General features: G+C 48.3%; 1 protein-coding gene across 1 annotated transcript; it reads left to right on the top strand.

The window, feature by feature from the left end:
• Nucleotides 1-23,009: 23,009 nt before the first annotated feature.
• On the top strand, nt 23,010-23,405 carry LOC132245870 (claw keratin-like). Its single transcript, XM_059719069.1, has one exon. The coding sequence runs from the start codon at nt 23,010-23,012 to the stop codon at nt 23,403-23,405; it is 396 nt and encodes a 131-aa protein (XP_059575052.1).
• The last annotated feature ends 48,684 nt before the right edge of the window (nt 23,406-72,089 follow it).

Below are 72,089 nucleotides of genomic sequence, written 5' to 3'. Positions count from 1 at the left end.
TTGACCAACCTGAATAAATTGTCAAGTTTTATTTTCGGTTGGCCTCCAGCCAGCCAGCCAGCCAGCCAGCCAGTCTCCCATCCATCATACAAGTTAGCCCCTGTGCAGCGGGTTGGGTAAAATCCTGGAATGATTCCTCTCTAACATGAATATCAAAACAATGACCAAAAGGAATAGAAAGGACATTTCAGGAGGGTTTCACATATTTTTAGGCTCTCATTGTATGAAGAAGAAAGGACACGGGCAAGAGAAGTGGAGTAACATGCTCTGAGATGCAACAGCTTTTACACAGTTGGAGATGGCGTGAAGGGGCAGAAAAGCCCTAAAGCATTATGAAACTCACTGGTCGTGGGCATGAAACATCCAAGGGCATTATTATGTCTATGGTGTTATCAGCCTAAAGTCAGGCCTGTGCAGTTTGATGTCCATGTGCCTCTTATCTGAAGTCCTTGTGAATCATCCCCATTGCTGCATCCACCTGCTGCTGTGATTTCCCTGGTGCCCAGGAATCCAGCTCCGACCCAACGCTCTGTGGACGTGATGCTTCCCATCACACATCATGAAGAACATCAAATGTCCAACACAACACAACACAATACAGCACCTTTACTTCTTCCTGCCAATTCCTCTATAAAACAACGGTGGAGCACACTGCCGTATTGTGCAGAGGCCCCAGTGCCAGGAAGGGCACACCTGAACACAAACAGTGTCACACCCCCACATCACAAGTTTTACCTGTCAGAAGCTTGGGGTGCAAAGCCTGGACGACACGCTCCCCCAGCTAGACACACACAGCTGGCAGGCAGGCGTTGCCGCCTGGCAGGGCCCAGCACTCACTCAGGCCCGCTCTAGGACACACACTCACAGCTGGCAGGCTTTGTGGCCTCAGCAAGAGCTACCAGCCCTGCACTTTTGCCCCCCCCCTTGTGTTGTAACACACAGATGTGACAGGTGTTTTGCTTTCAAGGATTTGAGGTGCAGTTCCCCCCAAACCCCTGCACTGATCTTCTTGAAACTTGGCAGGCCTTGTAGCCTCACTGGGGCCACCATCCCTGCTGTTTTCAGCCCCCCACGGTGTAACACACAGAGAGGACAGGAGCTTTGCTTTCAAGCATTTGGGGTGTAGTTCCCCCCAAACCCCTGAACTGATCTTCTTGAAGCTTGGCATGCTTTGTGACCAAAATACGTGCTACCACCCCTGCAGATTTCAGCTCCCTGAGGAGTAACACACAGCTGTGACATGAGTTTGGCTTTCAAAAATGTGCGGCTCAGGTCTCTCCAAGCCCCTGCACCGATCTTCTTGAAACTTCATGCTTCGTGCTCTTAGCAGAGGCTACCATCCCTGCAATTTTCATCCAAATCATTCAGAAACCAACAAAGTTATAGATCTTCCATTGATTCTCTCTTATTCCCTATGGCTGGAGCTCTGAGGTGGCACCGATCCTTCAGAGCCACTTTAGTCAGATTGAGGTGGAAACCCGGTCCGGAGCTCAAGATCAAACAGCGGCCATCCCGAGCGGCCGGATCCAAAGACGGATCAGATCGCTGCTGACTCGCACAGGCCTACTGAGCCTGGGAAACGGGACTTTGTGAGCATATCTCACAGCATGAACTACGGTTCCTGACACTGGGGGGGGATGTGAGGCCAGGTTGTTATTCACGCTCTGCGTGACATGGGTTTTTTTCCACACAATGCCATGTGTCAGCATGGGTACACCAGTAATAAGCTATTACTGCCACAAAAACAAAACGTATAAAAAATAATGAGTGTTTATGACATGCTTTCAAAGGTCTAGATGTTAAGAAGCCACAAAACAGGCAGCAGCAGGTGTTAGTATGCCCAGGATCTGTATAGGGAAACCGAGGCACGGCATGGTTCAGGACGCTCAGGACGACTGCAGCAGTCAAATTACAGCCCCAAACCCGGGGCAACTAGACGCGTGAAAGCAACTACTCATGGCCGGTGCTGTACAGCCAGGTGGTCTCACAACTGTGGACTACTTGTGCTTGCTCCTGGGCTCAAGCTCAACTACCTGTCAGAATAAAAAAAAGGGGCGATTCCTACAACTGAACCATTCTTGGGGACAAATGTTTTCCTCAGGTGTAAAAGCAACAGCGTTAAAAATGGATGCCGTAGGATGGCATTGGTGTTTACTTAAGCAGTAGTGCACCAAAGGCACAGTGAAGACTCGGATGATTCAGAACTACCTGCAGACACAGCACCTCACTTGTAGCGGGACTTCTGAGATAACGTTGTTATTTCTGTTGTTTTCCATAGAAGCGAACGCTTTTCAGAATATTTCACAAGCAGTTGGGCTTTTGGCCTTCTTCCTCTCTAAAAAGGAACGACCCACATTTAATCCTTATTTCACATCTCTCCCTGTGACCTTCCCCTCCCCTGGCAGTTCTGCTAATTGGCCATCAAGGGGTTGTCGTGATGAACTTGTTGATGCTCTCCACGAACTAAAGATTTCAAGGCACTTCACAAAAAGGCATCACCGTGGGTTACACGCAGAGTGTATCGCTAGGATGATATTAGCTCATATCTAAAACCTTAGAGGCATCAGGGTAGGTGAACTGTGTCGCTTCAGAGAATCACTTCAAGGTCACACATGTCAGCCTCCAATCGGCTTGTGATGTCATTTCTCACAATTTGGCCCTTGCCTTTCCTTCCAATGTACTTTACTTACCTAGGAAGCCTAGTTTGTTTCACCTCCAATAAATTAAAACTCCCAATGTCCAATCTGCCATTTACACCCTAGGTAAGACCTTCTTTCAAAGCGCCATTGGCTCTTGATGGAGTTGCACCGTCCCTCTTGCAGGGTAGTCACTTCATCATATCGGGCTGTCGCAAAGCAGGGGACGGCAGCAAGATGACTGTCTTGGCTGAGGAGGGACCAAAGCCCTTGGGCAGTGGCAGTAGGAGGAAGTGAGCAGGAGTGTGAAGAAGTGAAACTCCCGCGTCCTTGCAGTTCGTGGAGGAACCACACGGAGCCCCTCAAGAGCAGCACCGTAGGTAAAGTGGGCCGACTGTCCAGTTCCCTGCCCACAACAGTCCTGTGCTATCGACATGGCCCTGGATGTCTGCCCTGTTCATTCCTCAGGTCATTGTTATCAAGCCAGTAGAATGATGCAGGCTTTTTGGGAGCCCGTAAAACTTTAGGAGGTTCAAAGCGTGGTAGGTGTGATGGAGGCATGGTAATTACAAGGCCGAGGCCATATTAATAGGCACAAACACTGAGGCAAACAATGATCACAACTGAAGGATTGAACCATGCGGTTTGCATTGTTTTGTATCTATTTGGGGCACAGTGCAGAAAAACCCAGGTGCCGCTAATGCTCCAGGCAGTCTTAAAACAGTATAAAAGCAGTGCCAACACTGGGCTTTTCTAACCACTTCTCTTCACTTGCTCTCCTCAGGGAACAGGGTAAGTCTGCTTCGACGACATGTCCTTCGAAGTAGCCAGATCTTGTGTTCACATTCATTTCCAAGCCTACTTCTCTATGTGTTCTTTGACTTGTAGCAATACAAATGTTTGGCGTTGTGTCTTTTCCTACATTTAGGTTGCAGGATCCTGTATTGATTTTGTCAGGAATTTTCCAAGGAAAAGCAGGTTGCTATATGTTTCCTCAGAGACTGAGGTATAGAAATGTCCTGGACAGGCCTAAGAGAGAATATTAGACTATTTCCAGAGGCAGGTGTAAGGAAGAAGCAATTGTATCGGTGTCATAAGCGAGCGCTTTGAGGCTCTCGGATTGTACCGGGACTGAGGCAGGGCACAAGGCAGGGAGATCACTGCTCTGATCCACTTCAGCAAATCCTGTGTTCAAGGCATGAAGGCATCAGGGGGATGGGGGTGCTGAGCTGGCAGCTGGGGAACATGGGAAGAGCTGTGTGACTGAAGCTGTGTGACTGAGCTGTGTGACATTCAGAGCTGTGTGACTGAAGTGACTTATGTCCGCCTCACCCCGACTCTTTTCAGACTCGCTCCACAAGGAAAAGATGGCTTGCTATCCAGCTCTGAGCTCTGGCATCTGCGCCAGCCCCTGCGGGGTGGCTGTCCCACAGCCCATCGCGGACAGCTGGAACGAGCCGTGCGTCCGGCAGTGCCCCGACTCCACAGTGGTGATCCAGCCGCCCCCGTCTGTTGTGACCATCCCTGGAGCCATCCTCAGCTCCTTCCCTCAGGACAGCGTTGTGGGATCCACCGGAGCTCCTCACGTTGGAGCTGGTTTTGGGGGCAGCTTTGGGTCCCGGGGCTTCGCTGGCTCCCGGGCCTACCTTGGTGCTGGGGGTCCCTATGGCTCTGGTGGAATCTGGGGTTACGGGGGCCTCTGTGGTTCTGGGGGCTGGCGATCGGGCCACAGGTACCTCAATGGCAACTGTGCGCCATGCTAAACCTTAGAGGAATGGCCACGGGACAGGGAACAACCAGGCAGCGATGTGGATTGACGGCTGAGATTATGGGCATGGCTTGCAGAGGTGGTGAGCTCTGATGTCTCCAGCTGACGCGAATGGGACATATGTGCGCTCACCCCTTCTGCACAGAGGCCCAGAGACACCTTCCTCGTGCTTTACCTTGCTTCTATGATACTGTCCTCTGATGCCTTCCCAGCTAAGCTCTCTCTGGCGTGAAGCCTGAAGTGCTGATTCTTTGTTCCATCAAAGCCCCATTACAGAGCTCTGAGGGTGGGAAGGCGGGTGTGACTCTCCTTGACATGGTGCCATAACCCGGCTTTTCCCATCCTTTCACTTCTGTTTTGTCCACAGACGCACACCACTGCTTGCTGGTTCGTAAATGGAGGCCTAAGGGAGAGAAGCTGCCCAGGCCTCTGCTTTTACTGGGTTTCTCTCATTTAATCCCAACCGGGACCAAATCAGTTACTTGAACTGGTTCCTACCAGGACTTCTTTGTCCAACCCTAGGTTGACCTGGAATGAAAAGAAGCACAACTTGAATGCAAGGAATAACCATGTAGGGAATGGGTACTTGTAGTCTGTTTTGAAACCCTGGGAACCTATTCCTTGTACGCTGAATTATTTTCTTTTTTCTCTGTATGTATGCTGCACTTCTCACCTGCATTAAAAGCACTGTTGCATCAAAGAGTTGGATTTCTTGTGTCATGCTTTTTACTTCTCCTGTTTTCTGTTTTTTTGCACTGTCATTTAAGTTTTTCTGAACTCTAAAACGAGGGTGCTGGTTAAGAGATTTACTAGAGGTCATTAGGACATTCCCATCTCTCCTTCCTCTCTGGGGTCCCACCTTTCCCCTTTGCTGCAAAGAGCAACTAACTGTCACCCCACCTGTAAGGATGCACCCTTGAATGCTTCACATCTCCCAGAGCCCTGCTTCTTTTCACACAGCTCCCAATCTTGGTTCTCCAACTTGCTGCCAGGCTTTTGCCCCCCACTCCACAAACTGTGACCTGAGTAGGCAATGAACAGGAGAGGCCTTCACATGCATTTTTTTTAATGGGACCATGTTTTGCAAACCAGGGGTGCTGAACACCTAGAGCTAAACTTTAGCTTTACAACATTGGCTGCCATTAATGAAGCATTAAGAGGTGACTGAAGTGTTTTGATGTCTTGATCCGAGAAACCCTCACATAAAGATAGAAGATGTGTTGTTTCTTTTCTTTTCTTTTCTTTTCTTTTCTTTTCTATGCATACCATGAAGGTGAATGCAATGTAAAGAAGTGGTATCCCAAACCCAAAAGGTCTAACTCAGAGAACAGACAAGCTAGAGTTGATCTAGTAGGCCCTGTGGAGGCAACAAAGCCTGCTGTGTTTCAAGGAGTTAGGTGAAGGGGGTTCACAGAAACTGCAACCCAAATTCATAGCTTCCTAGATTCATAGAAGTTAGGGTCGGAAGGGACCTCAATAGATCATCGAGTGCGACCACCTGCATAGGCAGGAAAGAGTGCTGGGTTTAGATGACTCCAGCTAGATGCCTATCTAGCCTTCTCTTGAAGACCCCCAGGGTCGGGGAGAGCACCACCTCCCTTGGGAGCCCGTTCCAGACCTTGGCCACTCGAACTGTGAAGAAGTTCTTCCTAATGTCCAGTCTAAAGCTGCTCTCTGCTAGCTTGTGGCCATTGTTTCTTGTAACCCCCGGGGGCGCCTTGGCGAATAAAACCTCACCAATTCCCTTCTGTGCCCCCGTGATGAACTTACAGACAGAAACAAGGTTGCCCCTCAAACGTCTCTTGCGGAGTCTGAAAAGGTCCAGGTTCTTTAGTCTCTCCTCGTAGGGCTTGGCCTGCAAGCCCTTAACCATAGGATTGGCCCTTCTCTGGACCCTCTCCACGTTATCCGCATCCCTCTTGAGGTGCGGTGCCCAGAATTGCACGCAGTACTCCAACTGCGGTCTCACCAGCGCCCGATAGAGGGGAAGTATCACCTCCTTGGAGCTATTTGTCCTGCATTCCGGAAAGCTTAACTGGTGTCATGTGTGCGTTAAGGCCCAGCGGCGTCAAAACTGCAGGAGTTGTAACCCCTGCTGAAGCCACCAAGTTGGCCAAGTTTCACAAGTGTTGATGTCGGGGTTTAGGGGGAACTTGACCCCAAATTATTGAAAGCCAAGCTCATGTCACGTGTATGTGTTAAGCCACAGTGTGGCAAAACCACAGGGTTGATAGACCCTGGGAAAGCCACAAGCCTGCCAAATTTCAAAGTAATAGGTACAGGGGTTTGGGGGGAACTGCACCTAAAGTTGCTGACCGGCAAACTCATGAGGTAGATGATCCTATGTGTGTTAAGGTGTAGCGGGCTTAAAACTGCAGGGGTGGTGGCCCCCGCTCTGGCCCCAAAGCCTGCCAAGGTTCAAGGCGATAAGTACAGGGGTTTGGTGGAAAACTGTACCTCAGGCTGTGGACAATCAAAACACGTGACATGGGTGCTTGTGCAACGGTGTCTGTCTTGGGGCAGGGGGCCGGGAGAGGGAGGGGGCAGGGCCTGGGGCACTGCTACAGGCCTGGCTCCTCAGCTACTGTGTTACCAGTTACCAATTAATCATGATTCACTCAGGGACCAGCTCAGTACACAGCACCTATCTGCTACATAACAACTAAATGAGCATGGATGAACACCTGCAAAACCACAGGCTAAGGAGAGGAAATAATCAATACACACAATCAACTGCCCCAAGACAGAGACGGTCAGTTGCACAAGCACCCATGTCCCGACTTTTGTCTGTCAGCAGCAAGGGGTGCAGGGCCCCAGAACCCCCCTGCACTGACCTCCACAGCTGGCAGGCATCGTGGTCGCAGCAGGGGCCACCATGCCTGCTGCTTGCACCCTGCTGCTCCTTAACACGCACCGTGTCACCCAAGTCACGAGTTCTGCTTGTCCGCAGCTGGAGGTGAAGATTCCCCCAACCCCCTGTACTTATCTCCCTGACACTTGGTAGGCTTCGTGAGCTCAGCAGGGGCTAGCATCCCTGCAGTTTTAACCCTGCTGTGGCTCAACACTTACACATGGCACAAGTTTGGCTCTCCAGATTTTGGGGTGCAGCTTCCCTGAACCCGCTGCACCTATCTTCTTGAAACGTGGCACACTTTATGCCCTCAGAAGGGGCTCCCATTTTTATCCAAATCTGTCCATAAATACCACAGTTGTAGGCTGTTTTGACCTTCCCCAACATAGCCTTTGGGTGAAACGTCGAAACACCGTCAAAACGAAACTTTTCGGCTTGTCTCATTGGGATTCGAGGCTGTTTCGATCATAACTGTTTTGTTTCAAATGTGTTGTTTTGACCGCCAAACAGGTCAAAACAGCATCGAAACAAAACTGGTGGCAACATTTCGCACAGCCAAGTGGGGAGCAAAATGTCAAAGTTAGTGGGTTCCCCTTCTGTCTTTTCTGTTGGCAGTCTGGATGACTGTTGTTGGTGGCGTGGGAAATCCCACCACCCCAAACCCAAAATGGACAGAAATACATTCTGTATTAAACACAGGGATATAGTGACCCACCACAGAAAGGGATTTCATGATAAGAGAAAACTGCACATACACTGCATTGGGCATGTTCGTCCCAAGGGTTCTATACAATAGACCCTTAAGAACAATCTTCAGCAAAAGAGACATGTAGGGAGCAAGCCATGCTGGGGTAGATGTGGCCAGAAGAATTTGTTAACATTGAGCATTAATAGGTGAGGCGCTTGCGTTTATTCCTGGCTCATTCACTCACACCCTGTGCAACCTTCACCGTCATGTATCTGCTTAATCAGCCCATAAAAATGCATGCAGGAGGCATGCTGGATGCTTTGAGGCTTCCTCAGAGGCCAGCACTGCAAAGGACTATGCATAATAGGCCAGGTTTTCATTAGTGTCATGCGCCCAGGGTTTCATTAGTGTCATGCTTTTGGTGGAGAAGTCCCATAAATGAGTAATCGAGTCACCTAAACGTGTACATGTCAGGATTGCATGTGTCTATCCCCAAATTAGACTTGGACCTGGAGGCTCCAGTTCTGGTCAGTGTGGTTTTCATTGAACACAAAGGTGGAAGAAAGCATGTACATCCAGTCATGGTGTGAGATGGACAACACTTTTTGTTTTGTAACTAATGAGTACTTCATGCAGAATGGGCATCTCATAACCTCCAGGTGGGGCAAGAGGCTGCAGAAAAGCTCTCACAACTCAGAGCTCTTCCAACCATTTCTCTGGACTTGTTCTGCTCGGTGAACTGGGAAGGCCAATCCGGTTCCAATTCGGCAAGGACTCACGCAAGTGATTCCTTGTTTGTTCAAAAGCTAATTTTGCGTTCCTTGGGTAGCTTAAGGAGAATTTTCAGGATAGATAGACCGACACATTGAAAGATTAATACAGAGCTAGCTTGATAGATACGGCTCTGTGTGCGCGTACATTTTTTTCAAGTATGTTGCAGACATCTGCGGCTTTAAGCTTTAGAAACGATTCCTATCATTTCCAGAGGCAGATGTGCATTTGGGAGCTCAGTTTCCATTACTTTCTGTAGGGAACGGTGCCTTTTCAAACCCCTCAGCACTTCTAAGAAGGCTTGTAGTCAACACTGAACTTGTGGGTGTTATGGTAATGCCTTCATGTCTCCATACTGGACCCCACTAGGCTTCTTGTGTTTGCAAACATCTGCTGCTCACCAGTGTTGGAGACAGGACAGGAGCAGCCCTGCACCACTGATCACATGTGTGAGCATATGTGGGGCATATATATATACATATGTATATTCACTTTCCATCTCCACAGAATAAAGCTATTTCCTAACTCCTGTCTTTGAGTAGCCATTACTCAAAGTTCATGCAACATGCGGAACGCATGATAGCATTTGAGTCCTATGTTCGCGCAGCCACGTATCAAGGCACCTTTTCTTGTTTATCCTGGTGGAAAGACCCATATTCTATTCAAATGCAATTTTCTTCTGCACTCACTGATGCTAAAGACACTCATCTCTTTGTTGACTCAGGAGAAAAAGGAAGCTATTAAAATGCCTGTTGTGGGTTACATGTTCTCTTTGGAGTTCTCCAACTGTTGACCAACCTGAATAAATTGTCAAGTTTTATTTTCGGTTGGCCTCCAGCCAGCCAGCCAGCCAGCCAGCCAGTCTCCCATCCATCATACAAGTTAGCCCCTGTGCAGCGGGTTGGGTAAAATCCTGGAATGATTCCTCTCTAACATGAATATCAAAACAATGACCAAAAGGAATAGAAAGGACATTTCAGGAGGGTTTCACATATTTTTAGGCTCTCATTGTATGAAGAAGAAAGGACACGGGCAAGAGAAGTGGAGTAACATGCTCTGAGATGCAACAGCTTTTACACAGTTGGAGATGGCGTGAAGGGGCAGAAAAGCCCTAAAGCATTATGAAACTCACTGGTCGTGGGCATGAAACATCCAAGGGCATTATTATGTCTATGGTGTTATCAGCCTAAAGTCAGGCCTGTGCAGTTTGATGTCCATGTGCCTCTTATCTGAAGTCCTTGTGAATCATCCCCATTGCTGCATCCACCTGCTGCTGTGATTTCCCTGGTGCCCAGGAATCCAGCTCCGACCCAACGCTCTGTGGACGTGATGCTTCCCATCACACATCATGAAGAACATCAAATGTCCAACACAACACAACACAATACAGCACCTTTACTTCTTCCTGCCAATTCCTCTATAAAACAACGGTGGAGCACACTGCCGTATTGTGCAGAGGCCCCAGTGCCAGGAAGGGCACACCTGAACACAAACAGTGTCACACCCCCACATCACAAGTTTTACCTGTCAGAAGCTTGGGGTGCAAAGCCTGGACGACACGCTCCCCCAGCTAGACACACACAGCTGGCAGGCAGGCGTTGCCGCCTGGCAGGGCCCAGCACTCACTCAGGCCCGCTCTAGGACACACACTCACAGCTGGCAGGCTTTGTGGCCTCAGCAAGAGCTACCAGCCCTGCACTTTTGCCCCCCCCCTTGTGTTGTAACACACAGATGTGACAGGTGTTTTGCTTTCAAGGATTTGAGGTGCAGTTCCCCCCAAACCCCTGCACTGATCTTCTTGAAACTTGGCAGGCCTTGTAGCCTCACTGGGGCCACCATCCCTGCTGTTTTCAGCCCCCCACGGTGTAACACACAGAGAGGACAGGAGCTTTGCTTTCAAGCATTTGGGGTGTAGTTCCCCCCAAACCCCTGAACTGATCTTCTTGAAGCTTGGCATGCTTTGTGACCAAAATACGTGCTACCACCCCTGCAGATTTCAGCTCCCTGAGGAGTAACACACAGCTGTGACATGAGTTTGGCTTTCAAAAATGTGCGGCTCAGGTCTCTCCAAGCCCCTGCACCGATCTTCTTGAAACTTCATGCTTCGTGCTCTTAGCAGAGGCTACCATCCCTGCAATTTTCATCCAAATCATTCAGAAACCAACAAAGTTATAGATCTTCCATTGATTCTCTCTTATTCCCTATGGCTGGAGCTCTGAGGTGGCACCGATCCTTCAGAGCCACTTTAGTCAGATTGAGGTGGAAACCCGGTCCGGAGCTCAAGATCAAACAGCGGCCATCCCGAGCGGCCGGATCCAAAGACGGATCAGATCGCTGCTGACTCGCACAGGCCTACTGAGCCTGGGAAACGGGACTTTGTGAGCATATCTCACAGCATGAACTACGGTTCCTGACACTGGGGGGGGATGTGAGGCCAGGTTGTTATTCACGCTCTGCGTGACATGGGTTTTTTTCCACACAATGCCATGTGTCAGCATGGGTACACCAGTAATAAGCTATTACTGCCACAAAAACAAAACGTATAAAAAATAATGAGTGTTTATGACATGCTTTCAAAGGTCTAGATGTTAAGAAGCCACAAAACAGGCAGCAGCAGGTGTTAGTATGCCCAGGATCTGTATAGGGAAACCGAGGCACGGCATGGTTCAGGACGCTCAGGACGACTGCAGCAGTCAAATTACAGCCCCAAACCCGGGGCAACTAGACGCGTGAAAGCAACTACTCATGGCCGGTGCTGTACAGCCAGGTGGTCTCACAACTGTGGACTACTTGTGCTTGCTCCTGGGCTCAAGCTCAACTACCTGTCAGAATAAAAAAAAGGGGCGATTCCTACAACTGAACCATTCTTGGGGACAAATGTTTTCCTCAGGTGTAAAAGCAACAGCGTTAAAAATGGATGCCGTAGGATGGCATTGGTGTTTACTTAAGCAGTAGTGCACCAAAGGCACAGTGAAGACTCGGATGATTCAGAACTACCTGCAGACACAGCACCTCACTTGTAGCGGGACTTCTGAGATAACGTTGTTATTTCTGTTGTTTTCCATAGAAGCGAACGCTTTTCAGAATATTTCACAAGCAGTTGGGCTTTTGGCCTTCTTCCTCTCTAAAAAGGAACGACCCACATTTAATCCTTATTTCACATCTCTCCCTGTGACCTTCCCCTCCCCTGGCAGTTCTGCTAATTGGCCATCAAGGGGTTGTCGTGATGAACTTGTTGATGCTCTCCACGAACTAAAGATTTCAAGGCACTTCACAAAAAGGCATCACCGTGGGTTACACGCAGAGTGTATCGCTAGGATGATATTAGCTCATATCTAAAACCTTAGAGGCATCAGGGTAGGTGAACTGTGTCGCTTCAGAGAATCACTTCAAGGTCACACATGTCAGCCTCCAATCGGCTTGTGATGTCATTTCTCACAATTTGGCCCTTGCCTTTCCTTCCAATGTACTTTACTTACCTAGGAAGCCTAGTTTGTTTCACCTCCAATAAATTAAAACTCCCAATGTCCAATCTGCCATTTACACCCTAGGTAAGACCTTCTTTCAAAGCGCCATTGGCTCTTGATGGAGTTGCACCGTCCCTCTTGCAGGGTAGTCACTTCATCATATCGGGCTGTCGCAAAGCAGGGGACGGCAGCAAGATGACTGTCTTGGCTGAGGAGGGACCAAAGCCCTTGGGCAGTGGCAGTAGGAGGAAGTGAGCAGGAGTGTGAAGAAGTGAAACTCCCGCGTCCTTGCAGTTCGTGGAGGAACCACACGGAGCCCCTCAAGAGCAGCACCGTAGGTAAAGTGGGCCGACTGTCCAGTTCCCTGCCCACAACAGTCCTGTGCTATCGACATGGCCCTGGATGTCTGCCCTGTTCATTCCTCAGGTCATTGTTATCAAGCCAGTAGAATGATGCAGGCTTTTTGGGAGCCCGTAAAACTTTAGGAGGTTCAAAGCGTGGTAGGTGTGATGGAGGCATGGTAATTACAAGGCCGAGGCCATATTAATAGGCACAAACACTGAGGCAAACAATGATCACAACTGAAGGATTGAACCATGCGGTTTGCATTGTTTTGTATCTATTTGGGGCACAGTGCAGAAAAACCCAGGTGCCGCTAATGCTCCAGGCAGTCTTAAAACAGTATAAAAGCAGTGCCAACACTGGGCTTTTCTAACCACTTCTCTTCACTTGCTCTCCTCAGGGAACAGGGTAAGTCTGCTTCGACGACATGTCCTTCGAAGTAGCCAGATCTTGTGTTCACATTCATTTCCAAGCCTACTTCTCTATGTGTTCTTTGACTTGTAGCAATACAAATGTTTGGCGTTGTGTCTTTTCCTACATTTAGGTTGCAGGATCCTGTATTGATTTTGTCAGGAATTTTCCAAGGAAAAGCAGGTTGCTATATGTTTCCTCAGAGACTGAGGTATAGAAATGTCCTGGACAGGCCTAAGAGAGAATATTAGACTATTTCCAGAGGCAGGTGTAAGGAAGAAGCAATTGTATCGGTGTCATAAGCGAGCGCTTTGAGGCTCTCGGATTGTACCGGGACTGAGGCAGGGCACAAGGCAGGGAGATCACTGCTCTGATCCACTTCAGCAAATCCTGTGTTCAAGGCATGAAGGCATCAGGGGGATGGGGGTGCTGAGCTGGCAGCTGGGGAACATGGGAAGAGCTGTGTGACTGAAGCTGTGTGACTGAGCTGTGTGACATTCAGAGCTGTGTGACTGAAGTGACTTATGTCCGCCTCACCCCGACTCTTTTCAGACTCGCTCCACAAGGAAAAGATGGCTTGCTATCCAGCTCTGAGCTCTGGCATCTGCGCCAGCCCCTGCGGGGTGGCTGTCCCACAGCCCATCGCGGACAGCTGGAACGAGCCGTGCGTCCGGCAGTGCCCCGACTCCACAGTGGTGATCCAGCCGCCCCCGTCTGTTGTGACCATCCCTGGAGCCATCCTCAGCTCCTTCCCTCAGGACAGCGTTGTGGGATCCACCGGAGCTCCTCACGTTGGAGCTGGTTTTGGGGGCAGCTTTGGGTCCCGGGGCTTCGCTGGCTCCCGGGCCTACCTTGGTGCTGGGGGTCCCTATGGCTCTGGTGGAATCTGGGGTTACGGGGGCCTCTGTGGTTCTGGGGGCTGGCGATCGGGCCACAGGTACCTCAATGGCAACTGTGCGCCATGCTAAACCTTAGAGGAATGGCCACGGGACAGGGAACAACCAGGCAGCGATGTGGATTGACGGCTGAGATTATGGGCATGGCTTGCAGAGGTGGTGAGCTCTGATGTCTCCAGCTGACGCGAATGGGACATATGTGCGCTCACCCCTTCTGCACAGAGGCCCAGAGACACCTTCCTCGTGCTTTACCTTGCTTCTATGATACTGTCCTCTGATGCCTTCCCAGCTAAGCTCTCTCTGGCGTGAAGCCTGAAGTGCTGATTCTTTGTTCCATCAAAGCCCCATTACAGAGCTCTGAGGGTGGGAAGGCGGGTGTGACTCTCCTTGACATGGTGCCATAACCCGGCTTTTCCCATCCTTTCACTTCTGTTTTGTCCACAGACGCACACCACTGCTTGCTGGTTCGTAAATGGAGGCCTAAGGGAGAGAAGCTGCCCAGGCCTCTGCTTTTACTGGGTTTCTCTCATTTAATCCCAACCGGGACCAAATCAGTTACTTGAACTGGTTCCTACCAGGACTTCTTTGTCCAACCCTAGGTTGACCTGGAATGAAAAGAAGCACAACTTGAATGCAAGGAATAACCATGTAGGGAATGGGTACTTGTAGTCTGTTTTGAAACCCTGGGAACCTATTCCTTGTACGCTGAATTATTTTCTTTTTTCTCTGTATGTATGCTGCACTTCTCACCTGCATTAAAAGCACTGTTGCATCAAAGAGTTGGATTTCTTGTGTCATGCTTTTTACTTCTCCTGTTTTCTGTTTTTTTGCACTGTCATTTAAGTTTTTCTGAACTCTAAAACGAGGGTGCTGGTTAAGAGATTTACTAGAGGTCATTAGGACATTCCCATCTCTCCTTCCTCTCTGGGGTCCCACCTTTCCCCTTTGCTGCAAAGAGCAACTAACTGTCACCCCACCTGTAAGGATGCACCCTTGAATGCTTCACATCTCCCAGAGCCCTGCTTCTTTTCACACAGCTCCCAATCTTGGTTCTCCAACTTGCTGCCAGGCTTTTGCCCCCCACTCCACAAACTGTGACCTGAGTAGGCAATGAACAGGAGAGGCCTTCACATGCATTTTTTTTAATGGGACCATGTTTTGCAAACCAGGGGTGCTGAACACCTAGAGCTAAACTTTAGCTTTACAACATTGGCTGCCATTAATGAAGCATTAAGAGGTGACTGAAGTGTTTTGATGTCTTGATCCGAGAAACCCTCACATAAAGATAGAAGATGTGTTGTTTCTTTTCTTTTCTTTTCTTTTCTTTTCTTTTCTATGCATACCATGAAGGTGAATGCAATGTAAAGAAGTGGTATCCCAAACCCAAAAGGTCTAACTCAGAGAACAGACAAGCTAGAGTTGATCTAGTAGGCCCTGTGGAGGCAACAAAGCCTGCTGTGTTTCAAGGAGTTAGGTGAAGGGGGTTCACAGAAACTGCAACCCAAATTCATAGCTTCCTAGATTCATAGAAGTTAGGGTCGGAAGGGACCTCAATAGATCATCGAGTGCGACCACCTGCATAGGCAGGAAAGAGTGCTGGGTTTAGATGACTCCAGCTAGATGCCTATCTAGCCTTCTCTTGAAGACCCCCAGGGTCGGGGAGAGCACCACCTCCCTTGGGAGCCCGTTCCAGACCTTGGCCACTCGAACTGTGAAGAAGTTCTTCCTAATGTCCAGTCTAAAGCTGCTCTCTGCTAGCTTGTGGCCATTGTTTCTTGTAACCCCCGGGGGCGCCTTGGCGAATAAAACCTCACCAATTCCCTTCTGTGCCCCCGTGATGAACTTACAGACAGAAACAAGGTTGCCCCTCAAACGTCTCTTGCGGAGTCTGAAAAGGTCCAGGTTCTTTAGTCTCTCCTCGTAGGGCTTGGCCTGCAAGCCCTTAACCATAGGATTGGCCCTTCTCTGGACCCTCTCCACGTTATCCGCATCCCTCTTGAGGTGCGGTGCCCAGAATTGCACGCAGTACTCCAACTGCGGTCTCACCAGCGCCCGATAGAGGGGAAGTATCACCTCCTTGGAGCTATTTGTCCTGCATTCCGGAAAGCTTAACTGGTGTCATGTGTGCGTTAAGGCCCAGCGGCGTCAAAACTGCAGGAGTTGTAACCCCTGCTGAAGCCACCAAGTTGGCCAAGTTTCACAAGTGTTGATGTCGGGGTTTAGGGGGAACTTGACCCCAAATTATTGAAAGCCAAGCTCATGTCACGTGTATGTGTTAAGCCACAGTGTGGCAAAACCACAGGGTTGATAGACCCTGGGAAAGCCACAAGCCTGCCAAATTTCAAAGTAATAGGTACAGGGGTTTGGGGGGAACTGCACCTAAAGTTGCTGACCGGCAAACTCATGAGGTAGATGATCCTATGTGTGTTAAGGTGTAGCGGGCTTAAAACTGCAGGGGTGGTGGCCCCCGCTCTGGCCCCAAAGCCTGCCAAGGTTCAAGGCGATAAGTACAGGGGTTTGGTGGAAAACTGTACCTCAGGCTGTGGACAATCAAAACACGTGACATGGGTGCTTGTGCAACGGTGTCTGTCTTGGGGCAGGGGGCCGGGAGAGGGAGGGGGCAGGGCCTGGGGCACTGCTACAGGCCTGGCTCCTCAGCTACTGTGTTACCAGTTACCAATTAATCATGATTCACTCAGGGACCAGCTCAGTACACAGCACCTATCTGCTACATAACAACTAAATGAGCATGGATGAACACCTGCAAAACCACAGGCTAAGGAGAGGAAATAATCAATACACACAATCAACTGCCCCAAGACAGAGACGGTCAGTTGCACAAGCACCCATGTCCCGACTTTTGTCTGTCAGCAGCAAGGGGTGCAGGGCCCCAGAACCCCCCTGCACTGACCTCCACAGCTGGCAGGCATCGTGGTCGCAGCAGGGGCCACCATGCCTGCTGCTTGCACCCTGCTGCTCCTTAACACGCACCGTGTCACCCAAGTCACGAGTTCTGCTTGTCCGCAGCTGGAGGTGAAGATTCCCCCAACCCCCTGTACTTATCTCCCTGACACTTGGTAGGCTTCGTGAGCTCAGCAGGGGCTAGCATCCCTGCAGTTTTAACCCTGCTGTGGCTCAACACTTACACATGGCACAAGTTTGGCTCTCCAGATTTTGGGGTGCAGCTTCCCTGAACCCGCTGCACCTATCTTCTTGAAACGTGGCACACTTTATGCCCTCAGAAGGGGCTCCCATTTTTATCCAAATCTGTCCATAAATACCACAGTTGTAGGCTGTTTTGACCTTCCCCAACATAGCCTTTGGGTGAAACGTCGAAACACCGTCAAAACGAAACTTTTCGGCTTGTCTCATTGGGATTCGAGGCTGTTTCGATCATAACTGTTTTGTTTCAAATGTGTTGTTTTGACCGCCAAACAGGTCAAAACAGCATCGAAACAAAACTGGTGGCAACATTTCGCACAGCCAAGTGGGGAGCAAAATGTCAAAGTTAGTGGGTTCCCCTTCTGTCTTTTCTGTTGGCAGTCTGGATGACTGTTGTTGGTGGCGTGGGAAATCCCACCACCCCAAACCCAAAATGGACAGAAATACATTCTGTATTAAACACAGGGATATAGTGACCCACCACAGAAAGGGATTTCATGATAAGAGAAAACTGCACATACACTGCATTGGGCATGTTCGTCCCAAGGGTTCTATACAATAGACCCTTAAGAACAATCTTCAGCAAAAGAGACATGTAGGGAGCAAGCCATGCTGGGGTAGATGTGGCCAGAAGAATTTGTTAACATTGAGCATTAATAGGTGAGGCGCTTGCGTTTATTCCTGGCTCATTCACTCACACCCTGTGCAACCTTCACCGTCATGTATCTGCTTAATCAGCCCATAAAAATGCATGCAGGAGGCATGCTGGATGCTTTGAGGCTTCCTCAGAGGCCAGCACTGCAAAGGACTATGCATAATAGGCCAGGTTTTCATTAGTGTCATGCGCCCAGGGTTTCATTAGTGTCATGCTTTTGGTGGAGAAGTCCCATAAATGAGTAATCGAGTCACCTAAACGTGTACATGTCAGGATTGCATGTGTCTATCCCCAAATTAGACTTGGACCTGGAGGCTCCAGTTCTGGTCAGTGTGCTTTTCATTGAACACAAAGGTGGAAGAAAGCATGTACATCCAGTCATGGTGTGAGATGGACAACACTTTTTGTTTTGTAACTAATGAGTACTTCATGCAGAATGGGCATCTCATAACCTCCAGGTGGGGCAAGAGGCTGCAGAAAAGCTCTCACAACTCAGAGCTCTTCCAACCATTTCTCTGGACTTGTTCTGCTCGGTGAACTGGGAAGGCCAATCCGGTTCCAATTCGGCAAGGACTCACGCAAGTGATTCCTTGTTTGTTCAAAAGCTAATTTTGCGTTCCTTGGGTAGCTTAAGGAGAATTTTCAGGATAGATAGACCGACACATTGAAAGATTAATACAGAGCTAGCTTGATAGATACGGCTCTGTGTGCGCGTACATTTTTTTCAAGTATGTTGCAGACATCTGCGGCTTTAAGCTTTAGAAACGATTCCTATCATTTCCAGAGGCAGATGTGCATTTGGGAGCTCAGTTTCCATTACTTTCTGTAGGGAACGGTGCCTTTTCAAACCCCTCAGCACTTCTAAGAAGGCTTGTAGTCAACACTGAACTTGTGGGTGTTATGGTAATGCCTTCATGTCTCCATACTGGACCCCACTAGGCTTCTTGTGTTTGCAAACATCTGCTGCTCACCAGTGTTGGAGACAGGACAGGAGCAGCCCTGCACCACTGATCACATGTGTGAGCATATGTGGGGCATATATATATACATATGTATATTCACTTTCCATCTCCACAGAATAAAGCTATTTCCTAACTCCTGTCTTTGAGTAGCCATTACTCAAAGTTCATGCAACATGCGGAACGCATGATAGCATTTGAGTCCTATGTTCGCGCAGCCACGTATCAAGGCACCTTTTCTTGTTTATCCTGGTGGAAAGACCCATATTCTATTCAAATGCAATTTTCTTCTGCACTCACTGATGCTAAAGACACTCATCTCTTTGTTGACTCAGGAGAAAAAGGAAGCTATTAAAATGCCTGTTGTGGGTTACATGTTCTCTTTGGAGTTCTCCAACTGTTGACCAACCTGAATAAATTGTCAAGTTTTATTTTCGGTTGGCCTCCAGCCAGCCAGCCAGCCAGCCAGCCAGTCTCCCATCCATCATACAAGTTAGCCCCTGTGCAGCGGGTTGGGTAAAATCCTGGAATGATTCCTCTCTAACATGAATATCAAAACAATGACCAAAAGGAATAGAAAGGACATTTCAGGAGGGTTTCACATATTTTTAGGCTCTCATTGTATGAAGAAGAAAGGACACGGGCAAGAGAAGTGGAGTAACATGCTCTGAGATGCAACAGCTTTTACACAGTTGGAGATGGCGTGAAGGGGCAGAAAAGCCCTAAAGCATTATGAAACTCACTGGTCGTGGGCATGAAACATCCAAGGGCATTATTATGTCTATGGTGTTATCAGCCTAAAGTCAGGCCTGTGCAGTTTGATGTCCATGTGCCTCTTATCTGAAGTCCTTGTGAATCATCCCCATTGCTGCATCCACCTGCTGCTGTGATTTCCCTGGTGCCCAGGAATCCAGCTCCGACCCAACGCTCTGTGGACGTGATGCTTCCCATCACACATCATGAAGAACATCAAATGTCCAACACAACACAACACAATACAGCACCTTTACTTCTTCCTGCCAATTCCTCTATAAAACAACGGTGGAGCACACTGCCGTATTGTGCAGAGGCCCCAGTGCCAGGAAGGGCACACCTGAACACAAACAGTGTCACACCCCCACATCACAAGTTTTACCTGTCAGAAGCTTGGGGTGCAAAGCCTGGACGACACGCTCCCCCAGCTAGACACACACAGCTGGCAGGCAGGCGTTGCCGCCTGGCAGGGCCCAGCACTCACTCAGGCCCGCTCTAGGACACACACTCACAGCTGGCAGGCTTTGTGGCCTCAGCAAGAGCTACCAGCCCTGCACTTTTGCCCCCCCCCTTGTGTTGTAACACACAGATGTGACAGGTGTTTTGCTTTCAAGGATTTGAGGTGCAGTTCCCCCCAAACCCCTGCACTGATCTTCTTGAAACTTGGCAGGCCTTGTAGCCTCACTGGGGCCACCATCCCTGCTGTTTTCAGCCCCCCACGGTGTAACACACAGAGAGGACAGGAGCTTTGCTTTCAAGCATTTGGGGTGTAGTTCCCCCCAAACCCCTGAACTGATCTTCTTGAAGCTTGGCATGCTTTGTGACCAAAATACGTGCTACCACCCCTGCAGATTTCAGCTCCCTGAGGAGTAACACACAGCTGTGACATGAGTTTGGCTTTCAAAAATGTGCGGCTCAGGTCTCTCCAAGCCCCTGCACCGATCTTCTTGAAACTTCATGCTTCGTGCTCTTAGCAGAGGCTACCATCCCTGCAATTTTCATCCAAATCATTCAGAAACCAACAAAGTTATAGATCTTCCATTGATTCTCTCTTATTCCCTATGGCTGGAGCTCTGAGGTGGCACCGATCCTTCAGAGCCACTTTAGTCAGATTGAGGTGGAAACCCGGTCCGGAGCTCAAGATCAAACAGCGGCCATCCCGAGCGGCCGGATCCAAAGACGGATCAGATCGCTGCTGACTCGCACAGGCCTACTGAGCCTGGGAAACGGGACTTTGTGAGCATATCTCACAGCATGAACTACGGTTCCTGACACTGGGGGGGGATGTGAGGCCAGGTTGTTATTCACGCTCTGCATGACATGGGTTTTTTTCCACACAATGCCATGTGTCAGCATGGGTACACCAGTAATAAGCTATTACTGCCACAAAAACAAAACGTATAAAAAATAATGAGTGTTTATGACATGCTTTCAAAGGTCTAGATGTTAAGAAGCCACAAAACAGGCAGCAGCAGGTGTTAGTATGCCCAGGATCTGTATAGGGAAACCGAGGCACGGCATGGTTCAGGACGCTCAGGACGACTGCAGCAGTCAAATTACAGCCCCAAACCCGGGGCAACTAGACGCGTGAAAGCAACTACTCATGGCCGGTGCTGTACAGCCAGGTGGTCTCACAACTGTGGACTACTTGTGCTTGCTCCTGGGCTCAAGCTCAACTACCTGTCAGAATAAAAAAAAGGGGCGATTCCTACAACTGAACCATTCTTGGGGACAAATGTTTTCCTCAGGTGTAAAAGCAACAGCGTTAAAAATGGATGCCGTAGGATGGCATTGGTGTTTACTTAAGCAGTAGTGCACCAAAGGCACAGTGAAGACTCGGATGATTCAGAACTACCTGCACACACAGCACCTCACTTGTAGCGGGACTTCTGAGATAACGTTGTTATTTCTGTTGTTTTCCATAGAAGCAAACGCTTTTCAGAATATTTCACAAGCAGTTGGGCTTTTGGCCTTCTTCCTCTCTAAAAAGGAACGACCCACATTTAATCCTTATTTCACATCTCTCCCTGTGACCTTCCCCTTCCCTGGCAGTTCTGCTAATTGGCCATCAAGGGGCTGTCGTGATGAACTTGCTGACGCTCTCCCCGAACTAAAGATTTCAAGGCACTTCACAAAAAGGCATCACCGTGGGATACACGCAGAGTGTATCGCTAGGATGATATTAGCTCATATTTAAAACCTTAGAGGCATCAGGGTAGGTGAACTGTGTCGCTTCAGAGAATCACTTCAAGGTCACACATGTCAGCCTCCAATCGGTTTGTGATGTCATTTCTCACAATTTGGTCCTTGCCTTTCCTTCCAATGTACTTTACTTCCCTAGGAAGCCTAGTTTGTTTCACCTCCAATAAATTAAAACTCCCAATGTCCAATCTGCCATTTACACCCTAGGTAAGACCTTCTTTCAAAGCGCCAATGGCTCTTGATGGAGTTGCACCGTCCCTCTTGCAGGGTGGTCACTTCATCATATCGGGCTGTCGCAAAGCAGGGGACTGCAGCAAGATGACTGTCTTGGCCGAGGAGGGACCAGAGCCCTTGGGCACTGGCAGTAGGAGGAAGTGAGCAGGAGTGTGAAGAAGTGAAACTCCCGCGTCCTTGCAGTTCGTGGAGGAACCACACGGAGCCCCTCAAGAGCAGCACCGTAGGTAGAGTGGGCCGACTGTCCAGTTCCGTGCCCACAACAGTCCTGTGCTATCGACATGGCCCTGGATGTCTGCCCTGTTCATTCCTCAGGTCATTGTTATCAAGCCAGTAGAATGATGCAGGCTTTTTGGGAGCCCGTAAAACTTTAGGAGGTTCAAAGCGTGGTAGGTGTGATGGAGGCATGGTAATTACAAGGCCGAGGCCATATTAATAGGCACAAACACTGAGGCAAACAATGATCACAACTGAAGGATTGAACCATGCGGTTTGCATTGTTTTGTAACTATTTGGGGCACAGTGCAGAAAAACCCAGGTGCCGCCAATGCTCCAGGCAGTCTTAAAACAGTATAAAAGCAGTGCCAACACTGGGCTTTTCTAACCACTTCTCTTCACTTGCTCTCCTCAGGGAACAGGGTAAGTCTGCTCCGACGACATGTCCTTCGAAGTAGCCAGATCTTGTGTTCACATTCATTTCCAAGCCTACTTCTCTATGTGTTCTTTGACTTGTAGCAATGCAAATTTTTGGCGTTGTGTCTTTTCCTACATTTAGGTTGCAGGATCCTGTATTGATTTTGTCAGGAATTTTCCAAGGAAAAGCAGGTTGCTATATGTTTCCTCGGAGAGTGAGGTATAGAAATGTCCTGGACAGGCCTAAGAGAGAATATTAGACTATTTCCAGAGGCAGGTGTAAGGAAGAAGCACTTGTATCGGTGTCATAAGCGAGCGCTTTGAGGCTCTCGGATTGTACCGGGACTGAGGCAGGGCACAAGGCAGGGAGATCACTGCTCTGATCCACTTCAGCAAATCCTGTGTTCAAGGCATGAAGGCATCAGGGGGATGGGGGTGCTGAGCTGGCAGCTGGGGAACATGGGAAGAGCTGTGTGACTGAAGCTGTGTGACTGAGCTGTGTGACATTCAGAGCTGTGTGACTGAAGTGACTTATGTCCGCCTCACCCCGACTCCTTTCAGACTCGCTCCACAAGGAAAAGATGGCTTGCTATCCAGCTCTGAGCTCTGGCATCTGCGCCAGCCCCTGCGGGGTGGCTGTCCCACAGCCCATCGTGGACAGCTGGAATGAGCCGTGCGTCCGGCAGTGCCCCGACTCCACAGTGGTGATCCAGCCGCCCCCGTCTGTTGTGACCATCCCTGGAGCCATCCTCAGCTCCTTCCCTCAGGACAGCGTTGTGGGATCCACCGGAGCTCCTCACGTTGGAGCTGGTTTTGGGGGCAGCTTTGGGTCCCGGGGCTTCGCTGGCTCCCGGGCCTACCTTGGTGCTGGGGGTCCCTATGGCTCTGGTGGAATCTGGGGTTACGGGGGCCTTTGTGGTTCTGGGGGCTGGCGATCGGGCCACAGGTACCTCAATGGCAACTGTGCGCCATGCTAAAACTTAGAGGAATGGCCACGGGACAGGGAACAACCAGGCAGCGATGTGGATTGACGGCTGAGATTATGGGCATGGCTTGCAGAGGTGGTGAGCTCTGATGTCTCCAGCTGACGCGAATGGGACATATGTGCGCTCACCCCTTCTGCACAGAGGCCCAGAGACACCTTCCTCGTGCTTTACCTTGCTTCTATGATACTGTCCTCTGATGCCTTCCCAGCTAAGCTCTCTCTGGCGTGAAGCCTGAAGTGCTGATTCTTTGTTCCATCAAAGCCCCATTACAGAGCTCTGAGGGTGGGAAGGCGGGTGTGACTCTCCTTGACATGGTGCCATAACCCGGCTTTTCCCATCCTTTCACTTCTGTTTTGTCCACAGACGCACACCACTGCTTGCTGGTTCGTAAATGGAGGCCTAAGGGAGAGAAGCTGCCCAGGCCTCTGCTTTTACTGGGTTTCTCTCATTTAATCCCAACCGGGACCAAATCAGTTACTTGAACTGGTTCCTACCAGGACTTCTTTGTCCAACCCTAGGTTGACCTGGAATGAAAAGAAGCACAACTTGAATGCAAGGAATAACCATGTAGGGAATGGGTACTTGTAGTCTGTTTTGAAACCCTGGGAACCTATTCCTTGTACGCTGAATTATTTTCTTTTTTCTCTGTATGTATGCTGCACTTCTCACCTGCATTAAAAGCACTGTTGCATCAAAGAGTTGGATTTCTTGTGTCATGCTTTTTACTTCTCTTGTTTTCTGTTTTTTTGCATTGTCATAAAAGTTTTTCTGAACTCTAAAAGGAGGGTGCTGGTTAAGAGATTTACTAGAGGTCATTAGGACATGCCCATCTCTCCTTCCTCTCTGGGGTCCCACCTTTCCCCTTTGCTGCAAAGAGCAACCGACTGTCACCCCGCCCGTAAGGTTTGCACCCTTGAATGCTTTATATTTCCCAGGGCCCTGGTTCTCTTCTCAATGCTCCTGATTTTGTTTCTTCAACTCGCTGCCAGGCTTTTGACCTCCACACCAGAAATTGTGACTTTATTAGTCAATTACTGGGAGAGGCCTTGAAATGCATTTTTTAATGGGACCGAATTTTGCAATCCAGGGGTGCTTAACACCTAGAGTAAAATGTTAGCCTCCTAAGATTGGCTATGATTAATGAATCATTAAAAATTAACTGAAGTGATTTGGTGTTGTGGTCTGAGAAAACCTCACATGATGTTAGAAGATGTGTAATTGCCTTTGTTCCCATGCATATCATGAAGGCGAATGCCATGAAAAGAAGTGGTGTCGGAAACCCAAAGGGTCTAACTCAATGAACAAATAAGCTGGAGTTGATTTCTGCTTCAGTGCATTACAAGAAACATTAATAACAGATCTCTTTCAATAATACTTAAAATTCTTGATTTTCAAATATTTCACTGAAATGAGAGCACATGTTACACAGGTTCATTCAGGTTTTTGTTTTTTCGAATGTGACAGTCTTCAGGGAGAATTTTTTTTTTTTTTGTTTTTGTTTTTTTTTTTGGTTGGCCTAATTCTCAAGCTGATCATTAGCTATCCGGTTTACGTATCTGCTATGTATATATGGGAGGATAACAGTTGTCCAAGAGAATGACAAGGGTGTGTATTTCAGATGTTTCTCTCATGACACAGGATTAACTTTTCCCTAAATTCCAAGTATTTTCCTTTATCTGACTCAAATATTTTGAGTCAGATACAGGAATTTGCCTTGAAATAACCATTAATGCCTTTACAGAAAGGTTTTACTCTTGGAGTTCTTCATTGGAATGTAATTGTATGAATACAGTGTGAATATACATCCTCATTAATCTAAAAGTTATTGATCAACATAGGCTATTTTCACTTGAAACAGTCTGATAGTTTCCCTTATGGGATCTGCTGGATAAGTGGGTAAACCCAGCGGGGCAGGATAGAGAGGCATTGGCAGACCAGATCATCCTCGAACAGTTTCAGAATGATTTAGAAGAGCGGACACAATGCTAGGTCCGACAACATACCCCACGGACCTGTGAAGTGTCATGACCCAATGATTGTGTGCGCGCTTCGGCATTGCAGAATTATTTCCCGCCACATGGAGCTTTCTTTGCACGGTGCAATTCTCAGCTGCAGAGAGAAAACCCCGGTGCAAAGGAGTTCCCGCCACCCGTATGTGAATTTGTTTCCCACTATTGGCTGTTTCTAAATTATTCCCACGTGGCGGCTAGCAATTGGCTTGCTAGTCATACAAGAGGTTTGAGCAGTTACCGCCCAAGTTGTAGAGGTCTCCACAACCATCTCTTGGGGACTCTGAGCACGCGGAAGAGTAATAGAAACTTTGTGTGTGTCTCAGAGGTGTTCGGCGGCCTGATCAACCACCGACCACTTTCCGTCTCGTTCGTTAAATTCTTAAGCTGTATCTATGGTTTTTCAAGGGTATCCAGAGCTCTGTCGTGTTTGTTTTGTGGAGCCTAGCAAACTCCGTGCATGTGTCTTTGGTGGAGCCTAGCAAACTCCACTTGTGTTTGTCTGAAACTGCAACTCAAGAAAGTTTTCCTGCCTGCACTATGACCTTTTACGGTGTAAGTAAAACAATCTTTAATTAACTTCTACGAGTCCATGCCTAATTCTAGTCCGTCATGCCAGAGTCCCCTCCCTACCATTGCGGGCTCCCGGCCACAGCCCGCCGCGCGCTCCCGAAAGCTTCGGACTGCTCCCGGCCCGCACATGGCGACGAGGATGGGATCCGGGGAAAGCACGATGGAACTAGAATTAGTTAGGAACTGCCCTTGGCACAGTGGAAAACACCATGTAGAAAACATCATGGAACTGGAGGTGCATATCGCTTACCACCAGGCGGGCGGAACGGGTGAAAGGTTTATTAGCAGAAATCTTTCGCTGAAGGGAGAAGAGGGAGCTTCCAAAGACGAAGCCCCAAGAGAGAAGGAAGTGTATCTTCACCCTGCGGCATTCGGGTGTATAATGAATGATGAGCGGGTCCTGTTTAGGCCCCTCGAGACTGTGTCCCTCGCCAGAGTCAACCCGGCAAGTACAGTAAACCCGACCCTCACCCAGGAGTGTGCCCGTTGCTCACGATGTGTTCAGGAGAGTGAAGAGCCGGTGCTGATTGACCGGTTCGCTCCCTTTATGGTGGCATCTAGATTGAGGGGTTGCAAACGTCTATCCAAGCTCCGCAAAGATCTGGAGACGGAGGAACGCACCGCAGATGACAGGGTAGCCCTGAGGTACGACAAGGGGAAAATGTTGGTTGCAATTTTCTGTACTGTAACTGATCTAATGCAGCAAAATGCAAGTTTGAGAGCCCAGCTGCGTATGGCCGTTCAAGCGGTCAAAGAGGCAACTGCAAAAGAAAATCTTGAGACGCCACTCCAAGATGGCACCAAGCAAGAGAGAGACCACGTGGAAGAACCGGAAGAGAAGGGTGGAGCTTCGAAGGAACACGCGAGAGTTAGGCCGGTGACCCCGCCCACCGATGCAGTGTCGCTTCCGGCGACCACGCCTTCTTGCTGACGGAAGGGAGAATCGAGCGGAGGAGTGCATCCGCCCCTCCTGTCTGAAACAATAACAGCATCGACTCCCAAAGTAACAGCTTGTCCTGTAGCCATGATCAACCCAGTGACTGATGCACAGGGTGCAGTTTGTGCTGCCACCTGTCTCACTCATGTTTGGGCGGAGCTACAGGAGCTTTGCGGAGAATCTGGGATGGAATCCGACGAGGCTGTAGTCTCATGGCTAGGACTTATGTCCATGGAGTTTGTGTAATCTTCTGCGTCAGTTGTCACGACTGCGTATCCTGATGGAGCCCAGAATATCCAGCGATTGGGAACATCGACATACGATCAAGGCTCAAGGCGCAAGACTTCGCGAATCCGACCTTCCACCGTTGTCATAGAGAACACCAGAGGAACGATTCATGTTTGGATTCCTCCTACAGCGTTCTGGACTCAATAAGTGGCAACTTCGGATTTTAGGAGACGCAGGCCAATGGCAACTGGCATATGAGTTAGGTTTTCATTATTTAGAAGAACTGGATGACGAATCCTCGACGCTTTCATCTTGTTGAGTGTACAAGAGAGGGTTGTCCAGAGTAGAGTTGTGGTCAAACACCTGTATTATATGTTTTGGGAGTGATAGTGATTTTAATTGACTGCCTTGTCGTGCGGTTCCATGTGAATTTTGTAATATTAGTGAAATAACTGTTTTAAGAGAATTCTTTTCACAGATCCGGAATTCAGAGTGCGTGGCAGAGAGAAGCCCCAAGAAGGACAACATCATCAAAGAAGTGAGGGCTTGACACGCAACTTCGCCATGACGCCCACTGAAGCCCTGATAGTTCAATCCTTTATTATGAATATAATTGCGTGTATATGTGTTTGTGCCAGCTATTATTTGATTCAATCCCTGGAGGACGAACTTATTATGTTTTCTGATTTCTAGTCCGTCGTGCCAGAGTCCCCGCCCTACCGTTGTGGGCTCCCGGCCACAGCCCGCCGCGCGCCCCCGAAAGCCTCGGACTGCTCCCAGCCCGCACATAAAGAAGCTCTAAAATTGGCAGAGGCTTTTACTGCCTCGGAGGCCAACTACCCCAGGGAGAGAAGGAACCTGGGACCCTCGATGGCAACCCCAAGAGAGCCAGAGCGCCGGCGCCTGCCTGGCCGGGGGGCTACCAAAGATACCGTGTGTTTCTGGTGCAGGTAGAGTGGCCATTTTTCTAGGGAATGCCCGAGCCAGGCCACGGAATGCTGCATCCCGGACGACAGATCCAGGGCCCCAACAGGGAGGCGGAGAGGCCCAGAGCCTGGCGAGCCGAAGGATTGCAGCTATGTGGTCGGTGGGGAGAACGTGGCTTGGAGCCATCCCGTTGTCAAGGCTTGGGTGGAAGGTCACCCCGTGCAAGCTACCCTGGATTCAGGATGTGCTTAATCTCTTGTCAGGGCAGATTTGGTGCAATCACAAGGCCGGCGGAAGGCTCACTCTGTGAGGGTAGTCTGCCTCCATGGAGACGCCAAGCAAATCGGGTGCCAATGGGTCAGCCTACGGGTAATGGAGCACCAGGGAGAACTCCTGGTGGGGGTCGTGCCTCAGTTAGCATGTGAGATGTGTCTGGGATGAGACTGGACACCAGTATACGACGTCCTGGATAGGATGAGGGACATGGAAGTGGCCCATAGGAAGATTCAGAACTGGGAGGGCTGGTTGGGCGAGATCGAAGAAAACGAGGGGTCAGCAGACGAGACGAACGAATTAGACCTTAACCACTTTACCAGTAGCCTCCAGTTCCAAGAGGCACAAGAGGAGGATCAGGAAATCAGGTCACTTCGAGAGCAGGCCCAGAGTACCAGAGGGGTCTCAGCGTTATTGCCTGAAGAGCATCCCCGCTTTGAGGTAAGGAATCGTCTCCTTTACCACCTACAAGGGGGCAGGGGTGAGGACACCAAGGGCTCACAGCTGGTAGTGCCCGCCCAATTCCGCCAGACCATTTGGCGGTTGGCTCATGTGTGTCCCACAGGGGGACATCTGGGCCGGGACAAGACCCTCGTGAGGGTGAGCAGGTGTTTTTTTTGGCCAGGGATGGGGGAGGAAGTGGCCCGCCAATGTGCAGCCTGCCCCAACTGCCAAAAGACGAGAACCGAGCATCCTCCACGGGCACCCCTCCAGCCCATGCCCGTTATAGACACCCCGTTTTCAAGGATAGCCTTAGATGTCGTGGGCCCACTTCCCCGCAGCAGCTCGGGCCACCAATACATCTTGGTCATTGTGGATTACGCCACCCGGTACCCGGAAGCAATCCCCCTGCAAGCCATAACTGCCCCGCGTATTGCAGAAGAGCTAATAAGATGGATAGCCCTAATGGGGATCCCGCAAGAGATACCAACAGACCAAGGAAAGAATTTCATGTCTGGGGTTTTGAGGGCGGTATGCCGGACCCTCCAAATAAAACAGCTCCACACCTCGGTTTACCATCCCAAAAACAATGGGTTTGAGGACTGCCTCAATGGGATGATAAAACGGGTATTGCACTGTTGCATACAAGGAGACCCCCGGAAATGAGATCTCCTCCTTCCTCTAGTACTGTTTACTCTCAGGGACACGCCTCAAGATTCCACAAAGTTCTCTCCGTTGGAGCTAGTGTCTCTTACAGGTCTTGAGAGAAGAGTGGGAGCAAGATGGAGGACCCTCCCAAGAAACAAAGACATACCAACAGGCTTTCCAACAGAGAATCAGATTGGCCTGGGACCTAGCTCAGGAAAACATAAGAGAAGCCCAAACCCATCAAAAGGGAAAGTATGACTGCCGGGCCTAAGAGCGGGAATTCGAGCCGGGACAGAGAGTCCTGGTGCTGCTCCCTACGTCCACGAGCAAGCTCCTAACTCAGTGGCAGGGGACATTTGAAATTCTCTGACGGGTGGGACCAGTGGATTATGAGATACACAAGCCTGGACACCTTCGAGAAAAGCAAATCTACCATGTGAACCTCCTACGGGAGTGGCAGGAGCCTGAAGGATGGGTGGCCTTTTCCGAGGCCGATAACGAGGACCTAGGACCCCGGGGGTTAGGAAGAGGGACTGAGCCCTCTCTGGAGGGAACCCCGATTAGGATAGGAGAGGAATTATCCTCTGTTCAGCGGTGAGAGGCCCGAAGCTTAATAAACGAGTTCTGTGAAGTATTCCGTGAGGAACCCGGCTGGGTTCAGGGCTCTTTCCATGCTATAAAAACGCCTCCCAGGGCAATAGTGAGGGATAGGTGGTGACCCATTCCACACCACCTCCTGGAAGCCATCCAAAGAGAGATTGACTCAATGTTAAAGCTAGGAGTCATTCAGCCTTCAAGAAGTCCCTGGAGGAGCCCGCTGGTGCAGGTGCATAAGCCTGACGGGTCTTTAAGGCTTTGTGCGGATTACAGATGATTGAATGCCATGGCAGTTTTTGACGCATTCCCCATGCCTCACATAGCAGAGTTGGTAGAGAGGATAGGGGATGCCCAGTATATATCGACCCTTGACCTGGCAAAGGGATATTGGCAGAATCCGGTGGCCAGGGAAGACTGGCTGAAGACAGCGTTTGGCACTCTGTGGGGACTGTACGAGTTCGTCAGAATGCCCTTCAGATTACATGGCGCGGCCACAACATTTCAACGTCTAACGGACCAGATCTTGGCACCCCATGCCGAATACGCAACGGCGTACATAGACCATATAGTCATCTACTCCTGGACCTGGGAGCAGCACAAGAATGCCCTTTGAGCTATCCTGACAGAACTGAGGCGTGCCGGCCTAACTGCAAACCCCTGAAAATGTGCCCTGGCCCAGAAAGAAACAAAATATTTTGGGTTCTTGGTTGGCAGAGGCACAATTAAACCCTTAGCCGACAAGTTAGAAACCATCCGCAACTTTACAGCCCCTCAAAACTGCCCCCAGCTACGGTCATTTTTAGGATTAACCAATTACCACAGGCGATTTGTACCGCACTTCGCAGAGCTGGCAACACCCTTACCGGAGGCGCTCAAAGGGTGGAAAACGGGGGCAGTAAAGTGGACGAGAGAGATGGCGCAAAGTTTTGAAAGATTGAAAAGGGCATTGTGCGAAGATGTTATAATTCACACCGCTGACCTCTGAAAACCCTTTATTTTACAGTCAGACGCCTCAGAGACGGCGGTGGGTGCCATCCTCAACCAGGAGGAAGGGAAAAACGAGAGACCCGTGGCATACGCCAGCCGAAAACTGCTATCAGGGGAGAAGAGGTATGAAACTATTGAATGCGAGTGCCTGGCAATTCGGTGGGTGGTAGACCACTTTAGATACTACCTGATGGGGAGAGAGTTTAAACTGGTAACTGAACACGCACCGCTGAGGTGGCTGAGCACAGCCAAGACTGATAATGCCCGGATTACCCAGTGGGCCTTGGCACTCCAACCATATAAGTTCCAATTAATACACCAGCCCGGAAAAACTAATACAGTGGTGGACTTCTTGTCCAGGTGCGGAGGCGAAGAACAGACCGGGAATCAAGGAGATCAAGTAAAAGGACTGACCGACCCCACAGTTATGACCGGAAAGGGGAATGAAGAAGCACCCCAAGGCATCTTAAGTGGGGGGTTATGTCCCAGGGACACCAGGGCTATAGGGAAACCCTGGCCCAAAACCAAAGAAAAATGAAGAACAGACTCACCCCTTGCAGGAGCCGAGGACAGCAGAGGAGCACACGCCGGGAAACCACCCGTGCGTTTTATTAGCCGCGCGCACATCCAGCTGAAACCAGGTGATGTCAGAGAGAGACGCCACCCGGCGAGAATAAAGTGCAGCCCCGGGAGCACAGAAGGCAGGCTGCAGGAGACCACAGAGCCCACAGGGAAGCCCCAGGTCAGGAGCGGGCACCCGCAGGGTTTCTCTGCCTTGGGCAGGGAAAGCTGCAGCAGCCCCGGAAGCGGTGAAAGTGGCAAGAGCCGCAGCTACGAGGACTACAGCTGTGGAGCCGACCAAAGAGCCGGTAGGAGAACTGGGGAGGGAACCAGCTGCGGAGCCAGTGGGAGAGCCGGCAGGGATGCCGGTGAAGGAACCGAAGAGAGAGCTGGCAGGGACACCGGTGAAGGAAGTGGTGGGAGAGCTGGCAGGGATGCCAGTGAAGGAATTGAAGAGAGAGCTGGCAGGGACACCAGTGAAGGAACCGGTGGGAGAGCCGGCTGAGACGCCGGTGAAGGAACCAGTGGGAGAATCGGTTCGGATGCTGGTGAAGGAACCGGTGGGAGAGCCAGCAGGGACGCCAGTGAAGGAACCAGTGGGAGAACCGGCTCGGATGCTGGTGAAGGAACCGGTGGGAGAGCCAGCAGGGACGCCAGTGAAGGAACCAGTGGGAGAACCGGCAGGGAAGCCGGGAAGAAAGCCCACAGGGGCCACAGGACCTTGGGTCTCGCAGTCCTTGGACCAGAGCCCAGCTTATGTCACCAAGTCAAGCTGGTCGGGGACGAGGGGAGAGACAAGGTGGGGCCGGTAAGAAGAAGCTGAGAGATCCAAGACCGAAGGTGGCGTTGGCCGGGGCGTAGGGGAGGTTGGAGCCCTGTGAGTGCCCGCCGAAGGCGTGACGGCAGTGGAGGCTGCGGCGAGGGGGACCCCCACCAATGAGGGTCCAGTTAAGGCCATGGCTGGCGAGTTCTGGGGGTCTGCCACCGTCACCCGGGGCACCCTCTGGGGGACTCCCGCAGGACCGGGGCAGACCCGGTCAGCCACACGAGCAAAAGCAGCCCGGGAACGCCTCTTAGAGCAGAGGCGGGCACAGTGCCCATGCAACAAACATACAGATCCAAAAGCACTGGGTGGAGGAGTGCCAAAAAAGAATGTGAAACGCTCTTCTCTTCACTGGGGTTAATCCTGTTTGTCTGGGGGCAGGGACCAGAACCCAAGAACCCCCCACTCCAGGGTTTGTACTTGAAGAGTCTGGGACCCAAGTTGCCCATTTCCTGAGGGAAAGCCAGATGCTGTTCGGGAGGTGGGCACTAGCACTTCCATTGCATAGGACATAATCTCAGAAGTAAAGTGAAGCATTATGAAGCACATGTGAATGGTGGTGCCCTGGTGAACTGCAAGCCAGGTGTGCCCACCCTTGAGATGGGTGGCAGTGCAGAAACATCGTGTGCTTTAGCATTTCTATTGGTGGACTGCTTGTGGGATGTCTAGATTGTCCCCAGGGGGGTGCCTACCATGTCCCCGTTCTCTGCGCGCAGCGCCAAGGCACCCAACTCAGAAACTCTCTACACAGGCACCAGCATCTCCTTATTGTCTACATAAAGATCCTAAAACCAGTCACACTGAACCACCCTCCTAAGAAGAAGCCTCAGGTTTGGGTGATTGCATTGCTAAGCAATATGAAGGGTCCAGTGTATTGGAGTGCCTGCCACAAAAGGCTACAGGCCTGAAGGTCTGAAGTAGTGGGGAAATAGTATTCCAGTTCAGTGCATCTCATGTTCTGTGTAATTGTGAACCAGAAACTGCAAAAAACAACATTAGGGAAAGCTTTTATGTTAGCTGTTTGTGTCACATGTTGGTGATTTGAAAATGTAAAAGAATGGAAAAAAATAAAACCCAAAGCGGGATCTGTTGCATGAAAATGTTTACTCTAAGCGACAATGTAGTACAGAGTAGAATAAATGTGTCTCTAGAGATTTTGTAAAGCCTGAAAATAGTTTCTTGGCCCTCAGTAATAAGGGTCATCTCTTTGGGTGGTAGCTGTGACAATCTCACCTCTCTGGTTTGCGTGCACTGCAACAAACTGCAATACACCTGGAAGGCTGCTGCTCCAGCCTGGATTTTCTGCAATGAAGCCCCAAGATATTTCCATCTATTTTTACTACAGAGCAGATAAGTCACTGAACTCAGTCTCCCACTGTCCCCGGCAAATATAACATGAAATTGGATGTAATGATGCAGGCTCACAGGTCCGAGATAATGGGCACTCGGAGATCCATGTTAATACACCAGGCACCTGCTCAATATTCCTTCAGTTGTATTACATCGGGCAGTAAAACCTGGAAGTGTAGGGCTGTGCGAAGCTTCAGGTGCTGATTTGATTCAGAGGAGATTCTGCCCCATTCGGTGGCTGAATATCTGAACCTCAATCAATAAAGGGACCAAATAAAAGGTCTGAGTCTATTCAAAGCTCACCGAATCTTCAGAAAACATTCGGAGAGCTTTCAAGATTCAGGTAGTCCCTGGTGGGTGCAGCAGGGGGTTGCAGGTGGCCTCTGAGCTGGTAAGTACTGGAGGCACGGGACAGGGCACCACTGGGGGACACCTTCCAGCCCCCCGCCCACCCCTGCCCCCCTAGCCTCCCCGACCGCCGCCCTCTCCCCCAGCCCCCCCACAGCTGCCCTGCTAAACCCAGCTACCAGCCCTTTGAAGAAACCCCCCCGTGCTCACCGGGTGCTACCGGGCGGGGGGATAATTCCTGCTGCCTCCCGTTGCCCCAAGCTGCATGGGGGGCTCTGACCCCCCCTGCTTCCCCAGCCCGCCCACGGGTGCCCCACCAGGGACAGCTCCAGCACTTTAGAACATCAGTAGGAACTGAGTCATGTGGGTGCGGGGCTCTGCACAGGGGGGAATTGCACCAGCACATTTGCAAATAAGGCAGGGAAGGGGGAAAAACCCAGGAGGCAAATATTATGCTGCAGAGGAATTTTAATGCACAGGAGAAATTGCGTATACAGACACAGAAGGGATGCTACGCCTAGCCCACTTGAACAAGGTGTGCTTCTTTCTGGGCAGCTGCTGACTTTTACTACCAAGCTGTTCCCATCTCTCTATTTATTACTTTTCTCCTGGAATAATGTCACGAGACAACACACCAGGCAAAGAGAGGTATCAGCTGCTTCTCCATGATCCAGTTCATGCAGTCAAGTTTAACATTAGAAGCAATGGGTAAAAGAGCTTCTCTTTCATGTTGACACCAAAACCCTTCTACACCTCTGTGGATGTGTCAAGTGGTCTGCAAGAGATTGCAAGTGGACTGTAAGGAGGCAGAGGCTTCCTTTTAAATGACAGCACAGCATAAAGAGGTCTTAATGCTTGACAGTGCAGAGTATTAAAGGATCTTACAGTGAAAAAGCAAAGCATAGGAAACACATGTATGGGGGAGGGAGTCTTCTAGCAATGCTGAGCCCTCGCAATGGAGGTGCTGAGTGCTTAGCACTGCTTAAAGCCATGTCCTTTGGGTCAGCCGGTAATCTGTATCTTCCATTTCATGTCTGTGTTGCTCCAAATGCCATGGATATTTGAGCTACATTTAGCATGGCCAGCAGCTTCCCCAGCTGCCCCTACGGCCCCAGCGGGAAGAGTAAGGATAGCAGCCACCAAGACCGTACAAGCCCCCATAGCCGTAGCAGTTGTCATAGATATATGGCCTTCTGTAGGTGCATGGGTCCCAGCAACCATACCAAGATGGCCTTCGGTAGGTGCATGGGTCCCACCAACTATTCCAATATGGCCTTCTATAGCAGGGGTCCCAACAGTTAGACTGGCCCGGGTAGTAGAAGTTTTCCAACATGTTCAGACTGTCAGACATCTTGCTGTGCTGGAGGCCAACCTGAAACACAGCAGGAAGCAGAGCAAACATGACACATGTGCAGTTCTCATGGGATCAAGGGTCAAAACTTGGGCACGACTCTCAGGGAAATCTGGTGGGGGTTCGGAGACTGAGGGATGGAGCAGGGAACTGCTGACCTCAGCTCAGTTGGGTCCCTCTTTCACTCTGACGATTAGTATGCCAGAAATGGCCTTGAAATGCCAACCTCACCTGTGGGCTCCCTAATTCCTGCCACCCACTAGCTGCAACAAAAGCAACAAAGATAAGGGATGCAAAAGGTGCAGTGCAGTAAGAGTCAGGCCTTACTGATGGTTGCAAAGAAAGCCCTAGAAAGGCCAACTTAGAAACAGAGATGGGTCAGGGACATGATGACCAAATCCCTCTGCTTCTGATTTTACGTTCACTTGGGTCCCAGGTCTTCTTTACTGTACATTGATCCAGTCCCCTTAAGCTGCTCTGCTGACCAGCCCCTCTCCAGCCCCCTATTCTCAAAGCACGGAGTGAAAATGGGATACCCAGGCCTTGTTTTGGGGAAGAGTGTCACTTCCCATCAGTTTGGGCAAACTTTTCATGCAGCGTGGGAAATTAGCTAACACTTTCATAGATTAGGAGGTAGGAAATCTTTAGTCTTTTGAAAAACTCAGATCTTAACTGAAATGGAGACAAACTGGCTGTCTCAGATACTGATGTCCCGTAGAAAATTGTCAGGCTTAACTTCCAAGTAATGCTTTCAGCAGTGTCTGCAATTTTATAAAACAATATATACATTTATGGGAGCCCCCTTCCCCTTCCCTCCCCTTTCAGTGGTGAAGAATTATAGAGCATGTAATGAGGGCTCAATACTAATATAAAAGGTTCATTAACCTTACATGACTAACGCTAGAGATCTAAAAATAATACAAATTAAATAATCCAAACTTACCAAGTTCACTGCGAAGAGTCAGTCTAGAGACGTGGGTAAAGGACCGTCATTGCCAGTTACTTTTATATGGTGTCTTGCGCTGCCGGGCAAATCTGAAACGCACTTTTGCATTTTGAAGTTGTTAGTTGCAAAACAAAAGTTGCTGCACCACTTGTTGTGTGAATTGGTATAATTGTTTCCTCCATGATTATTAGTTTGTCATCAGTGCCAGTCATATGACAGCCATAAGCGTTTCTGGCTTCTTTCATCTTCTAGCTTCATAGGCAATTTATATTTTTGGTACCCTTGTTCTTTCTGGATTAATTGGAGTGACGTTGGGATGGAAGGAATTCAGGTTATTTCCAGGAGAGCATATGAAAACTCAGAAATATACCCCGTGAACAATGCAGTGATGAATAGTAACGCTCCTCAACCCTCCCTGCAAAATCATAATTTACTTCCAACATTTTTTAAAACGGTTTTGATTTTTTTATTTCAGTATATTTTTATTTCATAATTTATTTCATGGATGATTTTCCTTTATGATTTCACAAGGTGGACTCTAAACATGAAAAGGAAGAGAATGTGAAGCATGAGGCTATTCCTAGTCCAGATCTGACTATACATACCTACTTGAAATGACTCAGTTGTTTGAATATAATAAGTGACAGAGCCGTTGCACTTCAGGAAACAGTTTTTTAATGCACACTGCGCTAAGCAAATTCATCCTAACGATGGCTAGGAAATGAACTTTAAGTGTGATACCCAACCATGTGGTAGGACTAGGTCTGGGATCCATGTTGGCATGGGAGAGGGAAAAATATTTTGAAGGAAATAAAATATGAGCGTGCATTTAAGATTTTACTTTTTTTGAAACCATCAAATTAAAGTCGGTGGGTGGTGGGGGCATGGCGAACTTGGACTAGATCAGCCCGATGTGTCTTATGAGAAAATTGTTGATGTTTGATTTCTAAACTGACATTTCCTTTTTTGCACGAAGAGAGAACAGCTCGGAAGTTTACCTTCAGGTCATTCCCCTGGAGAATGAGCCTTCTCTCTGCAGGAAGAAGGCAATATTAATGGGGTTCACAATTTTATTTTCTTGTGAATGCTTTACACTTAATTCATAAGATGATTCACCTGGAAGCACGCTGCGCAAAAACACAAACAGAAATGAGCTTAAGCCAGGCTTTGTAGGAATTACATTAATGTTTTTGGAAGCTAAACCAGATTTTACATGATATCCAATTGTTGGTGTCTACAGGGTTTTTATTATTGGAGAGCTTGGTAGGGAATTGGGGGCTGAGCACCCCCCAGAGACAAGAGTCCCCCCTGTAAGATTTGAAAATCCTAACCTGGGGGGGAAGTGGGAGGTCTGTGATTTTATTAGGGCATCGTGATGGGCAGCCCCATTTTTTTTTTTTTTTTTTTTTTGCAGACCCTCCCAAAATGTAATTTGAACTCTGGTTGTCTTTCAACACAGCCTAACAGGACTCAACCCAGTGGGTTGCATGAAGTACTTGCAAGACTTGGACATTGGGTTTTATTTCTGCCTTGGCAAATGACGTTTTGGGTGACCTTCACCTTAAGGTATCCCTGTTTATTTGCATATGAAATGAGGATATTAGGAGGCATGCTGGATGTTCTGGGATTGCCTCCAAATTTTGAATATCCAAGCACTTTGCAAGCACTCATTAAGTTTTTACCTAGGCAAGCTGTCTTATTAGAAGATCAACAGATCAACAGTTGGATAATAGCAGACGCGACAGGATTTAGTAATATCATCCCATTAAAATAGACATCAAGTTCTCAGAACTCGGTGTCCTAATATGTCCATGGCTTGTCATCGCAAAATCAGGAGCTGTTTGATTTTCACTAAAAGGCAGCTGTGCAGTTGTCTTTTTTCAGAAACATTGTTTTAACATTTACAGGGGAGATCCCCAGTGGATATTACTCAGCAATGTTTATTAACATCAAGGACGCCTTAAAATCAAAGAAATGTTCTTTCTGCCTAGTCTAAAGGAAACATTTTACGGGTGCACATTGCTTTATGAAAATTGATTTCAGGAAGGTTGGGAAAGCAATAGGGAATACAGGTTGAAGTTGGCTTTGCAGAGAGGAACTGGATATCATAGATTTAAGAGCCTAATCTGGATTCCTGTACATGCACCAAATTGCACGGTGGATGATATTCTTAATACCCTGAAGATTTATTGCCCCTGTATCTCTGGCAAATCCCATAGGATAACACGAGGCTTGTTCTTGGCTCTTATGCTTGAATATGAAAGGCACCTGTAGGGCGTATTTTGCATGTCATGCCCCGTGAGTCTGTGGATGTGATCACCCCAAACGCAAAGCAGAATAATTTTAGGGATTGAAGGAGCTGGGTATACAACAAAACTAGTTCAGTAACTAAGCGCCTCCAGCACAATGGGTGTTGCAAATCTTGGAGGAAGTCTGAGAAGTTATATATAAAAGGGCTCACAAGTGTGGGTGTTTTAATTGTTTCATTGACTTGTTTTCCTTGGTGAGCTGGGTAAGAGCAGTTCTCCTCCTTTTCTTTATACTAAAGACATATTTAGACAGTAATGCAATGTAGCCGCCTTTTTGATAGCTGTTAGGATGCAGCTACTAGCAGGGGAAGTGGGATGTTTGTGATTTCATTAGGGCATCGTGATGGGCAGCCCCATTTTTTTTTTATTTTTTTTTGCAGACCCTCCCAAAGTGCAATTTGACCCCTGGTTGTCTTTCAACACAGCCTAACAGGACTCAGCCCAGTGAGTTGCATGAAGTACTTGGAAGACTTGGATATTGGGTTTTATTTCTGCCTTGGCAAATGACTTCGGGTGACCTTCACCTTAAGGTATCCCTGTTTATTTGCATGTGAAATGAGGATAATAAGAGGCATGCTGGATGTTCTGGGACTGCCTCTGAATTTTGAATATCCAAGCACTTTGCAAACACTCATTAAGTTTTACCTAGGCAAGTTGTCTTATTAGACGATTAACAATTTGATACATGAGAGGATTTAGTAATAGTATCCCTTTAAAATAGACATCAAGTTCTCAGAATTCGGTGTCCTAATATGTCCATGGCCTGTCACCACAAAATCAGGAGCTGTTTGTGTGTTGCAGGTTTGTGTTATAGTTCTGGCTGCTGCTACCCTCTCTCTTCCCTATGTGTCTGTAGGTACAGCAATAGAAACAACTATGGACCATGTTAATGCATCTTAAATATTATGACACACAGAACCACTCAGAACTGCAAAGTAAGATACAGATTCATGGCTGAAGTTACTGGCATGGCTTTCAGCAGTGGTCAGCACCCAGGACTGCCTCCAAGTTCATCCTGGCAGGGGATCGAGCTCAGAAGGGACATGTTCTTCCCCTGCTGGATGGTGATGCATTAGTGTCCCCTCAAGCTGAGAGCGGGGCATTATCTGTTTGCTTTTTGTTTAAAAAAAAAAAAAGTCATTAGGTGTGGATGGAGTGAGGAGAGTGTCATTCAGTCCTTCTGTACCTGAAGCTTGGGGAACCCCTGCATCTCAGTTTGGTGTGGGGGGAACTTACAGCTCTCCCTCTACACCCTCTTACCCCTCCCTAAAGACTGGCCAGTGTGGCCACCTGCCATGGTGTCACACATACAAGTGACAGGAGTTTTGTTCTCAAGAATTTGGGGTGCAGTGTCTCTCACCCCCCTGCACCTATCTCTGTGAAGCTTGGCAGGCTTCATGCACTCATAAGGGGCTACCACTCCTTCAAGTTTCATCAAAATAAGGCCAGATATGACAAAGGTATATAGCCTGTTTCATCTTTCCCCATTATAACCTATGGGAGAAATGTCAGAACGCAAAAAAAAGTTTCGATGGAACGATACAGAACATCCGTTTTGACACAAAACAAGTCAAAACAAAATGCTGTTCCGTCGAACCATTGAAACGCTGGTCAAAAAAGAACAATTCTGTTTTGCACAGCCCTGTTAGCTATGTATAAACTAGACATCTGTGATTTAGTTAGTCTATAAGGTGCATATAGACATAGTCCTGGTATTCCCATTCTATGCAACCCTTAAAAATTATACCCAAGTTGCATCCAGTCCATTTGCTAGTATCCTGCGTCAGCCAGTGCTTCAGAGGACAGTGCAAGAAGTTGCAGGCACCAGTCCTAGGGCTCATTCCCTGTCAGTGAAGTTCCTGCATGAACTCTTGGTAGGTGGGTCTGGCTGTTGTTATCAGCAGGTGCCCTGAAGTAGGAGGGCTTGTATCCTTTCCAGACATGCAGAGGTATAACAACATAACTCTGTCTCCTGAAAATAATGGAGTACCATTATATTTGGGAAATCCAGGCATACACACACACACAGGTTACTCTTCTTAAGGTATACCATTAAAAGGATCAAAATTGAGCTTTAACATGTGCAATGATGATGGATACAACCCTTTGAAATTACGCAGTGAGATTCTTGTGCCTCTAACACATCATTTATGAAGAGTCAATAAAATCTGGCTCTTGTGGTATGATTTTAGCTACTTATTTGCTCAAAAAATGTCAGGGTTAATTCTTCAGCAAAACTCTAGAAGAGTCTATTTTGAATTCCAGTACCTGGTTTTAAAAACAATTCAGGACAAGTTCTTCAAACTTATTTTATGTGGAAATGAAATAACTCATCAACTGTATTTATCCCCATTGCTGTCCAATTTAAGGTCAACCTTTGAAAGGAACTATTAATTTCCAGTGCCCAATACATTGAACCAATGTTTTGAAATATTGATATTCAGACTCCATCTAGCATATGGGGCTAACTTGGACACCTCATACAAGTGTTTCCTTTTGGGTCCTTAACTCCCTAGCAGACAACCACATTAGAAACCTAATCATAACGCAACTGGGGTCCCAGTAGCTGTCTGGCCATCTATAAGTGCATGGGTTCCAGCAGACATAGCTGTATGTACTCCCGTATGTCCAGGGTTCGCAACACCCAGTCAAGCCCTGGTAACTGTACAGGCCCCCATAGCTACAGGGGGTGTAGAACACATCGTCACACCCACTTTGGTGGTAAGGCATTTCCCTGTGAGGGAGGCAAACCTGCAACACACAGCAGGGACCAGAGTAAACATGGTGTATACAGAGTTTTTGGAGATGTAGTCATATGGACCACAAAAGAGGACAACCAACCAAAAATGAGAAAGAAAAGTGGACCAAATATTTCAGATCCTGGCTATGTTTGGCCTTCATTTCTGCTCCAATTGGCTTCCAAGCACTCTATAATTTGAAACTCAGCATACAGCAGAATATGTACTGAATACAGTATGTAGTGAAACATGTATGTACAAGCTAGGGATGCGTGACATCCTTTTTAGCAGATATGTATGCAGAAGACTGCAGGGAGAGCATTAATACTGCTATAGTACTTGTGGGGGATTAACCTTAGCATACAAACCAGTTTCCTTTGGTTTCCTAGTGAGACACATGTTTTGGTAGACAAGAGTTCAGGTAGATGTGTTTGTTCATAGACAAACACATTTTTGGTTTCACTTTCATCAACAACACATGCTTATGAAGGCACAGAAAATAGTAACTCGGCCCACAAAAGAGATATTAAGGATGAGTATTTCCACTGGTATTAATTCTGGGAGGTGGGAGAGGAGAAACGCCAAGGACTGTGTCCCCCACTAGTGGAAATCAGCCCAGCCCCCCGAAATAACACCAGCAAGAATCGGCATACAGAAATTGCTAACGGCATACAAAAACCTCCATTAACAGCCTCAGCACATCTAATTTACTATCCTGCATCAAACGGCATTTAGCATCATTTTTTTAAGAAAGTAGTAGAGCCCTGAAGCAGTCCATCAGGGATTCAAAGAGGAAATTTCTCCCTGCCACTGCTAAGCTAAAAGTTGGACATCAAGTCTTTAAAGCTAGTTAAAAGATCCAAGTGCTCTGCTCGTAGTGATTCAGAATTGAAATGAGCGTCCTACCAACATCCATCTGAAAAAGAGGTTTCTAAGGCACGAGTCTCCTAGTAGCTGCATCCTAACAGCTATCAAACAGGCGGAAAAATTGCATTACTGTCCAAATATGTCTTTAGTATAAAGAAATGGAGGAGAACTGCTCTTACCCAGCTCACCAAGGAAAATAACTCAATTAAACAATTAAAACACCCACACTTGTGAGCCCTTTAATATATAACTTTTCAGACTTCCTCCAAGATCTGCAACACCCATTGTGCTGGAGGCGCTTAGTTACAAATCTAGTTTTGTTGTATACCTGGCTCCTTCAATCCCTGTAATTGTTCCCCTTTGCGTTTGGGGTGATCATGTCCGCAGACTCACAGGGTATGACATGCAAAATACGCCCTACAGGTTCCTTTCATATTCAAGCATAAGAGCCAAGAACAAGCCTCGTGTTATCCTATGGGATTTGCAGAGATACAGGGGCAATAAATACCACAGTTGTAGGCTGTTTTGACCTTCCCCAACATAGCCTTTGGGTGAAACATCGAAACACCGTCAAAACGAAACTTTTCGGCTTGTCTCGTTGGGATTCGAGGCTGTTTCGATCATAACTGTTTTGTTTCAAATGTGTTGTTTTGACCGCCAAACAGGTCAAAACAGCATCGAAACAAAACTGGTGGCAACATTTCGCACAGCCCTGTGGGGAGCAAAATATCAAAGTTAGTGGGTTCCCCTTCTGTCTTTTCTGTTGGCAGTCTGGATGACTGTTGTTGGTGGCGTGGGAAATCCCACCACCAGAAACCCAAAATGGACAGAAATACATTCTGTATTAAACACAGGGATATAGTGACCCACCACAGAAAGGGATTTCATGATAAGAGAAAACTGCACATACACTGCATTGGGCATGTTCGTCCCAAGGGATCTATACAATAGACCCTTAAGAACAATCTCAGCAAAAGAGACATGTAGGGAGCAAGCCATGCTGGGGTAGATGTGGCCAGAAGAATTTGTTAACATTGAGCATTAATAGGTGAGGCGCTTGCGTTTATTCCTGGCTCATTCACTCACACCCTGTGCAACCTTCACCGTCATGTATCTGCTTAATCAGCCCATAAAAATGCATGCAGGAGGCATGCTGGATGCTTTGAGGCTTCCTCAGAGGCCAGCACTGCAAAGGACTATGCATAATAGGCCAGGTTTTCTATGCGCCCAGGTTTTCATTAGTGTCATGCTTTTGGTGGAGAAGTCCCATAAATGAGTAATCGAGTCACCTAAACATGTACATGTCAGGATTGCATGTGTCTATCCCCAAATTAGACTTTGACCTGGAGGCTCCAGTTCTGGTCAGTGTGGTTTTCATTGAACACAAAGGTGGAAGAAAGCATGTACATCCATTCATGGTGTGAGATGGACAACACTTTTTGTTTTGTAACTAATGAGTACTTCATGCAGAATGGGCATCTCATAACCTCCAGGTGGGGCAAGAGGCTGCAGAAAAGCTCTCACAACTCGAGCTCTTCCAACCATTTCTCTGGACTTGTTCTGCTCGGTGAACTGGAAAGGCCAATCCGGTTCCAATTCGGCAAGGACTCACGCAAGTGATTCCTTGTTTGTTCAAAAGCTAATTTTGCGTTCCTTGGGTAGCTTAAGGAGAATTTTCAGGATAGATAGACCGACACATTGAAAGATTAATACAGAGCTAGCTTGATAGATACGGCTCTGTGTGCGCATACATTTTTTTCTAGTATGTTGCAGACATCTGCGGCTTTAAGCTTTAGAAACGATTCCTATCATTTCCAGAGGCAGATGTGCATTTGGGAGCTCAGTTTCCATTACTTTCTGTAGGGAACGGTGCCTTTTCAAACCCCTCAGCACTTCTAAGAAGGCTTGTAGTCAACACTGAACTTGTGGGTGTCATGGTAATGCCTTCATGTCTCCATACTGGACCCCACTAGGCTTCTTGTGTTTGCAAACATCTGCTGCTCACCAGTGTTGGAGACAGGACAGGAGCAGCCCTGCACCACTGATCACATGCGTGAGCATATGTGGGGCATATATATATACATATGTATATTCACTTTCCATCTCCACAGAATAAAGCTATTTCCTAACTCCTGTCTTTGAGTAGCCATTACTCAAAGTTCATGCAACATGCGGAACACATGATAGCATTTGAGTCCTATGTTCGCGTAGCCACGTATCAAGGCACCTTTTCTTGTTTATCCTGGTGGAAAGACCCATATTCTATTCAAATGCAATTTTCTTCTGCACTCACTGATGCTAAAGACACTCATCTCTTTGTTGACTCAGGAGAAAAAGGAAGCTATTAAAATGCCTGTTGTGGGTTACATGTTCTCATTGGAGTTCTCCAACTGTTGACCAACCTGAATAAATTGTCAAGTTTTATTTTCGGTTGGCCTCCAGCCAGCCAGCCAGCCAGCCAGCCAGCCAGCCAGCCAGTCTCCCATCCATCATAGAAGTTAGCCCCTGTGCAGCGGGTTGGGTAAAATCCTGGAATGATTCCTCTCTAACATGAATAGCAAAACAATGACCAAAAGGAATAGAAAGGACATTTCAGGAGGGTTTCACATATTTTTAGGCTCTCATTGTATGAAGAAGAAAGGACACAGGCAAGAGAAGTGGAGTAACATGCTCTGAGATGCAACAGCTTTTACACAGTTGGAGATGGCGTGAAGGGGCAGAAAAGCCCTAAAGCATTATGAAACTCACTGGTTGTGGGCATGAAACATCCAAGGGCATTATTATGTCTATGGTGTTATCAGCCTAAAGTCAGGCCTGTGCAGTTTGATGTGCATGTGCCTCTTATCTGAAGTCCTTGTGAATCATCCCCATTGCTGCATCCACCTGCTGCTCTGATTTCCCTGGTGCCCAGGAATCCAGCTCCGACCCAACGCTCTGTGGACGTGATGCTTCCCATCACACACCATGAAGAACATCAAATGTCCAACACAACACAACACAACACAGCACCTTTACTTCTTCCTGCCAATTCCTCTATAAAACAACGGTGGAGCACACTGCCGTATTGTGCAGAGGCCCCAGTGCCAGGAAGGGCACACCTGAACACAAACAGTGTCACACCCCCACATCGCAAGTTTTACCTGTCAGAAGCTTGGGGTGCAGGGGCCTGGACGACACGCTCCCCCAGCGAGACACACACAGCTGGCAGGCAGGCGTTGCCACCTGGCAGGGCCCAGCACTCACTCAGGCCCGCTCTAGGACACACACTCACAGCTGGCAGGCTTTGTGGCCTCAGCAAGAGCTACCAGCCCTGCTCTTTTGCCCCCCTTGTGATGTAACACACAGATGTGACAGGTGTTTTGCTTTCAAGGATTTGAGGTGCAGTTCCCCCCAAACCCCTGCACTGATCTTCTTGAAACTTGGCAGGCCTTGTAGCCTCACTGGGGCCACCATCCCTGCTGTTTTCAGCCCCCCACGGTGTAACACACAGAGAGGACAGGAGCTTTGCTTTCAAGCATTTGGGGTGTAGTTCCCCCCAAACCACTGCACTGATCTTCTTGAAGCTTGGCATGCTTTGTGACCAAAATACGTGCTACCACCCCTGCAGATTTCAGCTCCCTGAGGAGTAACACACAGCTGTGACATGAGTTTGGCTTTCAAAAATGTGCGGCTCAGGTCTCTCCAAGCCCCTGCACCGATCTTCTTGAAACTTCATGCTTCGTGCTCTTAGCAGAGGCTACCATCCCTGCAATTTTCATCCAAATCATTCAGAAACCAACAAAGTTATAGATCTTCCATTGATTCTCTCTTATTCCCTATGGCTGGAGCTCTGAGGTGGCACCGAACCTTCAGAGCCACTTTAGTCAGATTGAGGTGGGAACCCTTTCCGGAGCTCAAGATCAAACAGCGGCCATCCTGAGCGGCCGGACCGAAAGACGGATCAAATCGCTGCTGACTCGCACAGGCCTACTGAGCCTGGGAAACGTGACTTTGTGAGCATATCTCACAGCATGAACTACGGTTCCTGACACTGGGGAGGGATGTGAGGCCAGGTTGTTATTCACGCTCTGCGTGACATGGGTTTTTTTCCACACAATGCCATGTGTCAGCATGGGTACACCAGTAATAAGCTATTACAGCCACAAAAACAAAACGTATAAAAAATAATGAGTGTTTATGACATGCTTTCAAAGGTCTAGATGTTAAGAAGCCACAAAACAGGCAGCAGCAGGTGTTAGTATGCCCAGGATCTGTATAGGGAAACCGAGGCACGGCATGGTTCAGGACGCTCAGGACGACTGCAGCAGTCAAATTACAGCCCCAAACCCGGGGCAACTAGACGCGTGAAAGCAACTACTCATGGCCGGTGCTGTACAGCCAGGTGGTCTCACAACTGTGGACTACTTGTGCTTGTTCCTGGGCTCAAGCTCAACTACCTGTCAGAATAAAAAAAAGGGGCGATTCCTTCAACTGAACCATTCTTGGGGACAAATGTTTTCCTCAGGTGTAAAAGCAACAGCGTTAAAAATGGATGCCGTAGGATGGCATTGGTGTTTACTTAAGCAGTAGCGCACCAAAGGCACAGTGAAGACACGGATGATTCAGAACTACCTGCACACACAGCACCTCACTTGTAGCGGGACTTCTGAGATAACGTTGTTATTTCTGTTGTTTTCCATAGAAGCAAATGCTTTTCAGAATATTTCACAAGCAGTTGGGCTTTTGGCCTTCTTCCTCTCTAAAAAGGAACGACCCACATTTAATCCTTATTTCACATCTCTACCTGTGACCTTCCCCTTCCCTGGCAGTTCTGCTAATTGGCCATCAAGGGGCTGTCGTGATGAACTTGCTGACGCTCTCCCCGAACTAAAGATTTCAAGGCACTTCACAAAAAGGCATCACCGTGGGATACACGCAGAGTGTATCGCTAGGATGATATTAGCTCATATCTAAAACCTTAGAGGCATCAGGGTAGGTGAACTGTGTCGCTTCAGAGAATCACTTCAAGATCACACATGTCAGCCTCCAATCGGCTTGTGATGTCATTTCTCACAATTTGGCCCTTTCCTTTCCTTCCAATGTACTTTACGTCCCTGGGAAGCCTAGTTTGTTTCACCTCGAATAAATTAAAACTCCCAATGTCCAATCTGCCATTTACACCCTAGGTAAGACCTTCTTTCAAAGCGCCAATGGCTCTTGATGGAGTTGCACCGTCCCTCTTGCAGGGTAGTCACTTCATCATATCGGGCTGTCGCAAAGCAGGGGACTGCAGCAAGATGACTGTCTTGGCTGAGGAGGGACCAAAGCCCTTGGGCAGTGGCAGTAGGAGGAAGTGAGCAGGAGTGTGAAGAAGTGAAACTCCCGCGTCCTTGCAGTTCGTGGAGGAACCACACGGAGCCCCTCAAGAGCAGCACCGTAGGTAGAGTGGGCCGACTGTCCAGTTCCCTGCCCATAACAGTCCTGTGCTATCAACATGGCCCTGGATGTCTGCCCTGTTCATTCCTCAGGTCATTGTTATCAAGCCAGTAGAATGATGCAGGCTTTTTGGGAGCCCGTAAAACTTTAGGAGGTTCAAAGCGTGGTAGGTGTGATGGAGGCATGGTAATTACAAGGCCGAGGCCATATTAATAGGCACAAACACTGAGGCAAACAATGATCACAACCGAAGGATTGAACCATGCGGTTTGCATTGTTTTGTAACTATTTGGGGCACAGTGCAGAAAAACCCAGGTGCCGCCAATGCTCCAGGCAGTCTTAAAACAGTATAAAAGCAGTGCCAACACTGGGCTTTTCTAACCACTTCTCTTCACTTGCTCTCCTCAGGGAACAGGGTAAGTCTGCTCCGACGACATGTCCTTCAAAGTAGCCAGATGTTGTGTTCACATTCATTTCCAAGCCTACTTCTCTATGTGTTCTTTGACTTGTAGCAATGCAAATGTTTGGCGTTGTGTCTTTTCCTACATTTAGGTTGCAGGATCCTGTATTGATTTTGTCAGGAATTTTCCAAGGAAAAGCAGGTTGCTATATGTTTCCTCGGAGAGTGAGGTATAGAAATGTCCTGGACAGGCCTAAGAGAGAATATTAGACTATTTCCAGAGGCAGGTGTAAGGAAGAAGCACTTGTATCGGTGTCATAAGCGAGCGCTTTGAGGCTCTCGGATTGTACCGGGACTGAGGCAGGGCACAAGGCAGGGAGATCACTGCTCTGATCCACTTCAGCAAATCCTGTGTTCAAGGCATGAAGGCATCAGGGGGATGGGGGTGCTGAGCTGGCAGCTGGGGAACATGGGAAGAGCTGTGTGACTGAAGCTGTGTGACTGAGCTGTGTGACATTCAGAGCTGTGTGACTGAAGTGACTTATGTCCGCCTCACCCCGACTCCTTTCAGACTCGCTCCACAAGGAAAAGATGGCTTGCTATCCAGCTCTGAGCTCTGGCATCTGCGCCAGCCCCTGCGGGGTGGCTGTCCCACAGCCCATCGCGGACAGCTGGAACGAGCCGTGCGTCCGGCAGTGCCCCGACTCCACAGTGGTGATCCAGCCGCCCCCGTCTGTTGTGACCATCCCTGGAGCCATCCTCAGCTCCTTCCCTCAGGACAGCGTTGTGGGATCCACCGGAGCTCCTCACGTTGGAGCTGGTTTTGGGGGCAGCTTTGGGTCCCGGGGCTTCGCTGGCTCCCGGGCCTACCTTGGTGCTGGGGGTCCCTATGGCTCTGGTGGAATCTGGGGTTACGGGGGCCTTTGTGGTTCTGGGGGCTGGCGGTCGGGCCACAGGTACCTCAATGGCAACTGTACGCCATGCTAAACCTTAGAGGAATGGCCACGGGACAGGGAACAACCAGGCAGCGATGTGGATTGACGGCTGAGATTATGGGCATGGCTTGCAGAGGTGGTGAGCTCTGATGTCTCCAGCTGATGCGAATGGGACATATGTGCGCTCACCCCTTCTGCACAGAGGCCCAGAGACACCTTCCTCGTGCTTTACCTTGCTTCTATGATACTGTCCTCTGATGCCTTCCCAGCTAAGCTCTCTCTGGCGTGAAGCCTGAAGTGCTGATTCTTTGTTACATCAAACCCCCATTACAGAGCTCTGCGGGTGGGAAGGCGGGTGTGACTCTCCTTGACACGGTGCCATAACCCGCCTTTTCCCATCCTTTCACTTCTGTTCTGTCCACAGACGCACACCACTGCTTGCTGGTTCGTAAATGGAGGCCTAAGGGAGAGAAGCTGCCCAGGCCTCTGCTTTTACTGGGTTTCTCTCATTTAATCCCAACCGGGACCAAATCAGTTACTTGAACTGGTTCCTAACAGGACCTCTTTGTCCAATCCTAGGTTGACCTGGAATGAAAAGAAGCACAACTTGAATGCAAGGAATAACCATGTAGGGAATGGGTACTTGTAGTCTGTTTTGAAACCCTGGGAACCTATTCCTTGTACGCTGAATTATTTTCTTTTTTCTCTGTATGTATGCTGCACTTCTCACCTGCATTAAAAGCACTGTTGCATCAAAGAGTTGGATTTCTTGTGTCATGCTTTTTACTTCTCCTGTTTTCTGTTTTTTTTTTTTTTTTTGCATTGTCTTAACAGTTTTTCTGAACTCTAAAACGAGGGTGCTGGTTAAGAGATTTACTAGAGGTCATTAGGACATTCCCATCTCTCCTTCCTCTCTGGGGTCCCACCTTTCCCCTTTGCTGCAAAGAGCAACTAACTGTCACCCCGCCTGTAAGGATGCACCCTTGAATGCTTCACATCTCCCAGAGCCCTGCTTCTTTTCACACAGCTCCCAATCTTGGTTCTCCAACTTGCTGCCAGGCTTTTGCCCCCCACTCCACAAACTGTGACCTGAGTAGGCAATGAACAGGAGAGGCCTTCACATGCATTTTTTTTAATGGGACCATGTTTTGCAAACCAGGGGTGCTGAACACCTAGAGCTAAACTTTAGCTTTACAACGTTGGCTGCCATTAATGAAGCATTAAGAGGTGACTGAAGTGTTTTGATGTCTTGATCCGAGAAACCCTCACATAAAGATAGAAGATGTGTTGTTTCTTTTCTTTTCTATGCATATCATGAAGGTGAATGCAATGTAAAGAAGTGGTATCCCAAACCCAAAAGGTCTAACTCAGAGAACAGACAAGCTAGAGTTGATCTAGTAGGCCCTGTGGAGGCAACAAAGCCTGCTATGTTTCAAGGAGTTAGGTGAAGGGGGTTCACAGAAACTGCACCCCAAATTCATAGCTTCCTAGATTCATAGAAGTTAGGGTCGGAAGGGACCTCAATAGATCATCGAGTGCGACCACCTTCATAGGCAGGAAAGAGTGCTGGGTTTAGATGACTCCAGCTAGATGCCTATCTAGCCTTCTCTTGAAGACCCCCAGGGTCGGGGAGAGCACCACCTCCCTTGGGAGCTCGTTCCAGACCTTGGCCACTCGAACTGTGAAGAAGTTCTTCCTAATGTCCAGTCTAAAGCTGCTCTCTGCTAGCTTGTGGCCATTATTTCTTGTAACCCCCGGGGGCGCCTTGGCGAATAAAACCTCACCAATTCCCTTCTGTGCCCCCGTGATGAACTTACAGACAGAAACAAGGTTGCCTCTCAAACGTCTCTTGCGGAGTCTGAAAAGGTCCAGGTTCTTTAGTCTCTCCTCGTAGGGCTTGGCCTGCAAGCCCTTAACCATAGGATTGGCCCTTCTCTGGACCCTCTCCACGTTATCCGCATCCCTCTTGAGGTGCGGTGCCCAGAATTGCACGCAGTACTCCAACTGTGGTCTCACCAGCGCCCGATAGAGGGGAAGTATCACCTCCTTGGAGCTATTTGTCATGCATTCCGGAAAGCTTAACTGGTGTCATGTGTGCGTTAAGGCCCAGCGGCGTCAAAACTGCAGGAGTTGAAGCCCCTGCTGAAGCCACCAAGTCGGCCAAGTTTCACAAGTGTTGATGTCGGGGTTTAGGGGGAACTTGACCCCAAATTATTGAAAGCCAAGCTCATGTCACATGTATGTGTTAAGCCACAGTGTGGCAAAACCACAGGGTTGATAGACCCTGGGAAAGCCACAAGCCTGCCAAATTTCAAAGTAATAGGTACAGGGGTTTGGGGGGAACTGCACCTAAAGTTGCTGACCGGCAAACTCATGAGGTAGATGATCCTATGTGTGTTAAGGTGCAGCGGGCTTAAAACTGCAGGGGTGGTGGCCCCCGCTCTGGCCCCAAAGCCTGCCAAGGTTCAAGGCGATAAGTACAGGGGTTTGGTGGAAAACTGTACCTCAGGCTGTGGACAATCAAAACACGTGACATGGGTGCTTGTGCAACGGTGTCTGTCTTGGGGCAGGGGGCCGGGAGAGGGAGGGGGCAGGGCCTGGGGCACTGCTACAGGCCTGGCTCCTCAGCTACTGTGTTACCAGTTACCAATTAATCATGATTCACTCAGGGACCAGCTCAGTACACAGCACCTATCTGCTACATAACAACTAAATGAGCATGGATGAACACCTGCAAAACCACAGGCTAAGGAGAGGAAATAATCAATACACACAATCAACTGCCCCAAGACAGAGACGGTCAGTTGCACAAGCACCCATGTCCCGACTTTTGTCTGTCAGCAGCAAGGGGTGCAGGGCCCCAGAACCCCCCTGCACTGACCTCCACAGCTGGCAGGCATCGTGGTCGCAGCAGGGGCCACCATGCCTGCTGCTTGCACCCTGCTGCTCCTTAACACGCACCGTGTCACCCAAGTCACGAGTTCTGCTTGTCCGCAGCTGGAGGTGAAGATTCCCCCAACCCCCTGTACTTATCTCCCTGACACTTGGTAGGCTTCGTGAGCTCAGCAGGGGCTAGCATCCCTGCAGTTTTAACCCTGCTGTGGCTCAACACGTACACATGGCACAAGTTTGGCTCTCCAGATTTTGGGGTGCAGCTTCCCTGAACCCGCTGCACCTATCTTCTTGAAACGTGGCACACTTTATGCCCTCAGAAGGGGCTCCCATTTTTATCCAAATCTGTCCATAAATACCACAGTTGTAGGCTGTTTTGACCTTCCCCAACATAGCCTTTGGGTGAAACGTCGAAACACCGTCAAAACGAAACTTTTCGGCTTGTCTCGTTGGGATTCGAGGCTGTTTCGATCATAACTGTTTTGTTTCAAATGTGTTGTTTTGACCGCCAAACAGGTCAAAACAGCATCGAAACAAAACTGGTGGCAACATTTCGCACAGCCCTGTGGGGAGCAAAATGTCAAAGTTAGTGGGTTCCCCTTCTGTCTTTTCTGTTGGCAGTCTGGATGACTGTTGTTGGTGGCGTGGGAAATCCCACCACCCCAAACCCAAAATGGACAGAAATACATTCTGTATTAAAGACAGGGATATAGTGACCCACCACAGAAAGGGATTTCATGATAAGAGAAAACTGCACATACACTGCATTGGGCATGTTCGTCCCAAGGGTTCTATACAATAGACCCTTAAGAACAATCTTCAGCAAAAGAGACATGTAGGGAGCAAGCCATGCTGGGGTAGATGTGGCCAGAAGAATTTGTTAACATTGAGCATTAATAGGTGAGGCGCTTGCGTTTATTCCTGGCTCATTCACTCACACCCTGTGCAACCTTCACCGTCATGTATCTGCTTAATCAGCCCATAAAAATGCATGCAGGAGGCATGCTGGATGCTTTGAGGCTTCCTCAGAGGCCAGCACTGCAAAGGACTATGCATAATAGGCCAGGTTTTCTATGCGCCCAGGTTTTCATTAGTGTCATGCTTTTGGTGGAGAAGTCCCATAAATGAGTAATCGAGTCACCTAAACATGTACATGTCAGGATTGCATGTGTCTATCCCCAAATTAGACTTGGACCTGGAGGCTCCAGTTCTGGTCAGTGTGGTTTTCATTGAACACAAAGGTGGAAGAAAGCATGTACATCCAGTCATGGTGTGAGATGGACAACACTTTTTGTTTTGTAACTAATGAGTACTTCATGCAGAATGGGCATCTCATAACCTCCAGGTGGGGCAAGAGGCTGCGGAAAAGCTCTCACAACTCAGAGCTCTTCCAACCATTTCTCTGGACTTGTTCTGCTCGGTGAACTGGGAAGGCCAATCCGGTTCCAATTCGGCAAGGACTCACGCAAGTGATTCCTTGTTTGTTCAAAAGCTAATTTTGCGTTCCTTGGGTAGCTTAAGGAGAATTTTCAGGATAGATAGACCGACACATTGAAAGATTAATACAGAGCTAGCTTGATAGATACGGCTCTGTGTGCGCGTACATTTTTTTCAAGTATGTTGCAGACATCTGCGGCTTTAAGCTTTAGAAACGATTCCTATCATTTCCAGAGGCAGATGTGCATTTGGGAGCTCAGTTTCCATTACTTTCTGTAGGGAACGGTGCCTTTTCAAACCCCTCAGCACTTCTAAGAAGGCTTGTAGTCAACACTGAACTTGTGGGTGTTATGGTAATGCCTTCATGTCTCCATACTGGACCCCACTAGGCTTCTTGTGTTTGCAAACATCTGCTGCTCACCAGTGTTGGAGACAGGACAGGAGCAGCCCTGCACCACTGATCACATGTGTGAGCATATGTGGGGCATATATATATATATACATATGTATATTCACTTTCCATCTCCACAGAATAAAGCTATTTCCTAACTCCTGTCTTTGAGTAGCCATTACTCAAAGTTCATGCAACATGCGGAACGCATGATAGCATTTGAGTCCTATGTTCGCGTCGCCACGTATCAAGGCACCTTTTCTTGTTTATCCTGGTGGAAAGACCCATATTCTATTCAAATGCAATTTTCTTCTGCACTCACTGATGCTAAAGACACTCATCTCTTTGTTGACTCAGGAGAAAAAGGAAGCTATTAAAATGCCTGTTGTGGGTTACATGTTCTCATTGGAGTTCTCCAACTGTTGACCAACCTGAATAAATTGTCAAGTTTTATTTTCGGTTGGCCTCCAGCCAGCCAGCCAGCCAGCCAGCCAGCCAGCCAGTCTCCCATCCATCATACAAGTTAGCCCCTGTGCAGCGGGTTGGGTAAAATCCTGGAATGATTCCTCTCTAACATGAATATCAAAACAATGACCAAAAGGAATAGAAAGGACATTTCAGGAGGGTTTCACATATTTTTAGGCTCTCATTGTATGAAGAAGAAAGGACACGGGCAAGAGAAGTGGAGTAACATGCTCTGAGATGCAACAGCTTTTACACAGTTGGAGATGGCGTGAAGGGGCAGAAAAGCCCTAAAGCATTATGAAACTCACTGGTCGTGGGCATGAAACATCCAAGGGCATTATTATGTCTATGGTGTTATCAGCCTAAAGTCAGGCCTGTGCAGTTTGATGTCCATGTGCCTCTTATCTGAAGTCCTTGTGAATCATCCCCATTGCTGCGTCCACCTGCTGCTGTGATTTCCCTGGAGCCCAGGAATCCAGCTCCGACCCAACGCTCTGTGGACGTGATGCTTCCCATCACACACCATGAAGAACATCAAATGTCCAACACAACACAACACAATACAGCACCTTTACTTCTTCCTGCCAATTCCTCTATAAAACAACAGTGGAGCACACTGCCGTATTGTGCAGAGGCCCCAGTGCCAGGAAACAGTGTCACACCCCTACATCACAAGTTTTACCTGTCAGAAGCTTGGGGTGCAGGGGCCTGGATGACACGCTCCCCCAACGAGACACAAACAGCTGGCAGGCAGGCGTTGCTGCCTGGCAGGGCCCAGCACTCACTCAGGCCCGCTCTAGGACACACACTCACAGCTGGCAGGCTTTGTGGCCTCAGCAAGATCTACCAGCCCTGCAGTTTTGCCCCCCTTGTGTTGTAACACACAGATGTGACAGGTGTTTTGCTTTCAAGGATTTGATGTGCAGTTCCCCCCCAACCCCTGCACTGATCTTCTTGAAATTTGGCAGGCCTTGTAGCCTCACTGGGGCCACCATCCCTGCTGTTTTCTGCCCCCCACGGTGTAACACACAGAGAGGACAGGAGCTTTGCTTTCAAGGATTTGATGTGTAGTTCCCCCCAAACCACTGCACTGATCTTCTTGAAGCTTGGCATTCTTTGCGACCAAAATACGTGCTACCACCCCTGCAGATTTCAGCTCCCTGAGGAGTAACGCACAGCTGTGACATGAGTTTGGCTTTCAAAAATGTGGGGCTCAGGTCTCTCCAAGCCCCTGCACCGATCTTCTTGAAACTTCATGCTTCGTGCTCTTATCAGAGGCTACCATCCCTGCAATTTTCATCCAAATCATTCAGAAACCAACAAAGTTATAGATCTTCCATTGATTCTCTCTTATTCCCTATGGCTGGAGCTCTGAGGTGGCACCGAACCTTCAGAGCCACTTTAGTCAGATTGAGGTGGAAACCCGGTCCGGAGCTCAAGATCAAACAGAGGCCATCCCGAGGGGCCGGATCCAAAGATGGATCAGATTGCTGCTGACTCGCACAGGCCTACTGAGCCTGGGAAACGTGACTTTGTGAGCATATCACACAGCATGAACTACGGTTCCTGATCCTGGGGAGGGATGTGAGGCCAGGTTGTTATTCACGCTCTGCGTGACATGGGTTTTTTTTCCACACAATGCCATGTGTCAGCATGGGTACACCAGTAATAAGCTATTACTGCCACAAAAACAAAACGTATAAAAAATAATGAATGTTTATGACATGCTTTCAAAGGTCTAGATGTGAAGAAGCCACAAAACAGGCAGCAGCAGGTGTTAGTACACCCAGGATCTGTATAGGAAAAACGAGGCACGGCATGGTGCAGGACGCTCAGGATGACTGCAGCAGTCAAATTTCAGCCCCAAACCCGGGGCAACTAGACATGTGAAAGCAACTGCTCATGGCCACTGCTGTACAGCCAGGTGGTCTCACAACTGTGGACTACTTGTGCTTGTTCCTGGGCTCAAGCTCAACTACCTGTCAGAATAAAAAGGAAGGGGCGATTCCTACAACTGAACCATTCTTGGGGACAAATGTTTTCCTCAGGTGTAAAAGCAGCAGCGTTAAAAATGGATGCCGTAGGATGGCATTGGTGTTTACTTAAGCAGTAGCGCACCAAAGGCACAGTGAAGACACGGATGATTCAGAACTACCTGCACACACAGCACCTCACTTGTAGCGGGAATTCTGAGATAACGTTGTTATTTCTGTTGTTTTCCATATAAGTGAATGCTTTTCAGAATATTTCACAAGCAGTTGGGCTTTTGGCCTTCTTCCTCTCTAAAAAGGAACGACCCACATTTAATCCTTATTTCACATCTCTCCCTATGACCTTCCCCTTCCCTGGCAGTTCTGCTAATTGGCCATCAAGGGGCTGTCGTGATGAACTTGCTGACGTTCTCCCCGAACTAAAGATTTCAAGGCACTTCACAAAAAGGCATCACCGTGGGTTACACGCAGAGTGTATCGCTAGGATGATATTAGCTCATATCTAAAACCTTAGAGGCATCAGGGTAGGTGAACTGTGTCGCTTCAGAGAATCACTTCAAGATCACACATGTCAGCCTCCAATCGGCTTGTGATGTCATTTCTCACAATTTGGCCCTTTCCTTTCCTTCCAATGTACTTTACGTCCCTGGGAAGCCTAGTTTGTTTCACCTCGAATAAATTAAAACTCCCAATGTCCAATCTGCCATTTACACCCTAGGTAAGACCTTCTTTCAAAGCGCCAATGGCTCTTGATGGAGTTGCACCGTCCCTCTTGCAGGGTGGTCACTTCATCATATCGGGCTGTCGCAAAGCAGGGGACGGCAGCAAAATGACTGTCTTGGCCGAGGAGGGACCAGAGCCCTTGGGCAGTGGCAGTAGGAGGAAGTGAGCAGGAGTGTGAAGAAGTGAAACACCCGCGTCCTTGCAGTTCGTGGAGGAACCACACGGAGCCCCTCAGGAGCAGCACCGTAGGTAGAGTGGGCCGACTGTCCAGTTCCCTGCCCACAACAGTCCTGTGCTATCGACATGGCCCTGGATGTCTGCCCTGTTCATTCCTCAGGTCATTGTTATCAAGCCAGTAGAATGATGCAGGCTTTTTGGGAGCCCGTAAAACTTTAGGAGGAGCAAAGCGTGGTAGGTGTGATGGAGGCATGGTAATTACAAGGCCGAGGCCATATTAATAGGCACAAACACTGAGGGAAACAATGATCACAACCGAAGGATTGAACCTTGCGGTTTACATTGTTTTGTAACTATTTGGGGCACAGTGCAGAAAAACCCAGGTGTCGCCAATGCTCCAGGCAGTCTTAAAACAGTATAAAAGCAGTGCCAAAACTGGGCTTTTCTAACCACTTCTCTTCACTTGCTCTCCTCAGGGAACAGGGTAAGTCTGCTTCGACGACATGTCCTTCCAACTAGCCAGATCTTGTGTTCACATTCATTTCCAAGCCTTCTTCTCTAAGTGTTCTTTGACTTGTAGCAATACAAATGTTTGGCGTTGTGTCTTTTCCTACATTTAGGTTGCAGGATCCTGTATTGATTTTGTCAGGAATTTTCCAAAAAAAGCAGGTTGCTATATGTTTCCTCAGAGAGTGAGGTATAGAAATGTCCTGGACAGGCCTAAGAGAGAATATTAGACTATTTCCAGAGGCAGGTGTAAGGAAGAAGCACTTGTATCGGTGTCATAAGCGAGCGCTTTGAGGCTCTCGGATTGTACCGGGACTGAGGCAGGGCACAAGGCAGGGAGATCACTGCTCTGATCCACTTCAGCAAATCCTGTGTTCAAGGCATGAAGGCATCAGGGGGACGGGGGTGCTGAGCTGGTAGCTGGGGAACATTGGAAGAGCTGTGTGACTGAAGCTGTGTGACTGAGCTGTGTGACATTCAGAGCTGTGTGACTGAAGTGACTTATGTTCGGCTCACCCCGACTCTTTTCAGACTCGCTCCACAAGGAAAAGATGGCTTGCTATCCAGCTCTGAGCTCTGGCATCTGCGCCAGCCCCTGCGGGGTGTCTGTCCCACAGCCCATCGCGGACAGCTGGAACGAGCCGTGCGTCCGGCAGTGCCCCGACTCCACAGTGGTGATCCAGCCGCCCCCGTCTGTTGTGACCATCCCTGGAGCCATCCTCAGCTCCTTCCCTCAGGACAGCGTTGTGGGATCCACCGGAGCTCCTCACGTTGGAGCTGGTTTTGGGGGCAGCTTTGGGTCCCGGGGCTTCGCTGGCTCCCGGGCCTACCTTGGTGCTGGGGGTCCGTATGGCTCTGGTGGAATCTGGGGTTACGGGGGCCTCTGTGGTTCTGGGGGCTGGCGATCGGGCCACAGGTACCTCAATGGCAACTGTGCGCCATGCTAAACCTTAGAGGAATGGCCACGGGACAGGGAACAACTAGGCAGCGATGTGGATTGACGGCTGAGATTATGGGCATGGCTTGCAGAGGTGGTGAGCTCTGATGTCACCAGCTGACGCGAATGCGACATATGTGCGCTCACCCCTTCTGCACAGAGGCCCAGAGACACCTTCCTCGTGCTTTACCTTGCTTCTATGATACTGTCCTCTGATGCCTTCCCAGCTAAGCTCTCTCTGGCGTGAAGCCTGAAGTGCTGATTCTTTGTTCCATCAAAGCCCCATTACAGAGCTCTGAGAGTGGGAAGGCGGGTGTGACTCTCCTTGACACGGTGCCATAACCCGGCTTTTCCCATCCTTTCACTTCTGTTCTGTCCACAGACGCACACCACTGCTTGCTGGTTCGTAAATGGAGGCCTAAGGGAGAGAAGCTGCCCAGGCCTCTGCTTTTACTGGGTTTCTCTCATTTAATACCAACCGGGACCAAATCAGTTACTTGAACTGGTTCCTACCAGGACTTCTTTGTCCAACCCTAGGTTGACCTGGAATGAAAAGAAGCACAACTTGAATGCAAGGAATAACCATGTAGGGAATGGGTACTTGTAGTCTGTTTTGAAACCCTGGGAATCTATTCCTTGTACGCTGAATTATTTTCTTTTTTCTCTGTATGTATGCTGCACTTCTCACCTGCATTAAAAGCACTGTTGCATCAAAGAGTTGGATTTCTTGTGTCATGCTTTTTACTTCTCCTGTTTTCTGTTTTTTTGCATTGTCATAAAAGTTTTTCTGAACTCTAAAATGAGGGTGCTGTTTAAGGGATTTAGTAGGAGGTCATTATGACATTCCCATGTGTTCTTCGTCTCTGGGGTCCCACCTTTCTCCTTTGCTGCAAAGAGCAACTGACTGTCACCCCGCCTGTAAGGTTTGCACCCTTGAATGCTTTATATTTCCCAGAGCCCTGGTTCTCTTCTCAATGCTCCTGATTTTGGTTCTTCAACTCGCTGCCAGGCTTTTGACCTCCACACCAGAAATTGTGACTTTATTAGTCAATTACTGGGAGTGTCCTTGAAATGCATTTTTTAATGGGACCGAATTTTGCAATCCAGGGGTGCTTAACACCTAGAGTAAAATGTTAGCTTCCTAAGATTGGCTATGATTAATGAATCATTAAGAATTGACTGAAGTGATTTGGTGTTGTGGTCTGAGAAAACCTCACATGAGGTTAGAAGATGTGTAATTGTCTTTGTTCCCATGGATATCATGAAGGCGAATGACATGAAACGAAGTGGTGTCCGAAACCCAAAGGGTCTAACTCAATGAACAAATAAGCTGAAGTTGATTTCTGCTTCAGTGCATTACAAGAAACATTAATAACAGATCTCTTTCAATAATACTTAAAATTTTGATTTTCAAATATGTCACTGAAATGAGAGCACATGTTACACAGGTTCATTCAGGTTTTTGTTTTTTTGAATGTGGCAGTCTTCAAGGAGAATTTTTTTTTTTTTTTTTTTTTTGTTGGCCTAAGTCTCAAGCTGATCATTGGCTATCAGGTTTACCTATCTGCTATGTATATATGGGAGGATAACAGCTGTCCAACAGAATGACAAGGGTGAATATATCAGATGTTTCTCTCATGACACAGGATTAACTTTTCCCTAAATTCCAAATATTTTCCTGTATCCGACTCAAAGATTTTGAGTCAGACACAGGAATTTGCATTGAAATAACCATTAATGCCTTTACATAAAGGTTTTACTCTTGGAATTCTTCATTGGAATGTAATTGTATGAATACAGTGTGAATATACATCCTCATTATTCTAAAAGTTATTGATCAACATAGGCTATTTTCACTTGAAACAGTCTGATAGTTTCCCTTATGTCTGGTTAGGATATTGGGAGCAACAAAAATCAAGATTAGTGGGTTCCACTTCTGCCTTTTCTGTTGGCAGTCTGTATGACTGTGGTTGGTGACGTGGGAAATCCCACCACCCCAAACCTTAAATGGATGGAAATAATTCAGTATTAAATACGGGGAAACTGTGACCCACCACAGAAAGGGATTTAATATTATAGAAAAAACAGCAGATATGCTGCATAGGGCATGTTTGTCCCTAGGGATCTATAAAATAGACTTTTAAAAACAACTTGTAGATGGAGTCAAAAGTCATTGTTAAAATTTAGCACTAACACTTGAGGTGCTTGGGTTTATTCCTCAGAGGTCAGGACTGTAAAGGACTATGCAGAATTGGCCAGGTTTTATATGCTCCCAGGTTTTCATGAGTGTCATACTTTTGGTGGAGAAGCCCCATAAATGAGTAATAGAGTCACCTAAAAACATACACGTCAGGATTTCTTGCATCTATCCCCTAATTAGACTTGAATTGGCAGGCTCCAGTTCTGGTCAATTTAGTTTTCATTGATCACAAACGTGGAAGAAAGTATTTACATCCATTAATAGTGTGAGATGGGCAACACTTTTTGTTTTGTAACTAATTAGTACCTCAAGCAAAATGGTTATAGCCTCCAGGTGGTTCAAGAGATTGTATAAAACCTGTCACAACTCATAGCTCTTCCAATTATTTTTCTGGACTGGTTCTGATCAGTGAATTGGGAAGGCCAATCCGGTTCCAGTTCAGCAAGGAGTCACACAAGTGATTGCTTGTTTGTTCAAATACTTCTTTTGCATGTCTTGGGTAGGTTAAAGAGGATTTTCAGGATAGCTAGCTAGCTAGCTAGATAGATAGATAGATAGATGTGTGTTTGTATACATTTATTTTAAAGTATGTTGCAGTTATCTGTTGCTTTAAGCTTTAGAAATGATTCCTTGGATTGCCAAAGGGAGATGTGAATTTGGGTAGTGTAACACGGGGCTCTCTTGGGATGACTAGTTATTGGCCCGCCCACGTGTTTCTGGGCCAACCGCCTGCCTCTTGGCCTGCCACGCTTTGATGATACATACTTATGTTCTTATAGCATCACCTATCCCACACTGGGACCCAGAATCCTTCAATCCAGACCCCAGCTAGATCCCTCCTATGAGGTGGTCTGCTCCTCCCTCATTCTGGGCTGCCTCATTACCTGAGCTCTTCCATCTCTTGGGTGTGGCCCCCTGGGACCTTTGGCCACACGGGCCCTGGCCTCAACTCTAAGGCCAGTTGGAAACCCCATTTCCTCAGCTCTGGGTGTCCCTTGCTGTGGGCCCCTGGCCCTTTTGACCCTTCTGGTCCTGGCCCCAGCATTGTCCAGTTGAAGTCCTTTTGAGTCAGGCTTCTGAGCCTCTAGCCCACTGTCTAATCTGGGTCTACCTTGTCGGTCCTATTATGAGGTAATCCACCTGGTTGTGGTAGCTGGGATTATTAAGGTGCCCCGACCCACCTTTCACCAGGGTGGTAACTGGCCTGGTATTTCCTGGGGGCTCCCGCACCAGTGAGAAACCCACCAGGCCACCCACTCCTGGCAGGGTGCAGTTTTAGGTGAGGCCCAGGACCAGGACGCTCCACACCATCCCCTTAAGCTTTTGCCCTTATCTCCAGGTGTAGCATTCAGAAATCACAAATTTCACACCCCGCTTTTCATATATTAATGTACAGAAGAAATTCCACAGTGCATCCTTTCCAAGTTCTCTTCCTGCTTATGGAAAAAAAAAGTGGGACTCAGCATTGTTGGGAACAGCACAAAAATTAACAGAAACCATGCTCTGATCCATTGGGTTTTATTGTGTGTGATTACAAATATCAGCTGAAGTTTCTCAGCGGCACAGAGTTAGTGTAATTCCTTTGAAACCAACTGCTAGTCTGGCCGTTTTGTTCCCAGAAGAGCCTTTTTTTTTCATGTATCTCTTGTAAACTAGCTGACTCACAAGGGGTCAAATGTTAATAATTTTCCTCACATACCCCTACCCCAGCCTGCAAGAAACATTTTCCAAAAAGGATGGGAAATAGCACTCTTCCCTGAAACACGGGCTGGGTTCTAGAGCAAGGGACAGAGAAGAAGAGCTGGGACCCAAGATGTGGCCAAAAGCCACAGGGGATTAGGTCATTGCATCCCTGATCCATCTTTCTGTCTCAGTTGGCCTTTCTATGGCTGTCATTGTAACCATCAATAAGGCTTGACTCTTACTGCACTGCACCTTCTGGATTGCTCAGCACCTTTACCTTCTTTTTGTTGCTTTTGTTGCAGTTGGTGGATGGCAGGTATTAAGGAGCCCACATGTGAGGTTGATATTTCAAGGGCATTTGGGATACTAACAGCCAGAGTGAAAAAGGGAGCATCTGAGCCAATACTGTGCCATGTCTTGTGCAAAAATAAGGTGTGGGCAGTCGTTCCCAAGTTTTGACCCTTGATCCCACCAGAACTCCAGAGGTTTAATGTTTAATGTTTCCACTGCTCCTTGCTGTGTTTCAGGTTCTCCTCCAGCACAGCAAATTGTTTAACAGCCTGGACATGATTGAAGATCTGTCTTACCAGGGCCAGTCTGACTGCTTTTCCCACTACCGTAGAAGGCCACCATACACGTGTTGTTGCTAGGACCGATGCAGAAGGCTGGTTTGGCGAGGTTGCTGCTGGCCCATACCTCGTTCGTGGTGCTTTAGGGGCAGCTCTGGAAACTGCTGGCCATTCTAAATCCAGCTGAAATATCCACGACACTTAGAGCAATGTGGACATGAAAAGCAAGATACAGATTCACAGCTGACCCGAAGGACTTGGCTTGGAGAAGTGCTAAGCACTCAGCACCTCCATTGTGAGGGCTCAGCATTGCTATTAATCTCCCTCCCTCGTACATGTGTTTCCTACGCTTTGCTCTGTCACTCTAATGACTTCAAATTCTCTGCACCATTAAGCATTAAGGCCTCTTCATGCTGTGCTGCCACGTAAAAGGAAGCCGCCGTTTCCATAGATTCCACTTGCAATCTGTTGCAGACCACATGGCATAGCCACGGTGGTGCAGAAGATGTTTGATGTCAACAGAAAAGAGATGCTCTTCTATTATTTTGCTTCTAGATAGAAATTTAACTATACAAACTGCATCATGGAAAAGCTGCTTATTCCCCTCTGCACCAAGTGCTTTGCCTCATGTGACATTATTCACGGATGAAAGCCATCAATAAATATATGTAAACAGCTTGGTAGGAAAAGTCAGGATGCAAAGAGAGAAGCACACCTTGCACAAAATGGGCCAGGTGTAAAATACCAATTGTGGCCCTTTGGAAAGACCCGGAGTATCAGAGGAAATGAAAAGCAAGATACAAGTTCATGGCTGATTTTACCGGCATGGCTTTCAGCAGTGCAGAGCACCCAATGTGTGGCAATCCCGAAGACTCAGCAGCTCTGCATATATAATGCCATATCTAGTCTTATGGTCCCATTTATCATTTTCAGTTACAGTGGTTGGATGCAAAACTGAAATCTCAAACTCTCCAGAGACAAGAAGAAGACAAGAAACACTTGTGTATCATTTTGAGGCTTTCCCTTATGCCTGATTTTTTTCCCTTTATTTTTTGCTCTGCATGACTTCAGATTCTCTCCGTGTGCTCCACTTCGTACTCCTTTGACATGTTATACTTTGTGAATGTCTCCTGTGTCTGATTTCTATGTTTCAGTTCTATTCTGTGTTTTTGCCATAAGAATTTGCATGCCATTGGCCCAACAGGGATCTCTAATTATGGGGATTTGCAGGTTTTACTGCCTGATTTAATACAACTGGAGGACTATCGAGTAGCAGCCACATGTATAAAGGGGTGGGGGGGTGGGTGTTCTCAGCTCCCATTATTTGAGACCTGTGGGCCTGTATCATTGGACCTTTTTCAATGCCAGATTTGCCTATGAGTGTGGGAGACGGAGTTCAGTGACTAGGGGCATCCAAATGTTACAGCATCACCTTTGGATTAGCCAGGGAAGGAAATGTGTCATCACTGAGCACTCTACAGCTGGTACTCACCAGGGCTAGGGAAAGAAATTACATATAAACCAGTGTAAGTGATTGGAAACTGATTCAAATTTGTAACACAACAGAAGTTCAGTGCATATAAACCACTTTCAAAATGGTCAAAACCAGTTTAACATTAATATGGATGGATGCAGCAGGTTCAGCTGATTTAGGATAAATTGGTTTATTGAACTTATGTCCCACATCCCCATTTCTGCTAATGCAGGCAAAATGTCTGGAAATGAAGCTTTATGGACCAGTGGTGGTAGTGGCTTTCAGGTTTCAGGGTTAGAAAACTTTCTGTTTAGGGACAAAATGTCCAAATGCTCAAAGGTATACACCACAAGTTTGAATCCTCATTAAATTAAATAGGTTTATAAACTTTAAACGTGTTTATTTTGGAGAGTTGCACCAGTGTTTGCATGCACTAGGCTTTTGAATGAATTAAGCTCAGTCTCCAGCCAGCACTGCAGGAGAGTGGGATGGTCCAGCAACGCCCCAACCTGGCCCGGAGTCCTCTGTCCCATACCTAATGACTTGAGTCCATGCCTGTGTCACAGGTTGCTGGCAAACTGCACAAGAAAAAATAAAGTGGGAGCAATTCAAAATCCAAAGCAATTCACAGGGGTGAACTACAAAACTTCACAGCCATCTGGTGAACAAAGAGGCTCATTACAACTCTTTGAGTGTCTTTGTGTTTGTACGCAACGAATCCATGGATGAGGTGCTTTAATTCCCAGTGAGCCAAACTAAACTAAGTCCGAGGAGTGTTACTTTAATACATAAGGAAGACTTTTATTGTGTCTGGAAAACCCGCTTGTGCATACAAGATACACATCCCTAATGAAGTGTTTTGGTGATGAATTTTTCTGTTACTTGTGGAAATTTGGATGTTCACTGGAGAATATGCACACAGGGGCTGAACTTGAAGTATGGCCCTGATGCTTTCACCAACACATATCTTACAGGGAATAAGGCCAACAGTTTGCACCATAGGGCACATCTGCACATGCATTAATGTGCCATGATTACTATGCATTAAGATCAGTACATGTAATAACAGCTACTGAGTAAATGCACAGTAACCAGTGCTACTGTGCAGTAGGGCTGCATGAATCTTCAAGTTTCATTTGATTTGATGGAGATTCAGCCTGATTTGGTGGCCTAATCTTTGAATCCAAATCAGATAAGGGGACCAGTTAAAAGGTCTGAATTGATTTCAAGCTCTCCGAATTGAATTGGAAAACATTTGGAGAGCTTCGGTGATTTAAGCAGTCTCCGCCCACTGCAGCAGGGAGCTGGACATGGACTCTGAGCTGGTAAGTAGTGGGTGGAAGAGGAGAGGCTGTAGGTGGGGGAAGGGGACAATGGGGGGACTCCTGCCAGGTCCCATCCCCTGCCTGCTCCTCCAGCCCCTGCCCCCTCAGTGTCCCTGACCCATGCCTGCTCCCCCAACCCCATCATGGTTGCCCTGCCAGACCCAGCTCCCAGTGCTTTATGGAAACTTTTCATGCACTCACATGATGTTGCCCAGTGGGAGGGTTATCCCCACTGCCCCCCACTTCTTTGGGGGCTTGTCCATGAGCTTCTGGCCCCCACTCTACCAGTCTCTCAATGGCTGCCTTGCCCACACAAGCTCTTGTCCTTTAAGTGAAAAGAAACAAACCCTAGACTCACCAACTCCTGGAGCAACCTTGGGGCTTTTGGTGGCTTGTGGCAGAGCCCCTCATACAGCGTGGGAAAAGGGGGGAAGCAGGATCGCCCCCCTCCCTTCCTGGCAGCAGCCTTTGAGTGGTGGCTTTTTTTATCCAGATAGCCAGGGGGTGGGCCAGGTGTGAAAGCCATTGCCGGGGCTAGGAGAGTGGGCAGGGGATGGGGCTTGTGTGATTCAGAGACTTGGCTGATTAGGCAGCAGTCAGATTTACAAATCAGCTTTGGCCGAATCGATTTGGGAAAGTGATGCAAATCAATGAATGGAATCACTGTCCCTCGAATTGGCCAAATCCAAAGGGAACACTAGCCACTTTGCACAGGCTTACCGTGCAGTAGCATTGGCAGAAGCCTTTTAAGTTATGTTAATGCACAGCAGACATATTCTACTCTGCACTAGTGCAACAGCTTAAGTTGTGCTATGATGTGCTAATATACATTAGAATTCATTGCTAAATTAAACATTTAGCTTCTCAGGTAGAGGTGCCTTTCCCAGGGACACCGGGGCTATAGGCAAACCCTGGCGCAAAACCAAAGAAAAAGGAAGTACATACTCACCCCTTGCAGGAGCCGCGGACAGCAGAGGAGTATACGCCGGGAAACCACCCGCGTGTTTTTTTAGCCGAGTGCACATCCAGCTAAAACTGGGTGACGTCAATGAGAGACGCCACCCAGCGGGAAAAAAGTGCAGCCCTGGGATCACAGAAGGCAGGCTACAGGAGACCACGGAGCCCTCAGGGGAGCCCGAGGTCAGGAGCGGGCACTCATGGGGTTTCTCTGCCTTGGGCAGGGAAAGCTGCAGCAGCCCCGGGAGTGGTGAAAGCGGCAAGAGCCGCAGCTACGAGGACTACAGCTGTGGAGCCGACGAAAGAGCCGGTAGGAGAGTTGGGGAGGGAACCAGCTGCGAAGCCAGTGGGAGAGCCGGCAGGAATGCCATTGAAGGAACCGGAGAGAAAACCGGCTGGGATGCCGGTGAAGGAACCGGTGGGAGATCCGGATGGGACGCTGGTAAAGGAACCAGTGGGAGAGCCGGCTGGGACGCTGGAGAAGTAACTGGTGGGACAGCCGGCTGGGATGTCGATGAATGAACCCGTGGGAGAGCCAGCTGGGAAGCTGGTGAAGGAACTGGTGGGAGAGCTGACAGGGAAGCCAGGGAGGAAGCCCACAGGGGCCACAGGACCTCGGGTCTCGCAGTCCTTGGACCAGAGCCCAGCTTATGTCACCAAGTCAAGCTGGTCGGTGACGAGGGGATAGACAAGGCGGGGCCGGTAAGAAGAAGCTGAGAGATCCAAGACCGAAGGTGGCGTTGGCCGGGGCGTAGGGGAGGTTGGAGCCCTGTGAGTGCCCGCCGAAGGCGTGACGGCAGTGGAGGCTGCGGCGAGGGGGACCCCCACCAATGAGGGTCCAGTTAAGGCCATGGCTGGCGAGTTCTGGGGGTCTGCCACCGTCACCCGGGGCACCCTCTGGGGGACTCCCGCAGGACCTGGGCAGACCCGGTCAGCCACACGAGCAAAAGCAGCCCGGGAACGCCTCTTGGAGCAGAGGCGGGCACAGTGCCCATTCAACAAACATACAGACCCAAAAGCACTGGGTGGAGGGATGCCAAAAAAGAATGTGAAATGCTCTTCTCTTCACTGGGGTTATTTCTGTTTGTCTGGGGGCAGGGACCAGAACCCAAGAACCCCCCACTCCAGGGTCTGTGCTTGAAGAGTCTGGGACCCAAGTTGCCCATTTCCTGAGGAAATGCCAGATGCTGTTCGGGAGGTGGGCACTAGCACTTCCATTGCATAGGACATAATCTCAGAAGTAAAGTGAAGCATTATGAAACACATGTGAATGGTGGTGCCCTGTTGAACTGCAAGCCAGGTGTGCCCACCCTTGAGATGGGTGGCAGTGCAGAAACATCGTGTGCTTTAGCATTTCTATTGGTGGACTGCTTGTGGGATGTCTAGATTGTCCCCAGGGGGGTGCCTACCATGTCCCCGTTCTCTGCGTGCAGCGCCAAGGCACCCAACTCAGAAACTCTCTTCACAGGTACCAGCATCACTTTATTGTCTACATAAAGATCCTAAAACCAGTCACACTGAACCACCCTCCTAAGAAGAAGCCTCAGGTTTGGGTGATTGCATTGCTAAGCAATATGAAGGGTCCAGTGTATTGGAGTGCCTGCCACAAAAGGCTACAGGCCTGAAGGTCTGAAGTAGTGGGGAAATAGTATTCCAGTTCAGTGCATCTCACGTTCTGTGTAATTGTGAACCAGAAACTGCAAAAAACAACATTAGGGAAAGCTTTTATGTTAGCTGTGTGTGTCACATGTTGGTGATTTGAAAATGTAAAAGAATGGAAAAAAATAAAACCCAAAGCAGGATCTGTTGCATGAAAATGTTTACTCTAAGCGACAATGTAGTACAGAGTAGAATAAATGTGTCTCTAGAGATTTTGTAAAGCCTGAAAATAGTTTCTTGGCCCTCAGTAATAAGGGTCATCTCTTTGGGTGGTAGCTGTGACAATCTCACCTCTCTGGTTTGCGTGCACTGCAACAAACTGCAATACACCTGGAAGGCTGCTGCTCCAGCCTGGATTTTCTGCAATGAAGCCCCAAGATATTTCCATCTATTTTTACTACAGAGCAGATAAGTCACTAAACTCAGTCTCCCACTGTCCCCGGCAAATATAACATGAAATTGGATGTAATGATGCAGGCTCACAGGTCCGAGATAATGGGCACTCGGAGATCCATGTTAATACACCAGGCACCTGCTCAATATTCCTTCAGTTGTATTACATCGGGCAATAAAACCTGGAAGTGTAGGGCTGTGCGAAGCTTCAGGTGCTGATATGATTCAGAGGAGATTCTGCCCCATTCGGTGGCTGAATATCTGAACCTCAATCAATAAAGGGACCAAATAAAAGGTTTGAGTCTATTCAAAGCTCACCGAATCTTCAGAAAACATTCGGAGAGCTTTCAAGATTCAGGTAGTCCCTGGTGGGTGCAGCAGGGGGTTGCAGGTGGCCTCTGAGCTGGTAAGTACTGGAGGCGCGGGACAGGGCACCACTGGGGGACACCTTCCAGCCCCCCGCCCACCCCTGCCCCCCGAGCCTCCCCGACCGCCGCCCTCTCCCCCAGCCCCCCCACAGCTGCCCTGCTCAACCCAGCTACCAGCCCTTTAAAGAAACCCCCCCGTGCTCACCGGGTGCTGCCGGGCGGGGGGATAATTCCTGCTGCCTCCCGTTGCCCCAAGCTGCATGGGGGGCTCTGACCCCCCCTGCTTCCCCAGCCCGCCCACGGGTGCCCCACCAGGGACAGCTCCAGCACTTTAGAACATCAGTAGGAACTGAGTCATGTGGGTGCGGGGCTCTGCACAGAGGGGAATTGCACCAGCACATTTGCAAATAAGGCAGGGAAGGGGGAAAAACCCAGGAGGCAAATATTATGCTGCAGAGGAAGTTTAATGCACGAAGAAATTGCGTATACAGACACAGAAGGGATGCTACGCCTAGCCCACTTGAACAAGGTGTGCTTCTTTCTGGGCAGCTGCTGACTTTTACTACCAAGCTGTTCCCATCTCTCTATTTATTACTTTTCTCCTGGAATAATGTCACATGAGACAACGCACCAGGCAAAGAGAGGTATCAGCCGCTTCTCCATGATCCAGTTCAAGCAGCCTAGTTTAACATTAGAAGCAATAGGTAAAAGAGCTTCTCTTTCCTGTTGACACCAAAACCCTTCTACACCTCTGTGGATGTGTCAAGTGGTCTGCAAGAGATTGCAAGTGGACCGTAAGGAGGCAGAGGCTTCCTTTTAAATGACAGCACAGCATAAAGAGGTCTTAATGCTTGACAGTGCAGAGTATTAAATGGTCTTACAGTGAAAAAGCAAAGCATAGGAAACACATGTATGGGGGAGGGAGTCTTCTAGCAATGCTGAGCCCTTGCAATGGAGGTGCTGAGTGCTTAGCACTGCTTAAAGCCATGTCCTTTGGGTCAGCCGGGAATCTGTATCTTGCTTTTCATGTCTGCGTTGGTCCAAGTGCCGTGGATATTTGAGCTACATTTAGCATGGCCAGCAGCTTCCCCAGCTGCCCCTACGGCCCCAGCGGGAAGAGTAAGGATAGCAGCCACCAAGACCGTACAAGCCCCCATAGCCGTAGCAGTTGTCATAGATATATGGCCTTCTGTAGGTGCATGGGTCCCAGCAATCATACCAAGATGGCCTTCGGTAGGTGCATGGGTCCCACCAACTATTCCAATATGGCCTTCTATAGCAGGGGTCCCAACAGTTAGACTGGCCCGGGTAGTAGAAGTTTTCCAACATGTTCAGACTGTCAGACATCTTGCTGTGCTGGAGGCAAACCTGAAACACAGCAGGAAGCAGAGCAAACATGACACATGTGCAGTTCTCATGGGATCAAGAGTCAAAACTTGGGCACGACTCTCAGGGAAATCTGGTGGGGGTTCGGAGACTGCGGGATGGAGCAGGGAACTGCTGACCTCAGCTCAGTTGGGTCCCTCTTTCACTCTGATGATTAGTGTGCCAGAAATGGCCTTGAAATGCCAACCTCACCTGTGGGCTCCCTAATTCCTGCCACCCACCAGCTGCAACAAAAGCAACAAAGATAAGGGATGCAGAAGGTGCAGTGCAATAAGAGTCAGGCCTTACTGATGGTTGCAAAGAAAGCCCTAGAAAGGCCAACTTAGAAACAGAGATGGGTCAGGGACATGATGACCAAATCCCTCTGCTTCTGATTTCACGTTAACTTGGGTCCCAGGTCTTCTTTTCTGTGCCTTGATCCAGTCCCCTTAAGCTGCTCTACTCAGCAGCCCCTCTCCAGCCCCCTATTCTCAAAGCACGGAGTGAAAATGGGATACCCAGGCCTTGTTTTGGGGAAGAGTGTCACTTCCCGTCAGTTTGGGAAAACTTTTCATGCAGTGTGGGAAATTAGCTAACACTTTCATAGATTAGGAGGTAGGAAATCTTTAGTCTTTTGAAAAACTCAGATCTTAACTGAAATGGAGACAAACTGGCTGTCTCAGATACTGATGTCCCGTAGAAAATTGTCAGGCTTAACTTCCAAGTAATGCTTTCAGCAGTGTCTGCAGTTTTATAAAACAATATATACATTTATTGGAGCCCCCTTCCCCTTCCCTCCCCTTTCAGTGGTGAAGAATTATAGAGTATGTAATGAGGGCTCAATACTAATATAACAGGTTCATTAACCTTACATGACTAACGCTAGAGATCTAAAAATAATACAAAATAAATAATCCAAACTTACCAAGTTCACTGCGAAGAGTCAGTCTAGAGATTTTGGTAAAGGACCGTCATTGCCAGTTACTTTTATATGGTGTCTTGCGCTGCCGGGCAAATCTGAAACGCACTTGTGCGTTTTGAAGTTGTTAGTTGCAAAACAAAAGTTGCTGCACCACTTGTTGTGTGAATTGGTATAATTGTTTCCTCCATGATTATTAGTTTGTCATCAGTGCCAGTCATATGACAGCCATAAGCGTTTCTGGCTTCTTTCATCTTCTAGTTTCATAGGCAATTTATATTTTTGGTATCCTTGTTCTTTCTGGATTAATTGGAGTGACGTTGGGATGGAAGGAATTCAGGTTATTTCCAGGAGAGCATATGAAAACTCAGAAATATACCCCGTGAACAATGCAGTGATGAATAGTAACGCTCCTCAACCCTCCCTGCAAAATCATAATTTACTTCCAACACTTTTTAAAACGGTTTTGATTTTTTATTTCAGTATATTTTTATTTCAGAATTTATTTCATGGATGATTTTCCTTTATGATTTCACAAGGTGGACTCTAAACATGAAAAGGAAGAGAATGTGAAGCATGA

This window comes from Alligator mississippiensis, chromosome 15 (genome assembly GCF_030867095.1).
Source record: "Alligator mississippiensis isolate rAllMis1 chromosome 15, rAllMis1, whole genome shotgun sequence".
NCBI classification, from domain to species: domain Eukaryota; kingdom Metazoa; phylum Chordata; order Crocodylia; family Alligatoridae; genus Alligator; species Alligator mississippiensis.
This window is presented reverse-complemented; position numbering and strand designations above follow the sequence as displayed.

Bases quoted from the DNA above. Each gene is read 5' to 3' on its own strand.
- LOC132245870 (XM_059719069.1), top strand. From the start codon at position 23,010: ATGGCTTGCTATCCAGCTCTGAGCTCTGGCATCTGCGCCAGCCCCTGC.